This window comes from Lepidothrix coronata, unplaced genomic scaffold (assembly GCF_001604755.1).
Source record: "Lepidothrix coronata isolate B3197 unplaced genomic scaffold, Lepidothrix_coronata-1.0 Scaffold118, whole genome shotgun sequence".
NCBI classification, from domain to species: Eukaryota; Metazoa; Chordata; class Aves; order Passeriformes; family Pipridae; genus Lepidothrix; species Lepidothrix coronata.
In genome coordinates, this window is record NW_016690298.1 from 2,705,464 (window position 1) to 2,777,552 (window position 72,089).

General features: G+C 39.1%; 1 protein-coding gene across 1 annotated transcript; it reads right to left on the minus strand.

Annotated features, from left to right (window-relative positions):
- Positions 1-3,662: 3,662 nt before the first annotated feature.
- Positions 3,663-34,292, minus strand: GYPC (glycophorin C (Gerbich blood group)). Its single transcript, XM_017825410.1, has 3 exons — positions 34,087-34,292; positions 6,705-6,755; positions 3,663-4,385 (listed from the first exon to the last, which is right to left on the minus strand). The coding sequence occupies exons 1-3, from the start codon at positions 34,118-34,120 to the stop codon at positions 4,189-4,191; spliced, it is 282 nt and encodes a 93-aa protein (XP_017680899.1). The 5' UTR covers positions 34,121-34,292; the 3' UTR covers positions 3,663-4,188.
- Between the last annotated feature and the right edge of the window lie 37,797 nt (positions 34,293-72,089).

The window sequence follows — 72,089 nt, forward strand, 5'->3', positions numbered from 1 at the left end:
CAGTCCTTTTTATTTCCCTGTCCTGATGTTCCTCAATGATCCCTAGATTTGATTTAAAAGAAAAATTGATGTCGATGTTCTGAGAAATTCTATGGTCCTATATTTAATAGTATCCCAAAGTGATTTGGTCCTGTAGTTCTAAAAAGAAATATATATATAAAATTACCTTGACTAGGGATGATTAAATTCTCCTCAGAACTGTATTAATGAGCAATGGCACATTGGACCTCAGGAAAACCTGGAATGATAGAGGCCAAGCCCCAGAAAAATGCATACTATGTCCGCTAATATGTGGTCAGACACACATTTAGGATTGACTTCTTTTGGACAGAATTACTCTGCTGAGCTGTAATGCTGCTTCAGGGGCTGAGATAGGCAAGCAGTCATTTTTGTACAGAGGAGAACTGTCAGTTATACTCAAAAAATTAGGAGAAATAGAGTTCCAGATGTTAAAGGCAGAATGTCAGAATATTGAATCTGTGAAAACTGGTTTCAAAGCTTGACTAGAAGAAATGGATTAAAAAGAAATTAATTTCCCTTTGCAAGCAATTACTTTTTTCAGTGAGAGAATTTGAAAGCTCCATGGACACACTCTTAAAGCGCACCAATGTAATCAGAAATATTGTGTTGAACTCTTGTCATCCATATATCTTAAAAAAATGTCCTGTGTTCCTACAGGATCATATTTATCTCCTCTGTTCCAACTTCAGCAAATATTGGTCATTTTGGTACACTGCTTTCCTGTACATCATTGAAAAATGACTTATACTTCTAAATGTAGACCCATCACTTCCTATGCAAAGTGGGATTCAACAAGCTGTCACAGGGCAGAAAGGCACCAGGACAAATTCAAGTGGTTTGAGGGATCATCATACTACTCCCTTGTTTAATAAACACTGGAGATTTATAGCACTAAATTTAACAACTACGGAGCTTGCAGTTCTATTTTTAGACCCATTTTCTTAAAAAATGTAACATATGTGATCACTGTAAATCAGTCTCGGGTCATGTTGGTCAGGTTTGCTCGAATTTGACACAAGACTGGCAATCCGAAGACAAAATCTTTTGAAAATTGGTTCTTGGTTAGCAGAGAGGGACAGAGAATCTTCATTGATAAAAATAGATAAATAAATATGTAAGTAAATAGCTAATCCTTTGCCATAGGGAAGGCAGTAAGTATCCAGATGGGAGCCTGGCGGACTGCAAGCAAGAATAGCAGTCACAGATGAGGAGATGGGGCACCGGAGAGACGCAGGACAACAGACCACAGCAGTGGAGGGACCTGGGATAAAAGTATGTGGGGGAAGAAGAATCTGTTTCATTAATTTTTCTATTTGGGAAGCAAATTGTAAAAATCATTTAATCATCAGTGATGAAAAGCTATGGCTGCCAACTGAGATGTCTCAGCATTGTACAAAATGTTTGTTTTAACACAGCATGCTGCTTGCAGAAGGATGTTTGGCTAATTAGTCTTAGAAGTTATAGGAAGTTTGTAATGCACTCTTTTTACAATTAAATTGAGTGACTCAATACAGTAGAGTTATATGCGTAAAAAGCAGCAGGATGAGGCCATTAGTCTGCCAGTCATCAGATTTCATGAGCTTTCTTCATTACAAAGCAAAATTTTTCCTGAAGAAAACAAATAAATAGAAAATCTCCACAAATCATCTCTTCTCTCTGTTCAGTATACTTGAGTAATTTCTAAATATACAAAGCCCTGGAGCCCAGAAGGACCTTGTAAAAAAATAAACTCACTGAAACCATAGCTCTTGCCAGAGTTACTGCTACAGAACTATTCAAAGTGGCTCATTACTGTCAGGGAAGCTGTTCCTGTATGCTTGGACTGTTTGTCACCCTCAGATAAAAAGGGAAAATGGGATAAAGAGTGTTAACTAAGAAGAGATATGGTCAAAGACAAGAATCTGCATTCAGTTCAGATTTAGGGGAAGCAATGACACAAAAGCTGGTGTTGACTGAATTGGTAAGAATTGGCTGAGGTCCACTGACCTCGTGTTGTACCATCATATGTCTCTATAATTCCAATATGGTAGTTTGTCTAAGTCTACCTCATAATTAAAAAACTCACACCCACATCAAAAGAGGCACTAAGTTAGGTTCTCTTGTGTATCAAGTATGACACAGTTGTTTAATAAAAATCAGCAGGCTCAAGTTGCAAAAGCCAGAATTTCATGACTGAGGAGAGAGGCAGGAATTTATTCCTTATGTCCCTCACACCTTCCTCTAAGTCAATATTTTTTAACAGCTAGAGTATCGTCACATAGTTCTGAGTATATGAAAGGGGACAAAAGGCTAGTAGTCCACTATAGGTCCTGCTAGTGCCGGAGGAAAGTTCTTTGGTGTTCCCACACCTTGTGTGGGAGATGCAGCAGAGCTCAAGCCATCCCAGTTATCCTCTTTTCAGAGCAAATATTTACATTTTTGTTAAACTGGAGGATCAGGGATCTTTAGTTTGGAAAATTCAGTCTTACAGCTAAGATTAATTCTGAGAATAATTCAGAGTCCATCCTCTCCAGATACTGAGCAAAGATTGAGATTGTGATTGAAAGACAAAAATGTCTCATTTTTCTTCACTTGGGTCCTCAGAGTCTTTTCGTGTTCAGATCTATCTTACAGCATTTTTATGACCAATGTCAATAACGAACACTGGAGTTCAGGAGCTTTCCAAGCTTTGGTGCCAAGAAATGAGCACAAGTGATCTACAACAACGTCTTGAAAGCACAGATGTAGATGACTTTATATATGTGTACACACATATAGAGATCCAAACACAGGAAAAAATATATCAGGTTGAGCAGAGCTCATCAGCATCTTGTTATCTTCTATTTCTTCTCCTCTCTTTTCAGTAGTCCAGGGCACCATCACAGGTGTGGATGAGCAGGTGCAGAGAACAATTTTCTTATTTATGGAGTTAATTATGGGCTTCAATTAGGAAGCCAACTTACTGGGATAAAAAACTCATCACCATTGATTCTTAGGTGAGGAATAAGGTCTTTTCATGTGACCACCATGACTGGTATATTTATTTATTTATAATAAAGCATCAATGGTCAGTGTAATTCTCTTGTCTAGCACAATGCAAAGGATATACAGAAGCCATACAGAGGGAGAAATCAGTGGGATGCAGATGAAAAAGCTTCTTTATAGTGGCAGTCATATGGTTGAATTTCTTAGACACTTACTGGTATCTGCACTAGAACTGAATTCCTCTCCCTGCAAAAATCCAAAATCCTGTTGGTTTGCATTCAAGAGAATTTTCAAATTAAAAATAAATAAATAAATACTCAGGCAAAAATATCTTACATGAAAAAATGTAGCCGAGCTCCATTGTTTCAAAAGGCCTGCTCAAACCAGGAGGCTTTACCTTTTAATATCTATGCATGTATGCAGAGAACCTACCAACTAACTGGAATCATATTTGTAAGTCTACTGGCTATTATATACTACCTTGGAAATTCCAATACTTTGCAGTTCTCAAGCTGCCATGCAGAGAAAGCCAGAAATAAATCCTTTATTCTTACCTTTTCCATGTTTTCCAACAGTTTTATTTCTTTGAAGTGTCTTTGATTTTTATATATATAAAATTTAAAAAATTTTAAAAAAATCCCAGTGTAAATCCCCAAACAAACAAAACAAACTCCCCTGTGCAAATAAAAATGCACATTTAAGGGGGTGGGGGGAGATACCTGGGCTACAGATTTATTTTTTTTCCAGCTGCATCAGCTTTATCTAATTGAATGTTTGTTTTGTTACCATTTGAAATTGAACTTCAGGTAGTTCTGTATCATATCAGCATAGGATGCATCATTAACTCTAAGAGGATGTTTTCCTTTGGCATCTGCTACTTTCACCAAATGTCAAGGCTTGACATTTGCTATCTTTATCTGTTTTTGGTGTATCACTCATACTGAGATTTTGTTTTTTCTTATCTGATATTGATTTCAACTGTGACCAGCTGTGTTGCTAATAAAATCAACAGGCAAGTATCTGGCATTTAGAGTTCTTCACTGGTATAGAAAAAGAAACAACCCAGTGACAAAAAAAGCAAAGAGATATTTTTCAATTAGGATGCTTGCCTGTATCCTCCTATTATCCATCTCTTAGCACTTCTGTTGATGTAACATTTCTCATTGATTCCCTAGGGGAAGCCTCCATGGAAATCCTTGCCTCTCAGATGAAATATTCCTTTTTGCTCTCATCCACTGCTTCCTGGAGAGCAGGGTCATTTTTCAAAGCGGCATCTGCGCTTTCGGCAAACTCAGTTCCTTTTGCCTCATTGGTGTGGTAGGTGCCCTTGTGTCTGTACATGTACCGAACCATCACCACCAGCAGGCAAATGAGGACAAATACCACTGCAGCAATCACACCTAGAGGAAAGAGATCTGTTAAATGTGTCACCGGTAATAAAATATGAGAAGTATCTCACAGCCAGACATCACAACTTGGATCGGATTGGTTCATGCATCATAAGTGTTTGCATGTTGCAGTGGCCAGAGTCAGAACAACCTGACATTAAAAAAAAAAAAAAAAANGGATTGGTTCATGCATCATAAGTGTTTGCATGTTGCAGTGGCCAGAGTCAGAACAACCTGACATTAAAAAAAAAAAAAAAAAGGGAAAAAAAGGGGATATAGATGCTGCAGGAATACAGGACAAATTCTCACTAGGTCTCTTTCAAATCAATTTGATCGAACACATGGCAGCTAAAAGTTCATTACAAAATGAGGAGAAATAAGACAACATAAAGGAAAACCAATAGGTTTCTTTCATCCTTCTGGGAACATATACCCTGGGGGGGTGTGTGTGTCTTGCAGAAAACCCGACCCTGGCTTCTCATGTGTCCTCAATTTCAGGAGATGTTCAGGGCACTGAGTATTCTGAGGAGACATTCAACAAATAGGAGGAGTTGTGTGACTGGTACTGCTCTGTATTTGCAAGCTGCCATTTCATTCTGTGCTCTAATTAGGAAAGTCTGATTGTAACAAATGTACAAGTGACATCTGGGAGAAGGAAGGGATTCTGGATGCATCTTTCCTGTCTCCTGGACTAAGGCTAATTACAGCAATGTGTTTACTGGACAAAAGTTTCTAGAGGTAACTCAAATGTGCATGGGACTAAATGGTGAATGGAAGCACTCCTAGTGAAGAAAAGAAAATCAAGCTCCTTTGCTACTGCGAAAGGTAGAACTCCATAAAAGAGAGGCATCCCTGACAAGTCTATTGTTAAAAAGCCTACAAACTCTCTTCCCTTCCTCCTAGATCAAATTATTTGCTTAAAAATCCTGAAAATAAATGAAGTATTTTGAAGTTTATTCAACTTATGTGGCTTTTATCATTTTTAAACACTTTTTGCATGCATCTAGGATGTGCTTTTTAACGTTTCAGCTATGATTCTGTACATGATACTGAGCTGATTCTATATTCATTACTCCAGGAGTAAATCAAACATCAAAGAAATGCACAACAAAAACAACCAGAACAGGACATTCCTAAGGCTTCCTCTGCTGTCAGTGGAGGGTGTGGGAGTGTGTGTGTATGTGGTCATTCCTTTTCTAGAATGGAGTACCTTCATTTTGTCAGATGAATTGCTCACTGGAAGTGCCTACTACTCTGCAGAGACAATGAAGGGTAGGTAGACAGTATCTCTTTCTGTATCCTATATTCCAGATATGTGGCAGGGGCTTCATATTTATCAGCATCTGTAAACTGAGTGGGCATACGCTATTGGCATAAAAGCATGGGAATAGACAGAATGTTAGCAGGGAAAATAAAGATTATAATTCTGCCTTAAAATATATGCCTTAATGTTATCCCTCAGATTTCATGGTGCCTGTTCTGAAAACTGAAGTTACTCCTAGCAGAAATAAAATTGTTTATACAAAGAAATTTGGGTTTGCAATAATATCACGGTTGCGGTGTGGGCTTCATCAGTTTTTAGGACCTCACCGGTATCCCTTGACACAAGAGGCTCTAATAGGCTTTAGATGTAGCACAATATTAATAAGCCTAAGGGACTAAGTACAAATCAATTTACCTGCTACTTGTTCATAGAAAGCTGAAATTAAAGTTACCGGAGATGGGACCTGAGGGAAATATAGCAGAACCTCACCAATTTGCACTAATGATTGGTATAGCCCCTTGTGAATGACTGAAATTAGTGTGTTAGCATGGAAATGAACAAACAGAATAAAAATAAAAAGACAGGTTCTCTCCATGACCATAGCCTTCCTCATTTATTCTGACAACTGTATTTAGTTTAAATGCATGAGAGAGCTTTAATGGAACACCGGGAAATATACAGCGGTGAATTCTGTAACAATAAAGGGTCAGCTGCTATGAGCTAACATTGCTCAAATCAAAGGTGCTACATCAGTTCGGTATTAAAGGACAAGCTTGACCCAGTGAATAATGAAGGGTACCAGACACTGACTTTGCTATTGGACTGCTAGGTATTTTGTCCTAAAAAGGAGAATGGATGGGATTGGTACTGCTCAGTATATGGTTTATGTTCATTATCTCATCTTGTTATCTTGCCAATAGCCCCTCTGGGAGCAGATTTCCCACTGGCCTAATTAACTCTAATTGGGCCACTCCTGTTGTCTTGTCAGCAAAGCAGAGGTTTTGCAAAATGCAACCAACCCGCTGTTTTAATTCTTATGGTGCTGCTTAGTATGGTCTGCTACTTACCTCCAATAACAGCCACATCTGCTCCAGCTGTGGGGATCTCAATGTCTCCATCTATAAATAGAATAGAACATACAAAAGTTAATTAAAAAAAAGGAATTGAATCATATGTAGCAGCAGTGACTGTAGTGATGGTGCTGTATTGTTTTATCCTGTGAAACTCAGAACTTAAGATCTCTAGTTAGCAAAAGATATTTATGAAATTTCACATTAGAGTTAGCTGTACTGTAACAGTTTTCTGTCACCATTACACTGGAAAATAAATAGCTAGCACATTATGCAAACTATCATGGCCCTCAGGGAAACACCTACTGTTTATTATGAGCACTTACCTGTAACATCCTCTAGTGAATGATTAAATTAAGAGCATTTAGGCATTGTGATTACTCTCAGAAAGGTAGTTTTGGGGAAAAAAAAAGTTGATGTCTATTTATTTTCCCATTTATGGCTCTTCAGAGTATGGTCTGGATCTCAATTTGATTCAAATTAATCTGGCTGTATTGATTTCAATTAGTATTTATCTATCTGCAATATCCTGTTTTAAAACTTACCATTTGTTTTCTTTTAAGCTTATATTTGGAATCAAGGCAAGCCTGTTACGTGTGGTATGAAACAGTCCCCACTTAGAGTAAGTCTGAACTCACTGCTGATAAATCAAATTATGATCTTTGCTGGATTATAATTTATAAAAAAACCCGAAAACTTTATAATTGAAATGCAAAAGAGAAGTACCTGACCATGTCTTTTTGAAAAGTAAGAAACTGGTCTGAAATGTAAGCTTCTGAAAGAAGGGTTAGAATTTGAATTAGTCTTAATTATAGCACTTACTAAGAATACCCAAAACATCTAAAAAGCTGAAGCTATTTAAAGGGGAGATGAAAAAATATTCCAAAAACTAGTGAGGATATTTCTCTCCTTATTGTTTGATACAGACCTTAAGTAAAAGTAAAAACATGCAGACAAGCATTTATTCACTAACTTAATTGATCAGGGTACAATTCAGAATTATTTTTAGCTCCTTATTTCATGCCGCTAGTATCAGCCCACATAGTCCTGAATTATGTGGATATCTGAGGGTATGATGAGCTCCTGGAGTTTTTCCACTCTAAGTTTATGACAGGACACTAATTTCTTTGTTTAGTTTTGTACCAGTTATATAATTCTAAATTATACTAGTTTTCAAACCAGAGAAACACCTTTATGTGAGAACTCCTTTTTATTTGCCTTTGGTAAATGCAGTAGGTAGAGAAGTTCTCTGGAAAAGGTAAAAAACTAATTCCAAATCCTTCTATAAACTCAACAGTGGCACTATGGCTGATATCTGGCTCTCTCTATATGTATGATTCAGGTTAAGATAGTATTAACAGTTTTCTCCTTACTCATGACCAGACTGTAATATCAGTTTGCAACAAAATGAGGAGAGCTGAGATTCAAAGGATCCAGCTCTTCCCAAACCTGGGAGATGCTTTTTCTAGAAAGTAGGAGTGCTTTTCTCTCCCCTGGAGATCCTTCCCACACTTTCTTCCATCTATACATTGATGGAAAGAGCAAGCATGCCTTGTGTAATTTAAAAACTCTAATTATGTCTATGTTCATTCAAAATCCATGTGCCTCAGAAGAGATTAATTGCCTCAAGGTCATACTGCTCAGTATTTCTTTACACACCAAATATATGCTGCATGCCAAAAACCCAGGCTCCTCTACAGCAATCAAATACTTGAAGGTGTGAATTCTCAAGTGCTTCCCTAGCTACACAACTTGCTTCCAAACATTAATTCCAGATCAAATTAGCATCCCTTTATTTATAAAAAGGTTTATGAGTAACTCCCTGCTCTTACCTGGCATTCCCAGGTGCCTCTCAGACTCAGATAACAAGCAGGTGCCTTATCTCTAGTACTTTCTACCACAGTGCTTTTTGATAATGGATTACAGTATCATCACTTTGCAAAAAAGTTTTCATTTCCATACTGTGCTTTTTAAGTTTGCAAAAAAGTCCTGGACTTGTCTTAAACTATTGTACCTGGCACTGGTCTGTTAACCTCACAATGCTGTGCCATTCAGTAACTAGCAAACACTGAGATGTGGCTTCACTCGACACAGTTCTCCTTTTACTGCAAGCACAAGGATCTGACTACTCCTATGTAGTAGGAGCCTTTTTGACCACAAAAAAGGCTTGCTGTCCTCTCAGACAACATTTTGCTTCATCATCCAGAGTGCCAGAACATTGTAGCTACCACCAGTGGCCAGATGTTTCCAAGGTCTGCTCCCCAGATCAGTTTAGGAGCAATGATGATGGAGAAGACAGAGACACTGTTAATCCCTGTCTCACAGTCTCTGAAATTTCACTTTGTCCAAAAATAGCTATGTGATTCATGGCAGTATCACAAGATCGATAAGCAAGGGTGAAAAGTATCAGTGTTGTTCAAGATTCAGGCAGTATCACCCTTCATGAAACATGACTGAGGAACATGCAAGGCATGTGTGATGAAATGAGAATCTCTTCCTTGACCGGGAGTGAGACAGCAGTCGCTGTCCAGAGGGAATCCATGGCTGGCCAGGAACCTCAGCATGGTCTCTCTAAACTCAGTCTATGTGAGAAACACACTGCATTATTATAGGACTGAATCTTCCCTTTCTGAGGGAGAAAACATATCAAACATACTGATGGAATTTCTAGCTCAGCAATGGTTTTGGCCCTGTACCTTCTTTAGTCTGCTCTTCTTCCCACGCAGAGTGCTCAGAGGTCTGTGTTTCAATTGATGATCTTGCACCTGTTTTGATTATTTTCCTTTGTTTCAAGGACATCTTTTGAGTTATCTGCTGCTAAATTGTCCTTGCAAAGCTTCCTCTCACTGTTATACTGGCCCTTATCCAGCTACAATCTGGTCCTGAAAGTGTTTAGACAGTGTTGTTATTTACTGCCACTGGTTACCATGACACACAGAAATAAAAAAAAAAAATAGAAAAACTTGTTTTTCATAAAATTTCTGACCATCAGAATGGGTTGACTAAATCAATAATAGAATATACAAATCAAATTATCTGTTGTTAGAAAGTGTTTCTAAAAGTAAGAATGAAGGGAAAGAAATATCTTTGTGTCATGACCTGAAATTCGTCAAATTTCAGTTCTGCCCATAAATTTACAGATAAGGAATTTTTGCAATAGAACAATTGCTACCTGTCTTATTCTCATCAATCACATCCTGCTGAGAAGGCAGGAGCCTCTGAAAGTCCCAGGAATATTCCTGACTTAAATATTGAAGATCTCTGGCTTTTTGCTGCAAAGGTGAAAAAACAGTACAACTACCTTGTATTTTGAGGTAGCCAGTGGTGAGTTTTTCCTGTTAAATTTGTTGGTAAATTTGTTAGACCGCCTCCTCTAGGTGCAATTTTCCAACCAAACTTGATTTTGTGAATTTTGGTAGCTTTCCCCCCCTAATTTAAACCTATCCTGTTTCACTTTGGCAGAGGAGAACTTGTTTGAAGGAGGTAGGTCCAGCAGTGAAAGTGTTTGTTGGAGGTTCAGTGCTCTCCCAGTTTTACTATGCACATCTCTGGCAGTTGTAATAGTTTATTTTCTTCTATAAATTGCAAATTTGAACCACTAAAAGCCATAAATCACTTCCTGTTCAAAATTCTGACACTGGTTCTTAAAATAATTTTTTTTTATTTACCCTTACTTTTATATCTGAGCTTCATTTAAGTAGCACTTTCAAGCCTTTATTTGCAATACCAAAGACAAATGTGCTTTGGAGATGAAAACTGAGGTCTTGGCATGATTTTTGTGACACGAGGAAACAGGTCTTTTAGGAAAACATGAAGTATTATGGGAATCCTGATAAAGCTATAAGACTTGTCAGTGAGCTACTTCAGAGACCGAACCATGCTGAGGCATTCAAACTTACATGGTGATGGGCCTTCATGGGAAAGGGCATGTTCATTCAGCAAATGCTTTCTCCCATTCAGCATAGAAAGCTCACAGTTTAGATCCTGTTGCTTGCACTTTTAAGTGCTTTGGTGGCTGCTGTCAGTGAAACATAGGATAAACTTGCAGAGAGCTTCAAGCTTTCTGATTTTTGGGCATTGTTTTTGCCTGCTAAAAGAGTTTTCCAGAAAAAAATGCAGTATTTACACCCTTAGAGGTTTTGCAGTTAGCACTTTAGTTAGAAATTTGAGTACCTATATGTTTGTTTGTTATGGATTTACACATGGAAAAGGCATGAAAGGAAAACTATACCTGCCAAAGGATCCCATTTGGCATATTTGACAGGACTGCATGGGAATCATCCTGCAGGATGTCACCAAATCTCTGCTGTGTAATCCACACGGGCAATTTAATGGGATAACATAGACCTCACCTCAAACTTATCAAGGCCTCTGTAATTTCCTGAGATAAAGTTCCAAACTAAAGATGGTACTGTTGAGTAGAGAAAGAAAAGCCTGAGATTGAAGCCTATGTCGCGATTCCCATGCAGCAGTGGGTGATACCGGTGTGAGTTTGGAGTGAGTTTGTCAAGCGGAGTATACAGATATCAGTGTGTGATAAGCAGCTTTTACAGCACAGTTTTCAAAGCCACTCAACAGCAGTGAGGCAGCACTGCCCCTGCTCCTGCCTTTCAGGATTCTCCTACCCACAAGCTTGTGCTTTTGAGTCTTTGCAACCTCAGCCATCATGACGCTCCACTGCTGACTGCTTGGTTACAATCTCAGACAAAGCCTTGGCTGCTAAATTGCTCTCAAGTAAGTCTTTAAGTGCTTTCTTGGGCAACCCATTTTCTCTCTTGGTGTGCCTGTTCATTACATAAGAAGTGCTTGAAATTCATTCAATCTATGTGAATGATGGGCTGAGATCCTTAAGGCAGTCATTTCCTTCCTAGGGCATTCCTAGTAATTATAAACTTTTGAGGGCATTGAGGACTATACAGAGTCTACCAGGAAGCTTTTGAACTTGTTAAAAACCTTTACTATAATTATTGCAATTTTTATTTTATTTATATTCTGTATATAAAAATGTATTTATTATAACTGTTCTTTTCCCAGGGCTCTTTTTGTTCTTTTTATGCCCTTCTGCAGCCATTGTTCCTCTTGACTGTAAAAGCAGGTCTTAATGTGTCCCTGTTGTCTTCACTGATGCAAGACTTTTCTTACCACACATTTAGTATGAAAGAACTAATGAAGTCTTAACACCTCCATTGTTTATGCAACTGTGGTATGTCCTTCTTGCCCTTTGGTTTATGTTTGTGCCTTGCCAACACACTGCATTCATGAGAAAATCATTAATCTATTAACCTTAGCACACTGATTTAATTTACAAGCTAGAGTTAGAACTGGTTCACTGGAACTGCGTGTGTAAAAATGAGTCAAACCGACTTCTGAAAACTTCATGTTAGAAATATGTTAATTGCTCAAGCTGCTCTCTGGTCTGTGTTACAATATCAGATGCCTCTCAGTGAGGCCTTTCTGAATTAAAAAAAAAAAAAGTCATTACCTATTTTAATATTTGCCAGTAAGTCTTCAGTGCCCTGCCAGAACTGGCATTTCTTATCCCAAAGGGTCATCAGCCTGAACCCATCAATTTGACATATTCTGCTGAAAAAGCCATCACCATCTCCCATTAGACAATGAAACACATCAAGGCTGTTCTTTCAAAATTAAGGAACATTTTCTCATCTGTCAATCTGGAAAAGAGACAGAACAATTTGGCTTCCATTTGTATACTAAATTATTATAAGGACAATAATGGTGACATATAACAACAACAACTACATGATCTTTTGGGGAAGTAAATGGACTGTGTTGCAAATGTAAGGTAAATCATGCAGATTAAAAAATATCTATGAAATTAAAATGCACTGGGCTCAATTCTCTTGGTATCCTAGCTAGCAAGTACTTTGCCATTAATTCTGAGGAGACAAAGTACAGTTTCATTCAAATAAAACAAAGGTCTGTTTGACTTTTGACACTTTGTGATATAATGAGGATAAAAGGCATTTATGAAATTAGTTTAATTAGATTAGGATTGCCACACAATTTTAGCAGTTCTCATTTGATTCTGGTATACAATGTGAGCAAAATATTTTTTCACCATTCTAGAATGTTATAAAGTAAATAAGACAAAATACAGTTTACAATGTTTGAGGAAGTAATGGCTTTGCTGACACAGTTTCTTCTTCTTTTATGAAGCTGAATTGCCCTTGGGTCTTAGGGAAGATCAGAGATGGAGAGATACACTAAAAGTCATCTTGTCAAAAAGTAATCATATGATATCCCTTAATGATAAGAGGGACAAGGAGAAAATGTTAATGAAACTTGGGAAATTATTTTCAGTTAAAAAATAATATAGATCTTTTAAAAGTGAAGAGATATTCTATATTTTGAAATTAAAAAATTCTATCAAATTTTAAAAGGGAAGAAAATTGTGTTTTAAAGGGTTATATAACCTAAAAAACCTACAGATTTTTTTAAAACTAAACTTTTCTGTTTGTCACCAAAAAGAACTGACAGTCCCCTCAAATTCCCCTTTCCCCTTTCAGTTTGAACAGTTCGAACCACATATTCCTTTTTTTTTTTTTTATTACTTTACAATTACTAGAGACTTTAGCTCTTTGCTCAGAGTAGCTGGTAACAGGTATTTATTCTGTCCTGTGTATTCACACAGATGTAAATATACAGTAAAAAATCGCCAGAAAAGTGTAGATGGTTCTGTCTCTGCTTGTAGCATCAGGAAAGGTCAGAAGGTTTCAGGGTTGGCAGAAGAAGCTCAGAGCAGAGAGCAACAAGAGGAAGTAGCTGCCTCCCTAGCACTGGGGCAATGAAGCTCACAAAAGGATGCTGTAGAAATCTTGTCTTTAGAGATGAGATGGGGGAAGCCACCAAGGACCACCCAGCAGTGCACTTGCTGCTCATGTATGGTGACTGGTTTTTGCTGTGATCTCATTGGAAAGCTGCTCAATGTCTGAAGAACAAAGGTGCATGAAGTATGAGGACCTGGAAGAAGGTCTAATCTATTTCAAAAAATGCTGCATATGGGAATTTGGAAGTTGTGTTCTGTTTTGTCTGCCTCGCGTATAGTTATATCACTGCAAAAAGTTCCTTACTCTTCCATGGAAATATGTTAACGCAACCAAGCCATCATTTACATCTTTCTGCTACAGCCATCAAAGCCAGCTCATGTACAACATTTTGCTGGGGAAGATAAATTGACCTGGAATTGCTTCATTGAAGAAGGAGTGACAAAGGGGGTATGAATCAATCCATAACATACAGACCACGAGCAGGACATTTTCCTGCATGTGTCTCTCCTCCTCCCACCTCTTCCCTCTTCTTCAGAACAGAGTACTGCTTTTGAGGGCTTTATAATTGGGAAGGTTTTGAAAGAAACATAAATATCCAGTGAATCTGCCAAATAATTTCTGTCTCACTTTCCTCCAAAGTCAACAATTTCAAGCTCTAGTCATTTTTTATTGAATCAAAAAGGAAAAAAACCAGGCTTTTGCTCATTCACTGAGATCAAAGCTAAACAGAAAGGAGTCCCTGGATTAATTGATTAACCATTGCAAATGTTGCAGGTGATCATAGGCAATCAAAGCACCTGACTACGGACACAGCGAAAGCCCATCTGACAACCTGTAACTGATACTTGTAATTCTTGAGAGACAGTGCATGAAAGCAGCACACCCCGCTGACCTAAACTTTGAGTGTTAGAAATATAAGCATAAAAATTCGAGCCAGAAACTTTCAGTGAAAAGCCAGAGGCCAAGAGATCTTGGAAGACCTGATAATTCCTTCCCAACCCCTTGCATAAATGGTTATATGATACAGTAAGACAACTTAACTGCTAAGCTGCTTGTAACTATTTACCAAGACAAGCTTTTAATTTGTAACTAACAGGTCTACCAGCCTCAGACCTGACTCTCAGGCCTTTTGACCGTGTCATAAGAGGATAAGGTGATCTCTGTTTCTCAATGTTATGCTTCATTTTATGACCTTAATAACTTCTCAAGATTAGGGTTTAGTTTACATTAGAAACATACCCTTTTTATGGACATGGCACTAAGCACTTATGGATTTGGCACTAACACAAACATTAGTTAAGGTTAGTTTCCTTAACTAAGACAGTCTGAAGCATTTGTTAGTATTTGAAATATTTCCATCAAATACACTAAACATTTTTGCATTCTTTTTTTCTGTTCCTGCTATCGGTCAGGCTGTCCTTGTAACCTTCACAGATTTTGACTCCATTATTCAACTCCAACTGTTTTAAAGGAAAAGCAGGCAAAGATAAGAATTTTGCTTCAATTTTCATGACAACTGTAGACTGGAGAGAAAAGGTAGACTAGAGTAATCCAGCAGTGAAGGAAAGGCAGCAAGGGCTCAGCATTTTAAAGCTCTGTTTAGCAGTAGCAGTCAGTTTTTCAGTAAACATATGCTTTCCAGCCATCATGCATGTAGATCTAGAGGATCTTCCCCTCCTGATGGGGAGCTACTGAGGTAGGGGGCCAGTGTATGCAGAAGATGGGATTTAGAGGGCAGAGGCATAAATCTAAAAGCAAGAGTGTTTCACTGGTTCTGCTGCTGGTAGAAAGCTTGTTCTAAGCTTTCTATACTGTCTCTCACAGTATCCTTCTGGACAAAATGTCCAGCACACAGCTGGATAAACACATCACGGAGTGGGCGAGCAATTGGCTCATGGGTCAAGCACAGAGGGTAATAGTGAATGGGGTGACATCAGACTAGTGACCTGTCACTAGTGGGGTTCTGTAGGGCTCCATATTAGGCCCAGTTCTCTTCAATATCTTCATAAATGATTTAGACATAGGACTGGAAAGGATACTGAGCAAGTTTGCAAATGACACAAAACTGGGAGGAACTTTCAACTCTCTGGAAGTCAGGGAGGCCCTGCAGAGAGATCTCAACAAATTTGAGGGCTTGACAATCACCAATTGTATGAAGTTTAACAAAGGAAAGTGCTGGATTCTGCACCTGGGATGCGGCAACCCAGGATGTACGTACAGACCGGGGAATGAGATGCTGGGAAGCAGTGCCACAGAAAGGGACCTGGGGTCCTGGTTGATGGCAAGTTGAATATGAGTCAGCAGTGTCCTGGCAGCCAGGAGGGCCAACCCTGTCCTGGCGGCATCAGGCAAAGCATCGCCAGCCAGTCAAGGGAGGGGATTGTCCCGCTCTGCTCTGCACTGGTGCGGCCTCACCTTGAATATTGTGTGCAGTTTTGGGCACCACAATAAACGAAAGATATTAAGCTACTGTAGAGTGTCCAAAGGCAGGCAGCAAAGATGGTGAAGGGCTTCGAGGGGAAGCTGTATGAGGAGTGGCTGAGGTCACTTGGTGTGCTCAGCCTGGAGAAAAGGAGACTAAGGGGACATCTCATTGCAGTTACAACTTCCTTGTGAGACGAAGAGGAGGGGCAAGCATTGATCTTTTCTCTGGGGTGACCAGTGACAGGAACTGAGGGAATGACCTAAAGTTGTGTCAGGAGAGGTTTAGGTTGGATATTAGCAAAAGGTTCTTCACCCAGAGGGTGGTTGGGCACTGGAACAGGCTCCCCAGGGAAGTGGTTACAGCACCAAGCCTGACAGAGTCCAAGAAGCATTTGGACAGTATTCTTGGGCACATGGTGTGACTCTTGGGGATGGTCCTGTGCAAAGCCAGGAGTTTGACATGATGATCCTTGTGGGTCCTTTCCAACTCGACATATTCTGTGATTCTGTAATGAACACTGACATGCTAGGATAGAAACATGGCAGTTATTATATTAAGGCTGATAAATGTCTTTTTCTCATTTTGAGATGAAAAAACTTGACCTTGTGCTTAAATTAGAGGTGATATGATCAAGCTACAGGTGATGGCATCTAGAAATCACCTGAAATCTGGTGAAAGCCTGCAGTCATGCACAAAGATATTACTGTAACAGTTCAAAGAATGAAGCACCAAGCTCCTATCCTTAGAAAAGTATAATCATTTTACCAACACGGTCAATTTTCTTCCACTATGTCTCATTCGCACCCCCAATATTTTAGAGCAAAGCAGTCTAACAAGTGATAGTTCTTGGAAATGAGAATCCTCTGTGCTCCATCCACTGACTTATTTGATAAGAATTGTATTCAGCTACATCCAGCTCATACAGCAGTGCTTGCCTAAGGCACTCTCTACTATGTGTTGCAAGTGGAAATGTCAGGATGTTTAGCATATGCTCTTCAGGGACACAGAGATCTTTCCTGGAGCACTGTCGAGGTTAATATTATTAATGGAGATATCTGTAGTGGAAACAATCTTCCAAATGCTTTGAATATTGAGTATATTAAAAAAAAGAAAATAAAACATACTGAAACACCTTAGAAACTTACAAGGCAAATAGTAGCTCAAGGCAACAACATTTCTTATTTTCCAAGGATTCTTCAATGAATATGCAGATTTCTTTTGCATATCTGCTCTAAAGACAAAGCCCATTTTATTATTTGAAAAGCATTTATGTATCAGTCCAAGCTGTCTGAATCGAATTGAGCAATTTTAGCAAAACTTCTTTACCATCTATCATTCATCTGAGCAATTCTGGACAGATTGTGCAATAGTTGTTAAAAAGAGTGAAAAAAAATACAAAAAGGCTTGTTTGTGTATTATTTTTGGACAGTTGTCTGGCATTGTTTGACAAATAGCATATTGAAGACATTAACAGCTAAGCAGGAAAGGATCTTGATTGAAACCATATACTGAATATTTTTCAGCACAGGACTTACATTGTGAGATTAATTAACAGTTTTTTACTAATGCTCCTCTCTCCCAACGAAAAATGAATGGTAAGTTACATGTAGGTGCAAAGCTAATAACCAGCCTAACAAGATGTTTGAATGCTAGAAAGGAGTCTTGTATGATCTCATCTGTCTCCACAGATGCTGCAGAGAGGACACTAGTAGGCAGTTGGCCTAGATGATTGTTGTGGATCTCTTCCAACTGGAACATTCTATTCTGTTCTGTTTTGTTCTGACATGCATTTTTGCAAGAAGATCTATTCAAACTCAACAGAGGTGTGGTGAATCCTTGAGTATGGTGTGAGAATTTCCTTCCCATTAATAAATAAGCAAATCTCAATAAGCAAAAATTAGAAGCCCAGCTTTCTAGAGTCTATAATTATGGAAAATAAATCCCAACCATTACTGCTAGCAGTTCTTAGCCATCCCTTTCCAAAGCTTGTGCTGAAGGCTTAGTCTTGCTATAAAGTACTGAGAGCCTTTTTTTGTAGAGCTTTCAAAATGCCATGGTCAGAAGGGCTGGATGTCTTCTATAGGTGCTTAAATGGTGTCTTATTCTCTGTGTTTTGGGTGTTAAATTGCAGTCATGTTTATGGAAGCAAACTTACCGTGGCAAAACTTGATGCTACCACATTCCTGACTAGAAAAGAACTTAATTTCATTTTATCTCCTAATAAGGAGTCCTTTTTGTGTTCCTGTTCACTCAAATGGCTCTCTGTAGACAGTGTTGACTTTCATACAACCTGGAGAATGATTATAATTTCTGGCACTTCTGCTTCTCTTTCAAATCTGGTTGGAACTGGTCAGTGGATCCAGAAGTTCTTGATGAGCAGTGACAGATGGATGAACAGACGATTAAGCAGACAGATAGACAGCAGGAACACATAAGACTCATTTCATTAGGAAACTGGACTGAAAACAGAAGTAGCAGTGGGTACTTGGATATTATTCATATTTTGGTCACCAATTAAAAAAAGTCATGTTTTTGAAACCATTTCAAAGCTTGTAGATGACATCCTTAGTTTAAAAAGCAAAATAAAAACCAAAGGAATGTTGCTGAGACTTTTTTCAGCTTCTTTCTTTGGTCAGAATGATACATTTTTATATTTTGGACTGTATTTTTAACCTTTAAAGCCAGATTCAGCTTGGACAGCCCTGGAAATTTCAGTGGAGGATTAATGTGTGTCATTAAGCAAAGAAATATGGTCTAGTAGTTTTCAATAGCAACAAATGCTTGCTATGGTACTTCTCTGACCAACTTATTTATCACTCACTGTAAAGCCTTTGGGCTGCTCCTTTCCTAAATACATGAAATACACATTCAGGAAAGCTGTGAGTGAATTGTTGTGATTTGAGCTGGCTGCTACATTTCTGCAGCAAATGACATTCTTGTTCCTAAACATTTTCCTTCCAAGTTGATCCAGAAGAAAACTAAAAGGAAAGCCCCTTCCTCCATTTAGTATTTATTTATTTACTTATATTTACTATATACTGTAGGAGGTTATTTGCAATAAGCAAGTAGTCTGACTGTCAGTTATCTGTTAACAGGGAGGGATTTGGTAGGTGCAGACAGAGAGGGCAAAAAGCAGGAATGCTCTTTTGGGTGGGTGATATACATCATAAATCTACACTCAGAAAAAGCAAACCTCCAAGAAGAAAAGCATAAGGAGAAAAACGGGTGGTTAAATCTGAAGGTTTCTTTTCAATGGTACTCTCAGCAGAACAGAAAACTCCAGATATTCACAGCCCAGTGACTCCTTTGAACTGCAGTAGCCCTAGAAGGTCATGGAAAAAGTTGGGCTTGGTCTTCCCCGTGTAAGAATACATTGAAATGCATTAAGAAATATGTCCCCTTTCTCAGCTGCCAAAATAGGGACCCTAGGGCAGAACTGTTACCCTGTACCTGCCTTCCTACGGGCATGCTGCTCTTCCGCAGGTGAATCAGGAGTGATCAGGCTTTGTGGCCCAGCAGCAGCAGTCACTGCTGGCTCTTCTGTCTCAAAGCAGGGCACTGTCCCAATACACGACGTGGAACACCAAGTGGCACACATACAAGGTGGGGTTTGCAAAAGCTCTCACCACTAAACTGCTTCTGCTCCCTTTGAAGTGGGTTCTCACACCTCTGAGCTGCTCAGTAGGGCCAATGGAGAAAGTTTTAAAAATTCTATTCAATGAATATGAGAAACATAACAGAAGCAAGGATGAGGAACATCACAGATAGCCTCTGTCCACTTTCTCTGCTTTCCAGTTTTCCAGTTTAATTTACCAGTTGATGCTGCCTAACAGGTTGCAAAAATCTGCCTTCTCAAGCACTCATGAGAGAGCCTGCAAATTTCTCAAAGCACTTGCATAACATATCCAAGACCAGAGAGGTCTGCTTTGGAACAGTGTCTTAAGGTCAAGTTATCCCACTGAAACACCTATTAGTATAAGGAGAATGGAAAAAAAAAAAAAAAGAAAAATGAGCAAACCAACAGCACTAGCACAGTCCTGGAAAATATGAAGTCATAAGTAGAGTTCAGCCAGAGCAGACTCCCATTAAATTTTGTTTAAGAGCCAAGTTCCACCCTGAGATATGTGTGAGCTGCATTTTATTTCAGGGGGAACTATGCTGTGCTTCATGCCACAGCAAGGCTTGGACACAAGCATGCATCTGTTACAAGACAGAGGAGTAAAGCCCACTTCTCTTTTGCATTTTTTGGTTCCATCTGTGTAGATGGAATAGAAAACTTAAAGAAGTGAATAAAACAGCCCACAGTTTTACAGGGTTTCTCTGTAAAATTTAATTCCTTCCTCCAGAAGACCTGAATGTCTGTGTTTCTAACTCTACTAGGCTATTTCTATAAGACATGGTAGTCTTTCCCTGTGCCCCTGCCACTCCCATGAGTGTTAAACACACAGGCAGAAGCTCTAAGACTTGTCTTTCTAGCTTCTGTGTTCTTGAGAGTCCCTTTAGGAGACAGTCAGCAAGAAATGCTCCCTAGGAGATGCATATGCTTTGTGAAGAAGGGACATACACAGCCATCTGGCTTTATCTCCTTAAAGCCTTCCACTGGACATTTTTGCCTGACAGGTAGGAGCTCTGCTACCTGTGGAGGGAAGAAGGAGTGGCAGCGACATTCCCTATCCTGACTGCATTCCCAGACAGGGGTTAGGCTTGCCGACACCCTTATGCTGCGCTGAGTTGCATAGCTGGCTTCAGGCAACAGCATTTACCATTGCTGGAGTGGGCAGTGGCTGCACAGGTGGATGTTGGAAGGGACAAAATGATAAAAGTCATGGTCACACACTCCTGGAGGCACTGGGATTACCTGGGGAAATTGGGCAGCGGAGTGCCCTGCTCCCTGCTGCCAGCTGTGCACTCAATAATGCTGAGCTCTGAAGGTTGAATTCCTTCAACTACGATTTAAAAGAGCTCATTCAAGAAGAGGGGAAGGCAAAACTCAGTCCTGCCAAGCACCGAGCCTGGATGTGAGCAGGAGGTTAAAGTATTTCATATGAGAAACTCTGGTAAATGCAAAAGCTTTTATACCCCAAGGCAACCCTTTAAACACTGAATTACCAATTCTGGCTCAAGAATTTCCCATTCCTCAGATCCCTTGATGGTTGCCCTGTGCTTAACTCTCCATTAAGCATCTGCTACTGGCTGTAATGGGTAAGATGGACCAATAGCTCCATGCTTTGTACTGCACTTTCATGGACAGAGCTGAAGAAGATTTTAAGTCCTAGTTAGTCAAGAAAATCCAGCCATCAGGATCAAACCCATGTTGGCAATCACTTGTCATGGATTCTGTAGCAGATGGGAAGAGGTGGCAGGACCCCTTGAAAAGTTTCTTCTCCTTAATAATGGTGTAACCTAACAGACAGCTGGTGAGGGTTAGGGAAGACACATAGGCAGCTGTGGTTATGCTACAACATCACTTCATTGTGCAATGGCAGTGAAACAAAGGATGGGAAAAATCGGCACCAAATCCCATTACTTAGAAGATGGATTGGAAATATTTTGGCAAGGATGGGGAATGGAAATGACAGATATGTGTGGCCCTGGGAGTCTGGAGAGACATATGGCCCTTGACCACAGCTGGCATGCCGTGGCTTTGCACCTGTCAAGGGACTGAGTTTGAATTTCTTGCTATATCTCCCCTCATCCAGGATATGTTTAGTGGGGGCCTGAAGGAGGGGCAGGGGAGCAGGAGGAAATTGTCCTCTTAAGGATATGGATGCTCATGTCCACAGACAGCAAGCTGTTACCTTGAAGTGCCAAACAGTGGAAAATAAAATCAATTGCAAAGTTGAACACCAGCATTTATAAGTTTTTCCCTGGCAGACTTCCCTCAGCCACCCACAAGTCCCAGACCTTGCTCTGTTCTGCAGGCAGCCGGGCATGATGGGGAAGGGTTGATCCCTTAGGGCTTGAGAGCTTCTTCTCAGGTGAGAGCTGTGAAGGAAATCACTTAGGTGGAAAATGGCATGTGCTACATGTTCCAGTTTCCAAGCCTCTTTTTCTCATTCAAGGGGGAAAAAACACCCCTCTTCTCTGGAATTAATTACAGAACATGTGCTTCCCTCTCCCCACTGATGACTGCTGCCGTTTCGCATCTAACAAAAATAGGCATCCAGACCTTCAAAGGGAGTAGCTTATTTTACTCTCTCTGGCCATTTCCAGAAGCTGCCAGGCCCTGCAGGGCCCTGGGGCTGCACCATGTTTGAGAGGGAGGGAGATTTATTCAGCTATTCAGTACTCAGGTCACTTAAAAACAGCACCGTGGAAGCAGCAATGTGGAAATTGTGCTCCCATCTGCTCTGCTACTAGCCTCTAGAGAAAACAGGACACAGGATATGCTTCCTGTCTGGGGAAGGCTTGTAGCGGCCCGGGAAAGAAGGCATGACCTTTCCCTTAAAGGAAATGCAAGTAATGGAGAGAAGTAGGGTGGAGAAGCCTAGGCAGCATTTTTTTTTCTTAAAAATAGTGTCATGCAGTCATACCTCCTCTTGCTTTCTCCCTGTGCTCAAAGCTGATCTTTACTTATTTAGCAATGACACATTTTAAACAGTTACATCCCTTTCTGCCACCCCATTGTTGCTGCAGTCATAAACCTTCTGACACAAGTCAGATGCTGTTGAAATGAAAGGTTTCATTCATCGTAAGCAAAGGAAATCAGAGGAGGTACTGCGAGAGCAGGAGGGCTCAGCTCATGCTGTTTCCAGCTCACAAATGGTTATGTCTCCAGGAAGCAGAGATTAAGCATCTCACACAGAATGTGGGAGGAGGAAGAAGAGTCTTTGTCTGAGATTCACAGATTTTAATGGGTTCCAGAAGGGGAAATCTTTTACCAAGGAGCAACAGCAAAGTTCAGAGAAATGCAAAAGCATTTATCTCTCTAGTTGTGTTCCTGCCTGTCAAAAGCAGGAGGGGTGATTTACTTCTCCTTGGTACAAGGAGTCCCTTATGGATCATTAATCCACAGGGAGAATGAGCTCAGGAGCCAGAGACATGTCTTCTTAATGTGCAAGAATCTTGAGTCAGCAAGAAATATTCTTCTTTGGGAGCATATAGGGAGCATAGTTTTTCTCTATTTTCTCCCCGCTACCCCCTGTTTTCAATAGTATTATCTACAAGAGCTGTAGTTATCACTGATATATTACTTTGCCTTCATTAAAATCTGTGGTGATAGTAGATGTGGCTGCTGTGAGCTAAACCAAGCAGAGTAATATTAAAAAATTAAGATCTGAAATCTGATACAAAGTCCAATAAAATCAATATGAACAGTCTCAAGGTCCAAGGTACAAGTATCTCAACAGCACTGATTTTGGCAATACAATGATAACTTGCAGTAAGTAAGGCATTTCTTGAGACGCTCTGCAGAAATAGGAGGAGACAGAAATGGTCGACTATTTGTTTACATGCCAGGACCTCAGGTGATCTCAGGTGATGAAGCTTTCTGTTTACAGCTAGAGCTGATCAGAAAACATGCACCAAAACTTATGGTAGAAAAGGGGTTAGATCTGGTGGATATCTCTTGTTAATATGTTCTCATTTCCTTAGGAGTAATAAAAAGAAAAATAGTCTCATTTTGTCTCATTTTTATTCTGTGAAAACACTTGAAAATATTTCCATAATTTCTCAGTTGCTAAGTGAGGAGCATTAAAGTCTAGCTATATATATATTCACAATATGTAGTCATTTAGAAAGTGCCACTATTCTGTAGTGGATGGCATTTTATACTCTGTACCTCGGCAAAAAAAAGTGCAGCAGAAAATTACATTTCTGTATTCAAATCTCCCAAGAAGCACTCACTCCATGCTTGGATTTGCCAGGTTCCACATAAGTCTGGTAAATCCACATCCTTATCGCTGTAAATGACTTACAAGATCAGAAATGTGTCTAAAAAGGAAAACCCAAAGCTGGCTGGTGTCCTTGGGTTTTATGCTCTCCTGTGTGCCTGCATGTGCACACAGCATCCTTTATTTTGGCTCTTTGTAGCACAGTTAGGCTTTGACAAATTGAAAAGTATGAAGATTAGAACAATCATGCTTACATGTATTACCACCTACTACTTCATTTCTTCCATGGTGCTTAAATGCTCAGGCATGTGGCTTTGAAACACATTGCCTTTAATGCACTTAAAAAACTCTGCTGGATTTCCAGCTTGCTTTGATCTCCACAGTCTAGAGACTATCTCAGAAAATACAAGTAAATATATTTAGGGGGGAAATATCTTCAAGGAGAAAACCCTAAAGTCCTTCCACCTTGATATGCATTTCCAGTTGATGTGATACTTAAGATTGTTTTTTACATTTTGTCTTTACGCTTCAGGAGGCCTAAATCTGTGTCCAGAATCAGCAACTTGATAAGGTAACTTTGGAAGACAGATGAGGTCAGTGCCCCTAATGATGAGCACTGAAGTATCAAATAATGGTTTGGTGATTTTTGTTTAAAAAAGAGATGGAAGGAGAGATGAATTCTGTTCTGAGAAATTTACAGACTAAACAAAGAAAAAGGATACATTTTTACAATGAAGAAGACTATTTTGTCAAGAGGGAACGGGAAGAAAGTGAGAGGAAGGCTGGTAAGAGCTTGCTATTAATCATGAGTAGCAAGGAGACAGCTGGAGAGCTGGAAACAGAGGAAAGACTCAACTAAGGCTCAAGGCCATGAGGAAAACAACTTCTTTCTGGGACTATACAACAGCATCTTTTCCATCTCTTGCCATGCCAAGTCACCATGCATCACCATGCCTTTGTGGTAATGGTTTGGACTTGAAGAAATCTCAGTTGTCCTCCAGGACAGCAAGTCGATATGAGGTCTGGATTCTTGGGTCAGGGTGTGGGATGATTAACTCGAGAGAGAGCATTAGCTGGGGAGATATGGTGAGGTGCATGGGCAAGTAAGCAGCATAGCAGAGGTGCCTTGAGGAACCAGATCCATACAGATCTACAAAAGGGGAGATATAAGGTGATTTTTTCAGTTTTTTGAGGATGACCAAGGGTCCAGTCACTAGCCATTTCTTGAGCTCTAGGTACGGAAGAGAAGACAACTTTCAGTGGGAGATGGTAAAGCGCCAAAGGTAATCACCAAGGTTTCTGAAGAATTGGTTTCTTCCCATTAGGCGGACACAACCTTCATGAGAAGGACCTACAAATCACCCTTTGAATCATATAATGGGTTGGGTTGGAAGGGACTTTAAAGTTCATCTGCTTCCAACCATACCCTCATGGTCAGTGAAATCTTCTACTAGACCATGTTGCTCAAAGCCCCATCCAACCCGGCCTTCTCCTCCCTGAGCTGGTGGTGTTCTTAGCTGTGTTGATGTTAGCAGAAGCTATTCACTGCACTCTTCTTCATGACTGGAGCAGGGATAGAGGGTGAGTAATAGGAAAAGCAATAGTGTGCAGAGCACACTGAGTAGTTTTGAAAAAGTGAAAAAAACCATGATTTCCCCTTTTTCCCAAAGCGAAGGGGAAGCTGGAACTTGGTGCTCAGTGGCAGTTCATTTTTCCTGGTGTACTCAGCACCTCATGCAGAGTTTTCTGTAGAGATGCAGCCTAATCCTGTACATGGCCCTGTTTCCACCAAAGGCTTAATTGCCATTAGTAACTGGTAGTATAAGCTTCTCTAAACTAAAAATAGTCCCTGTGAATTCAGTGAGGGGAAAACTGGATTTTTAGGCAACAGATTCCAAAAATTAAAGTCTCCTGACATAATCATAGAAATTCAAGAGAGACAGACAATAATCAACTCTTTCAATTGTGTGATCCAGAATGTAAGAAGCATGTCCCAGGTTGTAAATAAAAAATCCTGTGTGATGACAGGAAAGGTCTGGAGTGGAGAAGTGTTGTTTCTTAGCAAACTGTGAAGATGAGAGAGCAAAGAGGAATTACTAGAGAAGATAAGAGGGAGAGGGAGTGGAAGAGGGAACAACTCCCAAAGGAAACAAAGCCTCAGCCCAGAGGGTAACAGGGAAAAATTTATGTCTTCCTGGCCTGTTCTTTTCTTCCTTCCCACTGGCAGGATTATGGAGGGTCCTTGAAAGAAGGGAGGACATTTAACAACTGGGAGCTGTGTGTCCTATGTTCAGATATGAGCATTTATCCATGAGCTAAGAAAGGGACAGACAGGAAGGATTAGGAAGTGCAGAGGATATCTGAACTAGACAAAATGAAAGAGAAGGTGTGAGAGAAGCCACAGATACATCAAGGATTTAATTTTCTGCTTTCGTTATTGGATAGGGAGGGGATTGTGTTCATGACACTTGAATGAACCATTGGTAGAACAACCTCAACTAGATCGTGAGTGCTGGTTATAAAAGCTCCAGGAAATAACAGATGACTGAAAAAGTAATTTCATAATAAGTTGCCAAATTTCTAACCCTGACACACGTTAAGAAAATCTTGAAAGCAGAATTCAACAATACATCCCAGGAGATAGAAATAAAATATAAAAATCCAGTGTCTCACTTTAAACATCAAGTTTTTGGAAAATGTACACATTTCCTGAATGCTTGAATTACTACATTTTCATGGTAACTCTTCACAATCCACTAGAAATATTTTTTTCCCTCTACTCATTCATACATGTAACTCTTTAATCACCTGTGTTTAAGTGATTTGCTGGCTATTTGTTTTACATAAGGATTATTTAGTTTACCTAAAGTCAGCCATAGAGAGCTGCTTCTTCACCCCTTTTTAAATGACCTGCATTTTTGAAGCATCCAGGTAGCAGACTGAAGCATCTTGCTTTTTTTTTATTAAGAATGTTTTTTTCAAAGAAAACAAGCTTATTTTTTTTGTGTACAAAGAAGAAGTTTGTCTACCAAAAAAAAAAAAAGTTAAACTGGAGTAACAATTCTGTGAAAACTATTCCAGTATAAGTTCATTTTCTCATAACTGTTTGAAGTGGACACAGAATTATGTAATATGATTGAAATGACTCTTGAATAAGTATTCTGTTTCCAAAGGAGAGTAGTTGTTCTTTAAAGAATAAGTTTTATTTCAGTATGAATATACTAATATGACCAGTGTTTCTAGAAAACTGTCCTGAAGATGCAGCTAACAAATTCTCCCAGCACAGATGAGCTACAAATGGAACACAAACCTGACCAAATCTCCTACCTGCTTAAGGTTTAAACTTGAACCATTCACTGTCTGAAGAACAGTGCAGACTTGGTCTTTACTAATCTGTAAAATGGGTTCTTCCCTTTTAAATAGCCTGATCATATGGAACAGCTACTTCCTCCTTGTTGCTTAAGTAAATTTCATTGTATTTCTCTGGAAATTTGTTTATATGTGAGCATGGGTCCTGTAATAGTCTACTCAATGGATTCAGGCAAATCCTGTAGGTGCTTAGATTCAAAACACAGAGTGATTCACTGTCTATATCACCATGAGCTGCCAGGCTTTGTCTGTATATTCATATGCTCAGCAGAGACACCTGAATCTATCTGCAAGGGATAGTCTGTATAAGTTTAATGTTTTGCTATATCATATAAAAAAGGTATTTTATAATGTTTTACAACTTTTTTCCTATAGCTCTAATCATCCTCTTGCTTCCTTTCTTGTTAATGAATTTATTCCTCTGCTAAGCCTTCAAAATTATATTAATTTTTTCTGCTGCTTTTAAAGATATCTATCATCTGAAAAGGGAAACATGAGCTTGTGAATATTGGTGGATATGGTCAGGGAAATAAAATGCTCCACACCCAGAAGTCTGACTAGTTAAAAGCCATATAAGTAGTGGAAAGGGTGGTGTATATACAAATGTATGTCTTTGTATATGTATGCATACAAATATACAGTATATTATATATACATACACTCTGTGTGTTTATATATGTGCATATATATAGAAGTCAAACTCATTTTCTTGGTTTGGTGTTAGTAAAACAGTCTCTGCAATTCTAAATATCTACAAATATGTAAGGTCTTGATGTCTGATTCTGCATTGCTGTGACCTTGTCACACATGCTCTTTATTGTGTGGACTGCCTCATAAAACTAGATATTTTAAACATGCAGTTCCTAGTAAAATAGGCATTTATCACTCACGATAACATGGAACTGTCTCAGGGTGTGTTTGAAAGCCCCCCTGCAACTTATTGATAAAAAGCTTAACTCCATTTCAGGGCTTATCTGAAGAAGAAAGAGGTAGACCTTCATGAAATAACTGAATTTGTTTTTTTCTCTTAAGATGAAAAAGAGAGGCAGAGGAAAAGGGGAAAAAAATCGCTTTAAAACTCCAATGCAGCAGAACAAGTTTAACCCATTGAGATTTTAAGTGAAGTTTTCTGCTTCATCAGGAAGAATCCTGTGGTGAAACATATGTCAGAAGAGAAGCAGATATGAGAAACTGGCCTCCTTTGCATATGAGATGATTAATTAAGAGGAAAATCACTTAGCCAGATGTCTCATTGGTGAAACTACACGTGCAAGGTACATTTGCAGTAAGGGAGCAGCATAGCACAGACAGTGCATTTGATTTCCATGCTAACATAGCAGAGATAGGAATCTGGTGTGAATTAGATCATGCTGACTCTTGGAGAAACAGAGGACTACAGACCTTATTTCAGCTACAAATTATGAGCTGCATGTCTGCTGTTATAATGCTGCATTATAATGCTGCTGTTATAATGCTGCAAGTAACTATCGTTACTTGATGCAGTTGAGTTATTGGTTATGAATAAATTATCCAGAGAAGACAGTCCTTTTCTCTATCCACAATCATAAATTGTTGGCAAACCAAACCTGATTTCTCCAAGTGCCACTTTTCTTCATTCACCAAGTAGTTTTTCAGAATGCTTAGAAGCTGGTGAATTTTTCATCAACTCATTACCGGGGTAACACTTTCAAATTTGTTTGACTTAGGAATTTAAGTCTTTCAGAACTAAATAAAACACAATCTGTCTGCTGTCTGAATATTCGCCCACCTAAGGTGTTCATATATTCTCGTCACTGTGGCACCTGGGTGTCCCCCAATTTTTCATGCATTTTCTATCACTTGTATGTGAAGTAAAAGATGGTAAAAAAAAGATCCTGCTTATGCTAAATGCTGTTTTTAAAAGTTTTCTGCTCTTTCTGTGGGAAACAAGTAGGCCAGTCGCTAAATGACTTCTGAACTATGGGTTTTTTCCTATGTATACATTACAAAATTAGGGAACGGGAAGTAAAGATCTGTCACCCCAGTAGATCTACTGGAACCAAATCAACTTCTACCTCCTGGCTGCTATAAATTCCTTCCCACAGCTGAAGCTGCCTCACCATCAGTGTCCACGGAAAGCAGTCATTTCTCTGCTACCTGTAATCTCTCCTCTTTATGTAGTCTACCAGCCTTTTGAAGAAGAGATGCCTGTAGAGTACATAGTACAATCAGATTCCTCTGTTGGCTTGAATTTCTCTATGCTATAGGAATACTAATCCCTCTCCAACAATAGAGACAGGCACTCCATAGAGCAGACACACAAACAGACTTTCATTAGAGAATGTAGTCCTGAAAGCCTGTTTTACAAAAGACTTTGCTGATTGGACTTAGTCATTTGAACAGTGATGGATACAGGGTATATTCCACAAGAGCCTAGAAAGAAAGGTGCAGCAGTATCAGCAATGAGGTGCAGACACTGCAGAATTCCGTAATATTAATGTGTATTAATATTAATGTAATATTATATGCTTAAGCACATGATATGCCATAACCTGAATCTTTAACATCTGCTGTGTAAATATTTTTCTTTTTCTTTTTTTTTTTTTTTTAAATTGGTGACCAGAAATGCTGAGAATTGTGTATTTTAAAACAGCAGACTCCTATTTGGGTCAACATTTCCTCTATTCTCTCCATCTCAGCGGTTTGCCAACATTTCTGCAGTTAATTACTGAAATTTCAGGTACATTCTGAGCCTTTCAATTCCCAGACTTTCACATCAACATGTCAGGCAATGAGGGTGTCAGGAGAGCCCTGGGGTATAAAGCCAAATTTTCCTATTCATATGCACAATGGTGAGAAACAAACATACAAGCAGAGACATTCAATTTACATAAATGCTTGTGGGACATGTTTTGAGACTTCTGTGCTAAGAATGAGAGGTTATTATAGTCTATAGGCTTCCTTGCCTATAAATGCTCACAGATTTAACAGTGAAGACCAAATTTTCATAATCAATAGCCTCTGTTTTTGTTTATTAGTTACTATCACAGGCAAGTGCTTCTGTTGATTAAGGGCAATGAAATCACATGATTAAAACCTTATAGGGTTCATTCAAGGCTTTTCACAGGCCCTATGAGAAAGGTAAGTGGTATTGCTCAAGTAACATTTAAAGGACCAGTTTCCAGCCCCAAAATATATCTCATTATGAGTTAAAGATTGGGCAAGGCTGTTCTCAGAAACAGAGATCCCCCATTCACAGCCATAAATGACTCTGCCTTTATCAGGGGCCATCTTTGCTAAGCTCTCAGCCTCTCTGGAGGGGACAGCCCACACATACATGACTCATTTTCCCAGAAGCCCTACTGTTATTGTGGCAGGTAGAGAAGCTTGGCATGATGGAGTCAAGACCTCCTGCTCGTAGGACAGGGCAGCACCAGGGTCTGCTCCCCTAAGCAGGGCAGGCCTTGTACTTGGGCTGCTGCTGGATGACAGATGGCAATGCAGGTAGAGTGCATATAGCTCAAAAGGCTGGCTTTGCTTCATCCGATTCCTCAGACTCTTCCTCTGTTTGCAGCTGAGCATGGGCTGAGGACCAGCCTTGCTTCCTGTTTTCCTTTTGGGCCAATTCTTCTGCATAGCACAGGTCACACTGCTTCGCTATCCATCCAGAAGGAAGACCTTATCTGCTGATAGGTGATGAGGAAGAGAAGCCTCCACAGACTGCACTCCTTAATCACTAATTCCTTTGACAGCTGGTATTTGGACTATAAGAGGCCTCAGATAAAACATTTCCAGCATGCCGAGTACAGATTAAATCCTGTAAGTTGCAGAGCACCTTCTCCAAGGGGATGAACACCTTTGACCCGTAAAGATGGCTTTACATAGATCACTGACTCCCAAGATAGAACTTTTGACCCAGTGGTGTTTATTGTGTGAGTTCTTCACCTCATTCAAGCTGTCCTGTTGCGTCAAAATAGGATCACTACAGTCTAAAAGGAAGAGCAAAAAGGCTGCCATCTGAACAGAGATTGCCAAACCTATGGAATTTCTCAGGCTTCATAGGAAGTCAGGCAGCTACTACTTGTACATCTGAGCAGAGGTGGGAGGAAGGAAATGCATCACCAGAAGGCAATGCATTTAAAAGTGATGCATTTAAAAATCAAAAAATTCACATTCTTGTAGTCAGGCTAAGTCCCTTTTAAATCAGAAGAAGAGGAAAAAAAAGAAGAAGAAAAACAAGGAGGAGGAGGAGAAGAAGAGGAAGAAGACAACAACAAAGAAGGAAAAAAAAAGAAACTGAAGATATATTCATGGCACAATATTATATTGAATCTGAGCCAATAAAATTCAAGCCCAACTCAATTTTTTGGCTTTAACTTCTTTTCTTAGGTATTCTATTTTATTCTAGCCACACACAAATGTCCATTAACAATGAACAGTGGAGTAAATATACACCCACTGCCCAACATCAGCAGGCTGAACCACTGTCTCCCCTGACTGTTCTGTATACAGACAGACTGGTGGGATGTCTAAGCTGGGCATGGGAAGTGCCCAAGGTTAGATGGTGTGACCTCCCCATGTAAAGGCAGAATACATTTGCAGAGTTCACAGAGTTGAATTTTTTAAATCTGAAACAGTAGCCTGCTCCCACCTGGATTGCCAGGATCATGCTGTATTTATAGAAGGAATAAAAATTCCTTATCAGCCATGAGTGAATACAAGGAGATAAGCAAAGGACATGAGCTTTTTGGTAACTTAACACTGTTCAGTTTACATCAGTAGGCAGCTGCTCTGTGGTCTCACCTGCAGGTACTCAGCAAAGAATTATTATGTTCAATATAGTCAAAGGTTTTTGCTGGTATTTTATGCATTTTCACACCCATCCCAAAGATTTTCACTGTGGCTATGAAGCAAATTTTGTTTTCCCACTTTACCTCTCTGGCAAACATCTGCTGTCCATGCTGTGCAGTGCCTGTCAAAACAATGAACTTTCAATGTCTTTTTGCTTGACAAAAACTACAAGAATTATACCAGGAAATAAGATCCTTTTCCTAAAGACCTTCCCTCAAAACCTCAATCATTATTAAAACAAAGCTTGAATTACATAGGAATATGGTACTATGAGACTTTCCTCTAATTTAAGTTTGTTCTTAAATTCTAAATTTGACCCATGCAGTTTGAACAACAAAAAAAAGAATAACCAAAGACAGACTGAAACAAAATACAGGGACCTTCTGCTGAATCAGTAGGGGAAATGATGAGGGCAAATAAAGAATATATTGTCACTATTTTTCATACAGAATACTTCTTCTAACTGTATTGCAAGCCATTTATTTTCCCAGACAATCATATGATTTAAAATAGTTCAAGCTGAGAATTCCTGACCAGATTTTGGAAAAAACAAGAGAACCTGATGTATCAGCCTTTTTTCATTATGAACAGACAAAAGGCCCCATGGGGCACTAACTTCTCATCCAGATCCCCCCTAGGGCCTTCTGTGGTGTCCTGTGACAACCTGGGTCTGTCAGAGAAGTGATTTGTAATGCATTCAGGACTACAGAGCTGGCCCGGGATATGTCACTTGGACAAACCTGTCACTAAAGACGCAAAATGGGATCTGGACCCTTGCTGATATTTCACAATCTGCAAGATGCACATCCGTGAGTCATGACCACCATCCTGGACACACTTGGAGAACACCAATGGCAGTAATTTACTCAAGCTTTTCCAAACCCAAACCCTCAGAATCCTGAATTAGCCTGCACGTTTCTTTCCTATCAATAACAGAAAACAAGCTGTAATATTCTAAACTGTGGAGTGAAATAGAATAAAATATAATGGTAGAATCTAATCTTTCTTGTCAGTTAGAACTTGCAAAAAGGACTAAAAAGTGTACACCAAATGCTGTAAATAGAAATTGCTGGTTGGGATTCCAGAGATTCCGCTTACTATGTCTTTTCTGCTGGATCAGCCTGCCTCATTCAGAGCTTGGGAAATATTTTCAGTGTCTACAGCCATACAAAACAAATATCCTTACAGCAATATCTGGATCAAACCCTGAATTGGAGGCTGCTCCGGGCAATGCTGTCTGTACTTTCTGCCTTCACGACCAGTAGCACTGTATGATAAACAATTCTGCTATTGGCAGTTTATTTATTAAAAAGAAAGCAAAAACACTGTCTTGAATTTAAATGGGAAAGATCACACTAAAACCATGGAAAAAATATGGATATATTGCAGCACCAAAACCTCAGAGTTTTCTCAGCTTATCTAATGATAATCCACCTCCTTTCCCTCCACTTTCTTTTTAACACTGTACCAAAATTAACACTACCATTCTGCAGCTGAGCCTCTGTGTTCACTTGACTGTTCAGGCCAAATTCTCTCCTTTAAAATTTACTGAAATATATGGAGTTATGCAAACAGAGGACTTGCCCTCCCATACTCTCTCTTGCTGAGAAACCAGTTTGGTTGTCCGTTAGTCCATGTTTCTAAATTTCCAAGAGCAGAAACACATTGTGGCTTTAAATATAGACCGTCAGTTTGTGGCTTGCGTCTCATGTTACACACAGACAGCTTGAAACTCTAAATGCAAGTTGGGCAACACCAGTAATGTCTCAGAAAAGTGTCAGTACGCTTTCAAAATGCCCTGTATTTTAATTCCTAAAGGGGGGGGGGAACATTCAAATGAAACTTTTCTAAACTGGGCTTTAGGCGGAAATGTTACTAACTTTGCTTGGTTCTATTCAGGAGCCAGAGTTTGCAGAGCCTGTTTCAGTTCTTCACTCACACGCGCGCGCACACAAACACAAAGAGTAAAAAAAGAAAACAGTTTCTTCACAGTTGTTTTTTTCTTCAGGATTAGTCTCAGGCGTTCTCTTTTTTTTTCCCCCATATAAAATGCATTAGACAATCTTTTCCTTAAGCGACAGACTGATAAATCCACTATTATTGTAAGAAAAGGGGGGGGGGGTAAGGGTACTCACGTGGTTGAGATGTCGCATTGTTTTGGGAACTCATAATTTACGCCTTTGAAAAATGCCTTATTTGTGTTGACAGTCTCTCTTCCCTGCTCAAAACTGACGGCGGGATTGAACAGAACAGCTGGAAGAACCCAGGAAAATGCTCCTCTTGTTCGGGCTCTCCTTGCCTGGCTCCTGACCCCTTTACAACTGGAAAAGGAAACAGCACATGTGTCATTCTCTTTTGCCTGTGTAGCTCACATGAGCGGGGAGGGGCACCCATTTGCAGATAGCAGTAACTGTATTCAAGTTTTGCAAGTTGGATATATTCCACCGCTGTGCTTTTATTAGGCAGCAACCAGTGGAAAGAAAATGATCTTTTCATTCTTAGCCAAATGTAGACACACCTATTAAATGCGCTTCCCAAACTCCTAACCACAGATGTTGATATTATTTCTTGAAGTGCAAAACTTGCTGCTGACTCCCCAAAATTTTACCCCATCAGTGGGTAAAATTGAAAATAAGGTTTTCAATTTTCATTGCCCAGCATCATCCTTAGCACTCACAATCTAACTAATTCTGTCCTTTTAACAGGTGAAAATTGAGAATGGCATTTACTGGGTCAGCATATAGCATGAATCTACACTGTGCTCAAAACAAGAGGGAACCTGTGGCTGCAGCACAGGCTGAGGCACTGGCAGCTCCATTCCTGGCCCTGACACGGGCTTCTCATGGCACCTTTGGCAAAATATTTAATCTCTACCCCATTTTGCCATCGGTTGAATAAAGATGAGATAAGTGGTTTCCTCCTAGTCTTGGTATATTTATTTAATCTACAGGCAGGCAATGTTTATAAATAATTGGTCTGCAGAGGTTAATTTACTCATACTCCACAGCAGGTTTTTCATCCTAGACTAGGCTACCAGCTCCCTTGTTTATATTGGTGCCATTTAAAGCTATCTGTTTGGCTGCCTGCATGCTGTACTGCAGTCAGTGGTATGCAGTTATTGTAAGTGTGCATACACAGTCAGACTGCACTTGACATGGACTGCAACTTCTAGATTGTACCAAAATACAGGTAATTTTTAATGTATATGCCTTAGACACTAAGATGAGTACACAAAGTTTCCATTTTCCTGGAGTCTGTGAGTCAGGATGTATTAACAGCCTGCCTGTGATAGCAAAAACACAGTAACCAACTGTATGGAAGTGGAAAAAAACAGAGTCATGAAATTCAGACTGAGACCATCCTGTTTTGCAAAACTGTCACAGGATATTTCTGTGAAATCATCTCAGTGACCTCCTACAAGAAATCAATGCTGCAAACTTGGTCCACAGTATTTATCTAACAGCTATAGCATGGAAAGAACAGTTAGTTATTTACATGCCAATGGCAAATAAAGCTTGTTTGTGAGCATGGACACAGTAAATGGATTTGGTCAGCATTTCCACACTCAGGGCTTGTGGTAGAGAGTCCTGGAATATTTAGTGATAGACAGAGCAAAGCAAGGCAAAAAACAAAGGGGGGAAATAATAGGAAAAACTCCTGACATTGCTGCTCTTGTTTCAACTTCCAGTGTGACATTAATTTACACCAAATAGCTTCTCTGTGAAAATACTGGTGGACAGGTAATTGATTACTGTTTCTTCTGTATTTGAAACACAATGTGCACAGGTAAAATTGGGGTTTTCTGTTCTGGGCATGAGAATTGTTCTCATGCAAATTTTTACATTTAAATCTTTCACCATTCTGATCAAGGACAGGTTGAATGGGCTTTGACTTTGAGCAACTTGGTCTAGTACAAGGTGTCTCTGCCCATGGTAGAGCGGTTGTAATTAGATGGTCTTTAAGGTCAATCAAGCTGAACCACTGTATGATGCCTGAGAAACTTCAGAACTGCTGTTGAGAAAAGACTCCTTAGCTGCTTCATATAAACTGAAGGATGGTGGTTGAGATGGCTTTATTATGTTAGGGCTGGTAGTCTAGACCCTTCCCAGGAGCATTGTGGCAATGCATGTATTCAAGAGGGTTGCCTTAAACTGAGCCCAATTAGCTCCTGGTGCTTAACCCCTTTCCATCTGTGCAACACTTTCTACGTCTGTCTGTGTTCTTATTAAAGCTACTCTTCCATCACTAAAATCACTGGAGGAGTTATACCCAAGTTTATATAGGAGGATTCTGGCAGAACCAAGCCCACGTGGGAAAGTCCACTTTAACATTTCGACATCTTCCCTTTTCTTGGGACTTCTTTCTTTGCTTATTGAGTAGACTGGGATTCCCAGAAATCAGAGCGCCATTTCCCAAGGCTGTTGTTTGTCTTCAATTAGGCCATTGAAGAGACCTCTCTGACCTTTTCCACTCATCATTAATAGGAAATATGTGATGTTGAAAAGGGAAGAACCATATAGTCCAGCATGCTTGTGAAGGAGCCTGAGACTGGGCACTAAACAAAGAGCATCCCAGTGCTCTCAGCCAATTGATCCTGGGAGACTAGAGGCAACAAAGGAACCAAAGCAAAAGATGGGAGTGGAGTGCTGGTGGGGAGTGTATGTGATTAATCATTAATTTCCAGTTTTTCTGAACTATCTAACCTTTAATAGCCATTGCTTCCAGAAAAAAGAAAAAAAAAAGCCCCCAAAAAACTTTAAAGGGAGATAACAGAAGGGGAGCTGAAAGCAATTTTTATTTAAGGACTGTGGCATTCATACAGGATTCACCAGATCTGTGGGATAAGACAGGCATACTAGGAAGTGTGTTTGTCAGCTCTGTGGTTTTCATCAGCCAATTCTTGGGGCCACAGTGTTCCCATTAACCTACAAAAGTATTGGTTTCCTGCCCTGGTGAATACTTTTACATCTCCAGCCTTTGAAAGCTCAGAGTGCTTTCCTGAGTATGGAAACCAAAATTCCCTTTTCATCTCAGTAGTGCTTTCAGATGTGACCATCCTTTCAGGTCCAAGAGTGTTAGCTCAGAAGAGGGACCTCTTTTACCTCTAATACTGCAATTTATCCTGCTTCTCCTAAGCACAGCTATGTAATGAATGCACAGTCAGGCCCACATGGTTGTTCCCTTTGATACTATCTTGCTCCAAGATAAATGATATTTCACAGTCATTTGGGCTTGGCAAGCCGATGCTGCATGCTGCAGCTGTTGTTCCCAACAGGAAGGGAGGGTTTAGGCTGCACTTGAAGGAAAATAAATAAATAAACCAAAGGAAAGAGTCTCTCTTCAGGAAGTTATGCCTTACAGCAACAGGACATCAGACTATAAATCTCTGTCTTCGATGGATTTTCATGAGAAAACATAATGCAAAACCTGTGATCTCAGCCTGTAAAAACAGTGGCAAGACTGGAAGAGGCTGAGTGGAAAACACTCAGTAATATCCCTTCATTGCCCACCCTGCACAGCCTCCAAGACTCAGAGAAGATGTTTGGATCCCTCACTTGGACATTTGAGGAGAGGATGTAGCAATTGGCTCTGGACATCCCATGAGATACTATTTTCTACTGATTATCTTCCTCTTCATCTCTGGAAAGAATGATAGTCTATTTATTTGTTACCTTGTCTGGTAGGATCTCCCTCTGCCTTCAGTCCTCTTGTTTCCTTTCTGTTTCTCATTTATTTTTGTACTGAGAGGGTGAGGAATACTGACCCCAGAATACTCATCCTCTGTATGGACCGTCTCAGGTCTGGTGTAATGTCATGGAGAATGAAGTCTTTGTGACTATGTGAAAGGGATCAATGTAGATTTATTACCCAGGATGGACTATGGTGCTAGTATAACTCATGTTTTATGTGGTGCCTATGTGGCCAGTGACTTTAAGTGCAACTAGATTTTGAAATCCTTGGAACACAGAGCGGGAATTTTCTGTCTGCAGTCATAACAGCAATTGTTACTGAACAAGTTCTTGACCCTTGCATAAGGCCAAAAGAGAAGGATTTACTCTGCAGATAAGAGCTCAACTCTCCTTCCTACTTTGTATCTGAGGCATATGTCTTTATTTTTACCACCCCTCTGACTTCCACTTGAGCCTGTGGAATATATGCCTATCCCTGGAACACAGCATCCCCCCTGCTTTGTGTTATCCCACAGCTATTTGCAGTTAAAGTATGTAGTGTGACTGTTTGTGTTTAAGGCCCCCACTTAATCTGTTAGTTTATTTGGGCCAGATTCTCTTACATTTGTGTCTGTAAAAAGCAGGGGAACCTCCAGTGTCACTGCAATGCAAATCCTTCTCAAAACATGCCATCTCTCTGTAAAATGGAAATATAAGGAGAATCTACCTCTTCTCTATAGCCTGGTGCTTGGCTTTCCATGAACTGTGGTCCATTTAATGACACCATGGAGGGAAGATGTGTAAGGTCAAGAGCTCAGTGGACAGTGACCTGCAGAGTCTCTGTGACTATCTATAATGTCATGTCCAAAGGTCAGACAGAATGCCTTAGAGCCACTGACTCCCATCTCCTCTCCAATCTAATGTCCCACACCACTGAAAAGCACATCTGCTCATACTCTAGAGCAGTCAACAGGATGTTGACATGCTGTTTGATAGTGCACATTTGGAACAGTGGTAACATAATCTGGGTAGATGTGGAGAGGATGAATCATACTATCAGCTCTTGCTGAGTTCTAGAAATCCGAGACCAGGCTTTGGTACACGGATTTCTCATAACAAAAGAACTGAATGATAAATAAAATAAAGTGAATCATGCTGAAATTTAAAACAAAAGGGAAGACTTGCTCACACAAAGCAGAATTAAACACTGGAAGTCATAATTCCCAGATGATGTGGTGTAGTTAGACCTTCAGTGGGATTGAAAACCATTATTCTTGTTTATATAGATGAGACTGTATTACTGTAGCATAATTTCAATAAGTTGCCTTTTTCTAGGTTATTACATAACTCCAAAATGGCCAGAAAATTGAAGATCAAGAGTCTTGATGACTGTGGACCCTGCTGTGTTTTGTTATCCAAGTGTTAAATAATGCTTTCATGGCTAGTTAGTGCAGGTAAAAATCCTCTCAAAGGTGGTTAGTCCATCACCTGGACTGTCCTTTTGTAACATGAGATATGGACTTGCTTCAGCCTGAGCTCTCTGGAAGGCTGGATCCTAAATTCTTTTGTACTTTACCAAGGACTTCAGCCCCTTTTGGTAGAAAATACTGGATACATCACACACAGATGGGATTCATCCAAAGCTGAGATCGGCTGATCACAGTGTGAATGCTTTGACCAAAGCAGTAATTGGGTTGCAGCCAACAAAGGTGCTGGATAAGTGTCTGTGCTTTAAATCCATTCCTGAGTCTGCCTCCCACCTTGCAGCAACACTTAGCCAAACAGACATAGCCAGATTGGCAGATGATATTTCCTAAACTATAATAACACTGAGGTATTTGCTCTTATTTTTAGCTTGCATGTACTATTCTTTCCAGAGAAATAGGCATCATTTTAATATTACTTTCTTCTGTTAAGTGCAAGAGCAAAAAGCTCATGCTTGAGCTCATGCTTCTCTTTTCTGTACCTCTGGTCTGTCCACAACTGGCAGGACTTCAGAAGAAATTTACTTATTTACAAAGGTACTTGTCTTACAAAATTAATGCTGTTCTGGTAATTTTTATAAGTGCACTTTGTAATAACCGTGCTAAATATTTTCTTCATTGTGTTGATGTGGTAACAGTCTTCCCTTTTCCTTCGTCTTGGAACAATTATCAAATCAGAGATACTTCAGTGCAGAGTTCAGTGTTTCAACCCACTATCTGAGCACAAAGATGTCATGTGGTAAAGTCACAGTTACACTGAATGAAGCTGGGGCACCATGGGGATGTGTGTGATGATCCCAAGACCTTGTTGCTTAGCATTGTTCCTACCACTGTTTTCAAAATAACTCCTCAAAATTATTGGCCCAGGGGAGGCTTGAACTTTTTTCTTATAAGTCATGTGAATGGAGTTGCTTTTATTTTAAAACAACCTGAAACTCACTTTTTTTTTTTTCATTTTGCAACTTGTCTAAGTTATCATGAAGATGTTTCTGTCTGTTTTACTGGTTTTGTGCAGGGTGTGGGAGTAAAAGAGTTCCCCAAGGGCAACTAAATGAACTGGACACAGCTACCCTTGAGGTTTACTACCCCATGGTTCCAGCTGAAAATAGGATATGGTCTTAAAGCCAGATAATCTGCTGTTCCTTTTATTTGTGCTAAGTTTTTATACAAAAATGGATATAGCTCTCTGGTGTGATGGGAATAAAATTTTAGAATGGTCTATTTTAATAATAAACTACACGCTGATCTTTTTTTTTTTTTACTGCAGTAAAGTCAATTCAGCTGTATCTGATTGGCACTACTTCAAGATTTTTGATGTTCAGCAGGAGAAGAATACACAGCTGCAAAAACCAAAACAAAGCAAAAAAATATTGAACTGCACATGCTGGAATGGCAAAAAGCCCAACTGCAACAGCTTACCAGACACACTCACAGAGAACTGGGCACTGGGACACACAATGAATGCTTTTGCTGACAATTGCACAATGAGTTTTATTTTGGTTTAATGTAGAGTCCAAGTGTTTCCTTCTGGATACGGTGACATAGGCTTCCTTGAACCTTATTTAAATGTCGTGTATGAATGTAGTTGAAGCTTTCAACTGTCAATTCTGCAACGCTCTCTCAGATCTTCTTTTTATTGTTCTGGTGTTCCTATTAGAAATGGGAGGCATTAAACTGCAAGGAAAAGGTGAGATGCTGAGAGTGTATAGAGATTATTCCTTTCTTGAAGTGACCTACAAGCAAACTATATTGATATATATATATATATATATTTATATACACTTCACTATGAAATACACAATGCTTTATTTGGAAATAGTTTTCTTCCTTATTAAATCAAAGATCTGCCCAGGAAGTTATAATTCAGGACAATAAACATAACTACAGGGAAAATATCTGAATAATCTAAACATATCTTTTCTGTATGAGGTAGATAAATATGAATTTTGGTTGGTGAAGTCAGGCAGAAAGAATGTTACACAGAGACTTCAGGAATGGAAATAGTTTATATCAGGAAGTTTTGGGAAAGAACTTAGTTCAGAAATCTCTAGGATCACTGGATCTTGTAATTTTTTTTCAAACACTGAAATAAGAGCTGGAGCAATTTTGTGTAGCACAGTGCTACACTGCTGATTTGTTTCTGGGAGCTCAAACCTGTACAAGGGAAGCACTGAAGAATGCCCTTATGGCTACCTATTTTTAAGAAAACACAAAGCTTCTTCTTAATTTTAGGCACATGATTAGGTCACGTTACAAGTTGAAGGCATGCTTAAAGATTTTCCTGATTACTGAAGGCTTCCTATAAGTATTCATACATGGACTCTTCCTCTACAACATCACCCAAATTAAATTTCCGAATTAGACTCTATGATGAGTCAGTCTATTGAAGAAACTTTTTAAAGATAGGGGTTAGTGTCATTTTATGTAACTTCAGTATTTGAGATATTAGTCACATAATCTATCCTAGTCTTCTGCATACCCTCTGGAGTGAAAGATGTAGATAAAGGTTTCCAGAAGGTGATTCATTCCGTAGCTAAAATTAGGTGCAATGAACTACATCACATTCAATAATTTTCTCTCCCCCCTAAGAAAAAAAACAACGCCCTTCTTTGCTGAGATCCAGACATAAAGGACGTTGCAGCTTTTCTATGAATATTTAAATTTGCTGTTTCTATTCTGGCAGTGTTTCACACTCCTCACAGAGGCCATCCTGCTTGTACTTAGCAAATACACACAGAATCCTGCCTTTACCATTTAAAATTGCTGGTATGCTTTGGAATAGTGGGCAATCAAATCCTCATTTAAGTAAGTGTAACTGATTACATGCACTATGTAGCAAGAATAAACACTGTGTTAATTAACACTCTGTATCAATATTCCATCATTTCAATTTTCACCTGCCATAATCTTCCGCTGTTTTCTTTTTTTAACTTCAAAAAATAATTCTCAGATGTCCTCAGAAATGTTCTACTGTAATGGGTTGACCCTGGCTGGGTGCCAGCTGCCCACTAAAGCTGCTCCATCACTGCCTTCCTCAGCTGGATGGGGGAGAGAAAATATAATGAAAGTTTCATGTGTTGGGATAAGGGCAGGGAGGGGTCACTCATCAGTTATCATCATAGGAAAAACAGACCTGACTTAGGGAAAAAAAATATTTATTTTATTGCCAACCAAATCAGAGTGGAATAACAAGAAATAAAACCAAATCTTAAAAGACCTTCCACCCGCACCTCCTTTCTTCACAGAGCACAACTTCTGATTTTTCCTCCCTCCTCCCCACCAGTGGCACAGGGGTATGAGGAATGGGTGTAGTGGTTAGTTCATCTCATGCTGTCTCTGTGGTTCCTTCCAGCACTGGGTGGGACATGGGGAAAGTTTCTAGCAGCTGCTCACAGAAGCCACCCCTGTGATCTGCACATTACCAAACCCTTATCATGCAAACCCAATACATCTGCTTATAGTATCAATAAATTTAAATAAAGTGGTGTAATCACATATTATACATAATGCCATAAAAGCTTTAATTGCTTGAAAAGTACAGTAATTAAAGCCAAATAAAGTCTGTATTATTTTATTTCTTTTACCGTTGGTTAATTTTTTTTAACATTAATTCAAATCCTGACCTTTATCTGAAAACCTCTGCAGGTTTGTAGTCACTGTAGTCACTCAGTCAGAATGGTTGTTCTCAGCATTAATGCAATCAAAAATTTACTCAGCAACACTGTATTAAGACTGTGTTAATAGATACTTGGAATACAATTTTAGATATGGTTTTTAACAGAGATATACAAGCTCTAATAGAATTTTTTTTCAAATGAAGCAGTTAACTTCTACTAAAGAAGTGCGATTGCAAATGCTTAATAATTTATCCATCTGTTTATTCACACATTGGCTTTAAGAACATGTTCTTTCAAGTTTAGAACTGGGAATAACCCCTAGAAATCTGTATTTCACTAGCTACCATTAAATAATACTATTTTTCTTTAGTACTTTCAAAGTTCTGGATTTTCACTGTACATAATAGCCTAAAATTAATTAATTAATTTTTGGGCTGTAGCATCACACATTTGATATCTATACAAGTAATACTGTGAGAAAAAGGAGAGAAAAAGTATGAATGTATCTAGGGCATTTGGCCCCAATTTTTTTCAAACTTATTGATCTTAGAGTATCTCAACTGAAATACAAAATGAAACATGAAATGTTAGTGTCTTCTTGGTATCTGATCTCATTGAAGAGAATACCCAGATTTTGCTATGTGTATGTATAAAGCCATTGTTGTTCACAGTTGTTATGATAGTATTTTGTTCTTTCAAGGTATTCAAAACGTGCAATTCACCTGAAAAAATCTGAAACACATCCACCAAATAACATTGTTATTTTTCTCACATGTTGCCATAACTTCTGCTGCTGCTAACTCTGAGCTGTTAATCTTCCCATGTAATTTCTTCTAAGTTTCTTCTAATCACTGATGATCCAACCCAACTACCCTGCTGCTAATCCAGCCCAAACTCTGAGCGTGTTAACAGCTGCATCCAGTTATCTGTACCTCACAACAAATTAGCTGTTCATGTATATATGAGCAATGTGACTCACTTGGCATATCAGTTAACATTTCTATATTGTCCACTAAAGTCACTATTGACATAGCAGTCAATGCAATAGCAAATTGAATAGCCATGGGCAATACGTAGACATTTATTACGCACACTCAAACACACAAAGTATTCTTATAGTCAGCTTTTCAATGCCTTTCAAGTTTTGGAATGCATGTGAGGAGTTTCATTAATTCTACTAATATGTTTATCCTTATAGCTGAAGTAAGTCTAATGAGATTCAACAAAGGCAAGTGTAAGGTACTGCACCTGGGGAGGAATAGCCCCAAATACCTGTATAGGTTGGGAGCTGATCTATTAGAGAGCAGCTCTGCAGAGAAGGACCTCAGAGTTTTGGTGGATGACAAGTTGACCATGAGCCAGCAGTGAGCCCTTGTGGCCAGGAGGGCCAATGGTATCCTGGGGTACATTGGGAAGAGTGTGGCCAGCAGGTCGAGGGAGGTAATTCTCCCCCTCTACTTGGCCCTAGTGAGGCCCCATCAGGAGTGCTGTGTCCAGTTCTGGACTCCTCAGCACAAGACAAGAAACTGCTTGAGAGGGTCCAGTAGAGAGCCACAAAAATGATGAGTGGTCTGGAACATCTCTCTTATGAGGAAAGGCTGAGGGAGGTGGGCCTGTTTAGTCTAGAGAAGAGAAGACTGAGAGGGGATCTCATTAATGCATATAAATATCTCAAAGGCAGTGTCAAGAGGATGGTGCCAGACTCTCTGCAGTGGTGCCAAGCGACAAAATGAGGAAGAATGGTCATAAGCTAAAACACAAGAATTTCCATGTCAACATGAGGAAGAGCTCCTTTACATTGAGGGTGGTAGAGCACTGGAACAGGCTACCCAGCAAGGTCGTGGAGTCTCCTTCTCTGGAGACACTCAAAATCCACCTGGATTCCTGTGTAATCTGCTGCAGGTGACCCTGCCTTGGCAGGGTCCTAATGATTCAGGGATTCTGTGTTTCTAGCAATTGTCTGTACTCTGCTAGTGAGCTGATATTGCAAAATTGCTGTTTTCTGTCAGAGTGCTGTTATTTGGATCCCTTAGAGGAACAGAACATCATCTACAATGTACTGACAGAAAAGGTAGGAAACGTTTTTTCTGATCACTGGGGAAAAAAGATTTAGAACATCTTGCACTGCAAATATTATATATAAAGAGAAGTATACCTACAATATTGAAATATAAAGGGTTTTTCTCCATTTAGAAGTCACATTAGTTTGACACAAATCAAGTAAAAATCTTATGTCAGACTAAAACTTATATCAACATAATCTCTCCTTGTAAAATATGCACAAGCGCAGTGAGAATTCATTTCATGTCCACTTTACTCTTAACTCACGTCTTTACCACAGATAGATATTGATAACTCTTGAGGTTTTTTACCTCTTGGCTCTGCTAAGAAGTTACTTTCCACTGGGGCCATGGCACAGTGTTGTGGTTAGAGCTCATTGTGGACAAGTGAGATCACCGATTTCATGCTCCCAGGGTGAAAACCTCTAGGAGCATTTTGGGTTTCTGGGTAGGCACTCTGGCCTCTAAATTATTTCTTTGCTTTTTCAGTCTCAGACGTCTGTTTTGAATGGTGCATTAATAATTGGGAAGGCAGAATGTTTGCTGTACAGGACTTGGATTCACATTTGGACTTTCCCTGTGCCCCACCATCTCCAGGTTGTGAAGTCCATGTGGGAACCCATTGAATGTGAGAGGGTATGATCACCCTATGGAGAAACAGAGAAGGGGAGAGAAGGGGAGGACATCTCTTAGACATGCTAACTTGCCTCTTGATGTCATTTAATTTTCCTCCATTGACTTTACAGAGACTTTAGCTCCCTTACATATACCGGCTGAAATTCCTGGGAAGGCCATTTGACTTCTTGAAACTACGTGTTTTTCACTTCTACAAAAAGTCTCATCAGCTGTAGTTCTTTGTAAAATGTCTGCAACAAACAACCCATGACTGACCTCACCTCTTCTGGGAACTGTTGGCTTGAGCTAACTTCTGTGGTTTTGTCAACATTAGGAGACCAAGAAGCAGCAACATGGAAGAGCTTTTTCTTTTCCATCTCTAAACCACAGTAGATAAATAACTTTAAGTACATTGATTTTATCATTCATACAAAGCCAGGCCTTGCTGCAGAAATAAATCTGATTAGCTTATCAGAATGAAGATCAAGAGGTAATATGATTATTGCTCCCAAGTATCTCAGTGGGAATTAAAAATCAGGTACTAAAAGAGGTTTTGAATCTAATGGAGTAAATGAATGTTAACAATTGTGCAATTACTCTGTAACAATACAAGGGATAAAAAACCCATGTTTTCTTAGCAACCAAGATTTGGAACAAAGTACTGAGAAAAAGAATGAATTTTTCTAGTTCTTGAAATCTTACAGACACCTCACTAAAAGATTTATGAGTCAAAGAGAAGTTATTAGTTCAATATCATTCTGTGGCCTGAGTGGCCTTGAAGATATTAATGTGTGAATCAGCCAGTGAAAATCTATGGCCTGTAAAGGATAGAGTATCCGACAACAGGATCATGATGTCTCTTCTGTCCCTAAAGGCCACAGGCAGATGAAACAGTCGGTATTAGCTCACTGCAGAGCTCAATGTTGTAGCATTGCTCAGGAATTTCACTGTAAACCACCTCCTTGGTTCTGCTTTTATGTGTATATAAGTAGATTTGAGACCTACACATTCAGTCATGAGCACAGAGGGTGTGAGGTGTCACCAAGCAAGCTATCAGTGTGACATTTTCAAGCTGCTGGCTGACTGCAAAGTGACATACAACCATATACATGAAGCATGTGGGGAGGCAGGAGACATATATCAGACAGCAGCTGACATATCAGGTCTGGGACAGCTTCTACCAGGAAAAGCAAATAGATTGCAATTCCAGACAGAGTGTTTTAACTCTTCTCTCGTCGCCTACGGAGATTTTAATTTCTTATATTTGTACAATCCAAATAATTTATGTTCAAGATTAGTCCTTTTGCTATATGTTACTTCTGCTCTTAATGCACCAAAGCACAGCTTATTTTCTGTTATCTCACTGAAAAGTGGGATAAACCTGTTAGATTTGTGCTCAATACTTTGACCCCAAAAGAGTAGAGTAACTTCACATTTATCGCTATGTAACTGAGACTGATATCAGGTGTTAGATTTAATATCACCCATCCCTTCATGAAAGAGAGGGCCAAAGTCTCTGCTGATGTAAAATGATAGATCTCAGTTGCAAATAAAAGAGATTCTGACCTTTAAGAATACTTAAAATTTAAGAATACTTAAAAACTGCCCAGCGAGAACAACTGAGTAGGAGGATGTATTGTTTTCTACTTTATTCCATGATTTCACTACAACTACTTTTCTCAGCGTGAGCCCCAGCCATCAAAGTTTCTCGCAGTAGAGTCATTCACTACAGGCTTTCCCTGCTGTGGACATTAGTGTGATGCCATGAGTTCTCTTGCACCTGCAGTTACAGCTTCTAAATAGATTGGTGTCCCCTGGAAATCATGTAATATTTCTCCTTGCAGTGTAACCTCTTTTTCGCGGGTGTGACAAAATGTGCTCTACCAAAAATAACCTGCTTGTTGTTACTTTCCCAAAATGCTCTTGAAAGGATGTGGTGTTACCAGCAAATGTTATGCTGACAAAACTTGTGGCAAACCAAGGGGTCAGGGATGGTTTGGTGCATGAAAGTGAGAAGAGATGATCATATGGTTTAGTAGAAGGCAACAACATAAAAAATAATAGTAGTTGATGTATTTTAACGTATAGTATTTTATCAAACAATAGGAAATTACATAATATTGCAGGAGAAGATGAAAAGGGTAAGAAAAAGGAGTGGGAAAGAAATTCTCCTTTTAGAAACAGGCAAAGAAGGAGTGGAGATAGATGATGACTATTCTGTTAAGTGTCAGACTGTAAACCAAGCTACCTCTGAATGAGACATTCTGTCTGTCTCTGTCCTTCAGGGTGTCGGGAAGCAGGGTAGGTGTGCCAATACTGTGTGGAGTTCTTCTGGAAGGGAAAGCAGCTCTGGCAAAGCTCTGTACTGCTATAGTTGTATTGCTTCTGGACATAGCACTGCTAAATAAACTAGCTTTTCATGACACACCCTCCCCACACAAGGAAGGCCTTTTCTATGTCCTCTGTAAAAGGTCACCCAGGAGGTTCAAACTGGTCATCCTCTGGAGCACAGTTCAAGTACATGAACCACAAGGGCAGCCATCATCTTATTTAATGTAATCAGAAAACCAGTTTTGTCTTGGAGCCAAACTTTAGGGAGAGTCATGCACTGAGCCAACTCCCCACTATCTCAAATATTTCTCAGCAGTGAGTACTGAGCTCCTTCTTCTCTGGTCCAACTCCAAGGAATGCAAAATATACTTCTTTTTTCTTCTCTTCTTTTTTGGTTTTAACTTGTGCAGTTCATATTCTGTTTCTGGTCTATCTTGAAAATTGTCGCTTCAGCATTCAACACTGTCAGAAATGTTTATCTCATTAGAAGGGCTGGAAAAGCACTGCAATAAAGTAAAATTAAATCACTACAGTAGCTCGAATATTAGTGACAATGTAGGAAAATGATAGCAACAAGAATGGCTGAGGAGGTTTTACAGCACCCTAGTGCCTAACACTGCAGCAGTTCTTCAAAAAAACTGTTATTTCTTTTTCATGTTTGCTTTTAATATCTACTAATTTTTTTTGCACCAGATTCTTCTAAACAATGTAATAATGTTTCTTTCTTTTATGCTTTATGAAGTCCTATGGAATTCTCAGGTTTTCTAATATCTGAATGCTATTTATGAGGCATCTGTTTTCAAAGCTGAGGGCACCTGTTACTAAATTCACTCTGTTTGAATTATATGACGTGCAATTCTACTGAAGTTTCTGGAAGGAACTTGTATCAAAGTGGTTCCATATGCCACAGGATGGGACTGCAGACTCTAAAACCAAATGCTACCCTCTTGGAAAACTCCTTGTAATGTATTGCAGTTGATGATTTGCCAGTAGGCTTCCCAGAAGGGGAATATATCCTTGGGAGACAATGAAGAAAAAGATGGAGACCAATGCTGATGAACTGTCACTGAAAGTCTTTTGACAGAAAGGAGACTTTGAAAATAGCAATATCAATGATTAATCTTGGTATTTGTTCTCCAGACTAGTGCTGGTGGATGCTTTCACTAGAAAAAGGCTGCAGGTATTTTATTATTCCTTTATGCGGAGGAACCTGCTATAGTTTTTCATATACAGATGTGCCATTGCTTATCTAAGTGTACCAGTAAAAACTGTCTTGGCAAAAAGCTGGAACCATAATTTGCTTTTTGAGATGTTTTTTATTATCCTTTTTCCTATGATGAATATTTTTCATGTTTTTAAAACTCTTGTGCCTAGATAATTCTATACCAAACAGATGGAAATTCCTGTAATTCCTGTCAGTGCAGAAATATCTGAAGACAAAATAAATTAATAAAAAGGCCTCAAATCACCGAACACTTTGAGAGAAAGATTTTGGCAAAAATTCACAAACCAATCAGTGAGGTTTGCTGATACACTAGCCAATTAGGACATAATGTACAAAGAAAGTGAGTGTAATTACATACTTCATGCATGTTAAAGAATAGTTGCATATCCACATCCCTTATCAAAATATTTCTCTTACTATACTGCACATGTAGGTCCAATGCATCACATTCACAGTGGGACCAAGTTCCAGTTCTGAGACACTTGTTCTCTCTTGTGTTGTCATAATCTAGAGGCCAGAAGAGAAGCCATCCTCTCTTACAATATTTCATACCATTCAACTCCTCTCAGTGCTGAAGGCTGGCGTGTAATCTGCCCACTTGTACTTCATGTGACTGGCTGCAAAGAAGTCATGTCTGTAGTCATATATTTGCACTGTGGCAGCTTGGAACCATGCTATTACCCATTAAAGTTCACAGAAGCTGAAGGCTCTGCTTACTGTCCTTTAACACTGTAAAATATGCAGCCACCTGATATGGAACAATGTTAAATGTCCGGTCAGAAAGATACACAAAGGAAATGTTCCAAAACAAAATGTCCCAAAACAAAAGGAGTGCTGAAGCTTTCTTGTATGGCTCTGCTGGACTGTCTAATGTGTTGTTCACTTTGTGAAGTAAGCTGAATGCTTGTTGCCTGCTTTTGGTTGTCCTTGGAAATGAGGGACCATCTCACTGTTTTTTCCTGTTGAAGTAGGCAACCTTCAAAAAATAGCAGATCTTCACTTCCCATTCCTTTTTTGGAGATGATCCATGAAAGGCAAAACCAATATTTAAGTGGATTCCCAGGGACAAAGCAGCTGGGTCACTCTAAAGAGCTGCACTTTCCCTTAGGGTATCTGAAATGGAGAGAAATCACTTAGCAGTTTTCTTCCTAAATTCAACGTATTTATTCTCCTGAGCTTTTTGTGGCCTCTTTCCATTTCAGATCATAAGGTAGTTCATCCTCTATCCATTCCTCTATAATGATCAGTTAGTTATTGAGGCCTGGCTCTGTGTTGAATGCTATTAATGGTTCTGTATATATGTAATGCAAAAATATTGAGTGGTATGTGTTGATGTAATTATTCTGTTGCTTGTTCGGAACTCCACTAATTCCTTTAAAAGAAACTGAGGGTTTTTGCTTAATTGAGGCTTGTTTTCTTGATGAATTACCCTATGCTTTCTGGAAACTTTGAAAATCTGTCTCTTTATTTGTTTGATATTCCCCAGCTGGTAAGTACAATTTCCCGTTATCTGATATTTTAATTGTTTCAACTAGTACGCTGAAGGTTTGGCTGCTCCAAACTGAGGGTCTGACCCTGCCTATCCTGACCAAATCTCACTTTTTTCAAAGAGCTACCATTAATTGTATTGATCCAGAACCAAACATAAGAAAAGCATGGATAAATAACAACAGTCCCCTTGCTTTTTCTAAATTCTCTTGCTGTGTTTACCAGCAATGATTTCTGTGTACTTACAATGCTTAAATGTTATGTCTTTGTACTTCTATATATTAAACCTCTGGTCCTTTTCCCTGCCTTTGCTGATCTCATTCACCACCTACCTATGCATCTATTAAATCCTACTGAAATCCAGGTAAGTCACATTCACTTCCCTGAATTTCCAAAGATGCTGTATAATGCCTTCAAAGACTTTCCTAATAAAACATTGCTCCAGATTAAGTTAGCAACTCAGAAAGCTGTGTCTTACAGAAAAGTTAGTCATATGAACTTGTAATTAATGTTTTGTCCTCTGTGACCCAGTTTTGAAAGTCAGAGTTATCTGACATTGTCCTGTTAGGTCTCACCCCTCTGCTTACATTTAGCACAAAGGGAAGGGGCTTGATCACTTAATACATCCTCCAGGGAATGGTGACGCTTCCAGGGGCTGTGTTTCTTCCCATCAGGTCAGCAAAGAAAAGTAGGACAAGATATGACTCGAACACTGTGTTCAGTTTTGGGTCCCTCACTACAAGGAGGACACTGAGGTACTGAAGCTTGTCCAGAGAAGGGCAATGAAGCCTGAGGAAGGGTCTGGAGCACAATCCTTATGAGGAGTGGCTGAGGGGGCTGAGGATGTTTAGCCTGGAGAAAAGAAGGCTCAGGGGAGACCTTATATTTCTACAATTACCTGAAAGGAGATTGTAGCCAGGTGGGGGTCAGTCTCTTCTCCCAAGTAATAAGAGATAGAAAAAGAGGAAATGGTCCCAAGTTGTATCCAGGGAGGTTTAAATTGGATATTAGGAAAAGTTTCTTCAAAAAAAAGAGTTGTCAAACATTGGAACAGTCTGCCAAAGAAAGAGATGGAAACCCTGTTCCTGGAAGAGTTCAAAAAAAGTGTTGATATGGCATCTAGATACAAGATTTAGTGCTGTGGTAGATTAATGGTTGGACTCAGTGATCTTAAAGGTCTTTTTCAACCTAAAAGGTTCTATGTTTCTGTGACAACAACTTGTATGCAGCTTTTTATTCTGTTTATGGGTTGTCTAGATATGTCAGCTCCACTCTTTCTACTGAGATTCTTTTTTTCTAGGTTGTGATATGTGCAATACTGATGGATATACAGATCATGCTGATTAATTTTATGACTAAGGGAAAGCATTAGGTGTTTCCACGCCATGATTCATCCAGTCCTTTTTAAACGTGCAGTTTAGGCTGTGACAAATAGCAACTGAGAAAGTCCTATTTCTGTCCACTCTCTATAAAGGTAGTCTAGACTACCTACCTTAGGATCCTACCTACCTCAGGATCCTACCTACCTCAGGATGCTAACCCTGAAGACTTTATAAGTTAGGTGATGTGCATCTCCTCTGTGATGTGACTCTCACTATCTGTGTTTATATTTGTTGTTGCTTTTTGGCAGTAGATATAACAATGTAGACTAACTCTACATTAGGTGCTGCAGTAGGTGGTCTGAATGTGGTCTAGAAATGTTAGCTAGGATTTGCAAGTATATATATACAAATATATGAGGCCCAATAAAACTACATCGAATGGCACAAAAATAAAAAAAGGATTTTACTGTATTAGGTGCCTTTGAATAGTCTAGATCTCAGTTCTTTATTCTACTTTGTTTTACTAATATATGTGGTCTAGATTTTTGGTTTCTTTCCTTCCCCTCAAGTAGCTTGTCCCCAATAATCTGTGAATAACCAGACAAGGGGAATCTGGTATGGCTGGATAAATATTTTGGTACATCCAGGAACAAGGAAATGGCTGGGCTCATCATTGGTGGGACAATACTAGGAAACGATTTATGTTCTTTAGTAGGACGATGTATTTTCCCAGGCCCCAGGAAAAATGAGGTGATGCTTTGTGCACTTTGTATCAGCCTAGCAACAAGTGAAGAAGGAGAAACTGGGTCCAACAGACTTGTGGGCAGGCAATGAGGAACACTGAAGAGTCAAACCTCACAGGGCATTTTCCTGTTCCTGTCTTCTGTCTTTAGCTGTGAAAAAAACCCATGGGAGTGGGAAAGGAATACACAAGGGGCTTTGTGAGGCAGCAAAAGAAAATAAAGGGAGGGAGGGTGGCTGATATGGTGAGACTGATATCCAGTGGATATCAACTGAGAGAAAAAGTAGTGATTTGGTGATTCCATCTTCAAATGTAAAAATATTTTACATGTAATTTTGCAGGCCTATGGCCCAAATCTTTTAACTTTTTCATTAATAACCTTCCTGATGCAATAGAATTTGTGTTTATTTAAACTGTAGAGGCACTTGAAAAGATACTGGAGAAAAAGATAAGAATTCAAACTAATTCTGGTATGCTGATGACATGGTTGGGAAAAACCTGGAATGACATAGCATAAAAATAGAAAGTATGAGATGCCAGAGAGAGAAAGGAAAAATCAAGAGCACTGTAGAAAAGATGTGAAGCAATTGAAAAGATTTCAGGGGAGACTGAGTAAATGATCATTACTGTAGTAAACATGACCAGTAATAAAATGTTGAGAGAAAAAAAATGATGGTTTAGGCCCTTGGCCTACAGAAAAGATGCCTTAGTGCAGAAAGGATCACAAATATGCAAATACATATAAAGCTGCTCTTTTTATGTTTTATATTCTATCCCAACATCTACAATGGTAAAGGGAGAAAAAGATAGTAATAGGAAAAATTATAACATGAGTAGGAAACCTAAGTGGTCTTAAATCAAGACAGAAAAAACACTCTTTTCAGCATGTGCATTTTTTCATTTGCATTTTTGTTTAAAAGAAATAATTTCTCCCAGCTACCTGTTTGTAGGTTTAAAAACAACCCCAAATGCTTATTCTCAAACTGGGTAGTATCAAAAGGAATTAATTAATTCCACTTGGTTAATTAATTTGGTTTGATGGACTTCAACATTGCAAGGCAGGGTGGCATACTAGATTAGATTTTCCAGTTATGTTTCAAGTCTTAATAATGAGAAAAACACAAATCCTATGTTTCTTTATAAGTACTCATAGAACATATTTTAAAGCCTTAGTTTAGAAGTGGGTGTTTCTCGTTCCAGGCCGTAGCTTGCATTAGTTTCTTCTGGGGTTTGGGGGGTGAAACTGCAAACACTCACAAATTGTGTTCAAAACTAAAATGTGTCTCTGGGAGGTGAGGAAAACCATATCAGCATTTAGTTTGAAGAATCTTTCGATCTCAGCAGGAGCTCTGGGGTTTTTATTTGCATTGAGAAGAAAACAAGGTGCAACCAAAGTAGAAAGATAGCAAAAGTCCCAGAGAAAAATTCTGATTATCTTAGGCCTTGGCATTTAAAAGCACACCAGAATATTTTCCTGCCCTTTTTTTTCATGTCCTGCTGTCTAATCTTGGAATCATTCTGCACTCTACAATATATTCTAAATTATTATTATTATTGCTATTATTAGTAGTATTACTATTTTCCCCTTCTCTTTTCTTTGTACTTGAACTGAAAGACCTAATTTTTATCATGGTGAGGCCCAAACACAAAGACCCCGCAGCTAAAACACAATAACAGCAGCTGGAATCATCTCCATGGGAAAGGAAGGGAAGGGGTCAGGACAATGTCCTGGGATCCCTAACACTTGCACTGGCTTCTTCCTCTCTTATATTTCACTGAGAGTAGCTTTGCAATTACTGAGGCAGGAAGGAGAGTTTGGCAGCCACTGCTTGGCTCCTGATATCCAGGAAGAGCAAGAGGAAGGATACAGCAATGCCTGGGTAACCAGCTAGACAAAAAGCCAAAAATGTCCTTACCATTTTGTCATCCCAGTTTCTTCCTTATGCAGCTCTTGGAGGCCAGCCTGTATCAGGGCCAAAACCCCAGACTGAGAAGGTGGGCAGTCATCTCACCTTCCTAGGGATGCACTGGGCTTCCTGCACAGCCTGAAGCCTACTTGCATAGGACAGCAGCCCTCTACTGATGCAGACCTGTGCAGCTGTTGATATATGAATCAGCTGGAAGACATTCTACAGGAGACATCACATATTTTTGTCTTTTGTTTGCTGTTTAAATATTTCCCTTCAGAAAGAGATAATGGTTTTCAGAATTTAGAACTGTTATTTCAATTTAGAAAACTATTTCTTTTTCCTTTTCTCTATCCCTGGGTTTAGCCTTGTTCATTACATCTCTCCATTGCCCATCATACCTGTTTACTCTTTTTCTTTTCACCCTGCTCTGCTTCTTTCTTTTCCTGATTTCTTATTTTCAAGAAAAAAGAAAGAACTCCTCGCATTTCTTCAAGTCTTCTTATTTCTTGTTTAAAGCTGCTCAACCCCTCCCAGAGCCTGGGTTTTCTTCACAGTAGAAAACAAACAAAAGGTCTAGTGTCCTTTCCCTATCTCTGAACTAAGGCATCCTGAAAGAGGAAGGCTCAGATAAACATCTACTCATCTCCAGCGCTCCCAGATACAGCGCAAAGAGTCTGCTTTATGGATTCAAGATACGACAATATCTGTAAACAGCATAAAGAACAAAAGCTCTGGTCACCAGTGAGGGAAAAGAGATTGCTTAACCCCTCAGCCTGTGTGTCAAAGACTGTCATCTCATAAGTTAGAGGTGCGCTGGGAGGAGCACGTCCCTCTGACACTATATTGTAGTGTAAGATATCCTTCACAGCCAAAAGGCCAGAAACAGAAAGATAAACTTATCTCTGTATTACATTGGAGGCTTTCAGGTAGCCTGTGGTGCACCTCTAAGCACTTGGTAGGTGGGTGACTCAACACAAAGACTTGTGAGGGGAGATTGTAATTTTTATGTCTATAGAGCTGAGTCAGATCTGACTCAATGGAGGAAGAGGATGCAAAACATCAAACACCACAAGCCCTGGTCTCAAGGAATTATGTTACAGGAAGAAAAATAAATTCCAGCAAAGGCCTGGTCCTGGTACTCTCTCTTTTGCTCCTTCCCTTGCCTGGGAGCATTTTCTGTCACAATATTCAAGGCCAAACACTCTGCTCTTTGTAACCCTGTCTGGGAGTAAAGCATACCCCTATGCCAGTGGCTGATGCTAGTCCTGCTTTGGTAAAAATGCTGGAAATCCATGCTTTGGGACAGAATATGGTGGCTAAAATGAACCTTTCTAGGTGCAGGGAAAAGTCCAGGGAGGAATGCAAGTATAAATGTCCCAGTTGGGGACTAAAGGAGAGGTCCTGGAGTTTGAATACCTTTCAGCTGATTTGTGTTTTCTTTTCTTTCTTATGAAATAAAAAATAAAGGAAAAGAAGAAAGAAAAAAAGGAAAAAAGTGATCCTTGAGGAGGAATCCCTACCAGATCACCAGGACATCTAGGAAGTATGAGGAGAACGCTTTTCTGAGAGCAGAAGGAGGTATATAAACTGGTTTTTTGTGGTATGAAACTTGACAGTGAAATTTCAACACTGAATTCTCTTTTCAGAAAGTTCAGGCTGTTTACTTTCATGTAAGGCTACCTCTCTTTTCATGTTATCACTATCTGAGGTCAAATCATAAGCAGTTAAAAGAAGTGTGTTATTTTAAAGCTTTTTATATTTCTAGGCAGGATTGTAAGGCAGGATTGTAAGGCACGACTGTCTCGCCCACTGAGGAGTCAGTGAAGTGCTAGTTCTTTCACGTCTAGGAAACGAGTCAGGTCAGGCAGGAGGAACCAAACTCTGCTTGTACCTGGCAGATGATGGCTGGTCTATGTGCAGTGAACTCCTTGCTCTGATTGCTCTGTGGGGTGAATTAGTGTTGGCAGTTTCAGCCAGCAGAAGGAACAAAGAGGTTAAGTTGGCTGAGTTGTGTTGTCTGTGACTCTGGACCTCTGACACTTACATGAGCAATTGACCCCTGGTCCCAGTGTGTTTGTGCTGCTGTTCCCCTGCTTCAAAGGACACAGCACAGGTATCATAAGAACAGACAGGAGCCACTGCCAGCAAGAATCTTAGCCTCATTTTTTGCTTGACTAAACAAGCACAGATCCTTTAACCCCTCTTTACACATTATGTGCTTTAGGTCACTGTTTTGGGAGCCACGGGTGGCTTGGTTTTAGCTACCACTTCCTAAAGTATTAGAATCCCTCCTGATAGAGGGTTGATGGTAAAATGCTTAGATTTTGAAGGTAAGCCTCAACCACAGAAGGCACTGTACAAAGTTATAATATAATTTCACCCCCTGGGCTCAGCTGGAGTATTAGCTGAGAATGGATTGATTTTATACAGAGTCAATCTGCAAATTCCCTAAGTAAACAAAGATGCTGCAGCATTTATATTGTATGTGTGTTTTTCTACAAGATATTCAGGGCTTTCAGGTATAAGAAGGAAAGGCCTGAACCTAATGTTTCTCCTTTACAATTAATTTTTTGTGTCATTTAAAGGCAATTTACTTCAACAGCTCACTTACAAAACAATTCATTCAGGACAAAACCAAAACACAAAGCACTGAGTACAAAGCAATTGAAATTATTCTCATATTCTCTCCCTACTAGCAAAGATATTGGCTTCTGATCCACATTCCAGGCTGGGATACCTTTCAGACAGTACTAGCATTCTGGCTTCTGTGTTGTAGAATTATTTTTTAAAAAGATTTTTATTAAATTTCTTTGAGGTTTTCCGTTTTAAAAGCATGGCACATCAGTCTACTTCACAACACTTTTTTTGGCGTGTGTTTGTTTAAATCAAGGTTGACTCTTAGATTCCTATCTGAAAGCACAAGTCATGATTTGTATGACCTTTTTAACCAATATGGTGTTTTGTTCATTATTGCCTTCTCTTCCAAAATAACTGCCAAGTCATTCTATGAACTCGTTACTTGACCATGTGTTTGTTCATTTAGACATGAAGGAAGTGGGAGAAGGGAAAACAGTCTCACAGTCTTCCCTGTTAACATCCAGTCTCAAATATTTGTTTTTCTATAAAGTAAATCAAGCATGAAAGGACCGAACTGTTTAAAATTAGTACCAAAAACTCAAAAGTCTTAAAAAAATATTTTAAACCCAGATGCTTTCCATTAGAAACTGAAAAACCGGAAAAATGTCCAGCAGTGTGTCACAGTCTAGAGAAGTGGTTGTATCTTTCTGTGGAGAGATACCCTGAGAGAAATTATTCAACGAATTACTATTTGAGGAAGCAAGAAAAAAGGCAAGACACAATAAAACAAGATAATAAACTTCATGAGCAAATAAAACGTATCTTAATGGGAAAACAAATGTGATTTGACTGGCCAAATTTGGTTTCTATGTGAGGTGGCAACTCTGAGCTTCTACTGACTTCACAACTCAAATGTCAACCTGTGTCATGGGAAGCAGAAGTTCTGCCTCTGGTGGTGTCCTGGAATCATCCAGGATCTTGTGACTCTCCCAGAGGTGCACATCCAACCAACCTGAAGTGCAGGGTTTTGACTCTTCACAGAAGAGCTACCACAGGGCGAAGTCGAGAAGAAAAATCCCTCAAAAACCAAAAACCAATTTTGACAAAAGTGATTTTCCAGGTTTTGCACCACCTTCTATCTTCTCATTTTGAGCAATCATTTAATGAAGATCAGATCCCTGTTCATGCTAACACTGCTTCTGATCAGACCCCTTCTGTAGCACACAGGACCACTGGCAGCCGAGAAATAGTTAATAGTTAATAGTTAGGGACTTCAAGAAATAAAACGAGGGCTTTGAATCCCATTTTCAGGAGAAGCCTGTACTTCCATCTGAGGGAGATGTTTTTGTTCCTGATGACAACAGTTTTTTTACCAGCTTTGTGTCATGCTTGTAGAGAAATGGAAAAACAAACACAAAAGGAAACACCATGTCTTGAAAAAAGTATCACTCAGGGATAATTAAGTTCCCAAATCAAGGAGATATGTTCCAATGGAGGCCTGTTGAGACCACATGTTCCAATGCCTGACAAAATTCAAGGAGGAACAGGATTACTGAGTCAAAAGAAGTGGTAAAAAATGATAATCACCAAAAAATCCTAATAAACCATTTTCACAGACTCCCAGTGGAAATATTCTGATAGATTTTGATAGAACTGGATTGTTAATATTTATGAAGCCAGGCAAGACCTCCAGATGGAAGCTGCTCTATAAGCACAAAGCTTAGTTATTAATATTTATTAATCTCAAAGTGCTTATTTGGTTTTTAGGTAATTTTTGCTCCATCCTTTTCCTCAGCAAACTAACATTAAATCTGTGGGATCTGTGAATTCTCAGCTTTCCACTGCTTCCTGTGATGTAAATTGCACTTCAAAGAAAAATGAAAGGAAATACAAGAAAAAGTTCAGAAAGTCACTATGTGAAGGCTCGAGAGCTGTTTGCAGAGAGCATTCCTGGCAAGTACTGAACGTTTGGACACCACATTGAGAAACATAAACAAAGTTTTCAGACCTGGTCCTGTGGCCTCTGTGGAGTACAAACTCAGAGAAAAAGACTATGCCCACAGGAACTTCCTTACAAGGTCATGGATATTTTGGTCATGTTTATGCTGATGGGTGTTCCTTGGTGGTGTTTCAGAGTGGTGAGGATGCACATCACCTTCTTATCTGGAGCTCTGTGGTGGTGCTTCAGTGGTTCTGGATCCTAGACAGTGTCAGAGAGAGGGCAGTAATGGGAGCACTGTGACTATGTCTGCACTGCAGCTTGGAGTCTTTGTCCCTGGAACCTTGATTCTGTTTATGCTTATGTTGGGATGTCCTTCTAGGGGAATCCAGGGAATTAGGCATATGGGGTTTTGTCACTGCATGCAGCTGGGACATGGTCAAGCTGTGCATCCAGCAGCCAGGACTTCAGAGCTGTCACAGCACGGTGTAGTTGCACTCAGTTGCCCTTACTCAGGGATCCCAATTGTGGTACTAAGTTAAAAAAAAACTGATAAAACACTTGTTCAGCAAAAGGAATGAAAAGAACCAAGAATTCCTGTAAAATCTATGCTGGCAAGTTAAAGTTTCCTCTTCACTCATCTGGCCTAAACCTAATGAATAGAAGGAATCAATGAAATGTGCTGTCTGTAATCTCACTGATTTGAAAGAAATCACTCTTAAGTGCGACTTAGAGAAGGCTCATTTTTTTAATCAAGTTGAACAAAGGGAAACAGAAACTGTACTCTCATAAAATATTGTTTTATAAGTGGCCATCCTAATTTTAGACAATGGGTTCACACCAATTTTTTATTCTCTTTGGAGAAAAAGAAGCACAGAATATTGTTTGTTCTCTTTTCATCTGTCAGTCATATACTTTTTAATAAAACACAGGGTTTGGAAAAAATAATTACTTGATGACAGTGAAAAGTAAGCTGATGGTTTATTTCTCCCTTCATATGAAAATGCTTTTTATTATATACCAATATTTTCAATAGTTGTCCTTGTTTATTCAATAACTAAGATTATGGTTTTTGGTTAATACAATTAAAATCTTAGTTCCCCATAAAAAACAAAACAAAACAAATATTTTTCCCTTCAGTGAAATAGACATATTAAAATAAATAATTTTCAAAGCAGGCTTGCGTCATGCAAGGAGTTTCCAAGTTAGCACAGTATTATTAGAGACAAGAAAAAGCCACTGGCAATCTCCACCTCTTAACACTGACTCACAGAATTGTAGAATGGTTTGTGTTGCAAGAGACCTTAAAAATCATCTAGTTCCAACCCCCTTGCCATGGGCAGGGACACCTCCCACTACACCAGGGTGCTCAAAGCCCCATTGAACCTGATCTTGAACACTGTCAGGTGTGAGGCAACCACAGCTTCACTGGGCAACCTGTTCCAGTGCCTCACCATCCTCTCAGCAAAGAACTTCTTCCTAACATCTAAACTAAACCTACCCTCTTTCAGTTTGAAGCCATTCCCCCTTGTCCTATCACTACAGTTCCAGATGGACATAGTTTGCTTTTTGTCTGAATGATCTAATATGGGGTGAAATTAACTCATTTTCCTCAGACTCTTTGTGGGACATGAGATGGCTCAAATTCCCATCCGTTCCAGCATGACATTGTCTGCAGATGTAATGTATATATTCTTCATTCCATCATCCAAGTTCTTCATAACTCAGGCTGTGAGACTCCTGGGGAACCTTACACAGTATGTTCTTCTCTTTTAACAAGAAAACATTGATACTTACTTTATGGTATTGTTTTACCTCATTTCAATTTATTTCAAAGTATGAGTTTTTCTAAAATTTTAGAGAGAATTTATTAAAAGGATTGCCATGTGAAGTTGCATTTTTCAAACTGGCAGAGACAAAATAGCAAAGAGAAGTCCAAGGGCTGTCAAAAGAGACTTCAGGACCCTGGACAATTGGTAGAAGGCTCAGGAGCACAGGTAGTGATTTCCTCAATACTTCCAGTAATGAAGAATAATATTGATAGTAATAGGCAGATCCATCAAGTCAATGAGTGGCTCTGAGTTGGTGTAATAGGCAAAATTTTGGGGTTTTTGACCATGGGAAGATCTACTCGACACCTGGTCTACTGACACCTGACGGGATGCACCAATATTAGAGGGGAAAAAGAGGTTTAGCACAGGAGCTAGCAGGGCTCATTGATAGAGCTTTAAACTATCTTGGAAGAGGGAATAGACAAAACCAGGCTCACCAGTGATGAACGATAGGATGGTGTGCCAAAACTTGAGGTCACTTGGTGTGTTCAGCCTGGAGAAGAGGGAACTGAGAGGAGACTTCATTGCAGTTAAAACTTACTCATGATGGGGGCATGGGGGGCAGGCACTGATCTCTTCTCTGTGGTGACCAGTGACAGGACCCAAGGGAATGGCCTGAAGTTGTGTCATGGGAGGTTTAGGTTGGATATTAGAAAAAGGTTCTTCACCCACAGGGTGGTTGGGTGCTGGAACAGGCTCCCCAGGGAAGTGGTCGCAGCACCAAGCCTGACAGAGTTCAAGAAGTGTTTGGACAATGCTCTCTGGGACAGAGAGTGACTCTTGGGGATGGTCCTGTGCAGGGCTAATGGTTGGATTCCATAATCCTTGTAGATCCCTTCCAACTCAACATATTCTGTGATTCTGTGATTAGACATGCCACTTTCCTTTTTGATGTAATACTTCTCTCCTGCTAGTCTTTCATGGACAGGCCCAATATATGTGTTCTTGTAATAAGTTATAAAACCTAGTCTTACCAGTTGAGTAATTAATGTTGGAGTTCAATAAGTCTCTTAATAAGCTGCAAATTTATATGCTCATTCAAGAATAGACTGTACTTATTGCCATGTTTATCAGCTTTTGAGATGATGATAGCCTGCAATGATTAAAATGATTTTCAAACTGTGAATTTCCCAACTTCAGGTGTCCAGGGAGCTAGAAGAATAATGACTCTTATCTGCTACTTTCTTCATCACCTCTCATTCTTAAATCTTTCTGTTCTTATAAGCTCCTTTGTCACTCATCCAAGTGTTTCTCTTCATGGTTGTGTGTTCTTTTAGGACAAAACAATCCTCAAAATGACTCTTCTGTCAAGTGCAGGTAAGTTCTAGTTCAAAATGAAAAGGCATCTCTCATCTTTACACTAGTATAGCCTATGCCTCCCATAGCAAAGATCCCTACACTTCAGTCCCTTCCTATCTCTTTAATTTCCACTTGTATTTTCCCCAAGCATGTTCCTTCCAGCCATGATTGTCTCCTGAGAAGCTTCATACTTCACATTCAATTTTTTATGAGGCATCTCCCAATGTATACAATACCCTTACAGAGAATTTGGGCCTGAGGCTTCTCTGTCCTCTCTGCATATGCCTTGGTCCTTATTATCTGAGCTTTTTACTGTGGGAACCAGTCATTCTGATTTCCTGAAAATGAAATTCATTATCCTGAAAATAGTGGTTGGGGAAAAATATTCAATTAATTTAGTGATGATGATACATTTATTATTTCTTCTTTAGATGTTGGACATGGAGACCTTGGGATCATTAAAAGCAGGTCTTCCATCTTTGATATAATTACGGCTAAGGTTTTAGTTTGTTCTGAAGTAGTTTGTTTTTCTACTTAATTAAAGAAATTCAATTGCAAAGGCACCCAGTAGAGCAAAGGGAGCCCCAAACTGCTTTCAGCTTATGGTTAACTGGTAGAGTCCATCTGGTAGCATAAAATATTTATATTCAGGTAGAAAATCAATGAAGTCAGAATATGAGTCTTCACTCATCCTTCACACATGCAAACACATACATATTTGCTTGCTACAAAAAGCCTTTGCAACATGACTGGATGTTTGGTCTATCACACACATTGATGGGAAGCAAGCTTCACCTAATGCTGCTTCTGCAGAGAATTCCTTTTTTTTAGGATGGTCTCCTTTTATAACAGGAAAACAGCTGCTCAATGAAGTTGTGGCCCTGAGAAAAGTAGGCAACTCAGGCAGACAGGTGACATTACACTTAGTGTGTTGCATTTTTAAATATTTTCCTTTTTTTAAAGATGAATTCTGTTACCCCCTCCATGCACGCATACACATACACTTCCCTTTGCACTTGATTTCAGGGTTCCACAGCTTAGATGTATTCTTCTTGTGCCGCTCTAATAATTTTGGGAGACACTGCCTCAATTAAACAAAACTCAAAGCCAGTGGAAGGATTGAAAGGAGCTGTGCAGTTACTGGTGTGGAACATGGAGCACTTCTGCAGGAATATTTCTGCAGATAACACATAGGCAGCTGTGTGAGCTTTTGGAATGAGACAGCTGTGTCTCACAGAGAAAGTGATTTGGGCCCTGGCTGTAAGGATTTTAGTTTTTTTCCCATAGAGAGTGCAAAGGGGTTGTGTCAAACTTTGTCTGAATTGTGTGTGAGAAGTGCTGTTTTACAGGACATGTGGCTTTGCTTGTGAATCCTTAGTTACATTTTTCCATACTCCATTTATTGTGCTCCATTACCTTTGACTGCTTCCAGCCCTTCCAAACTTGTCTCACACATACAGTGTGTAGCTGCAAATCCCTGTTCAGACAGAGGTTTAAGAATATCTTAGGGCAAACAAGCACTGAGCTAAGAATATGAACACAGAAGTAAAACCTCTCTGTTTTCCTTTTGCCGTACACTTACCATCATATACCTCATTTGCTTTTGCAACGTGAGAACATAGTCATTGTAAAGTGGGGTACTTTTCAGACAAAACTTTTTAAAATTTGCCATAAGAGCAAATGGCTGAGCATAGGACACCTGGAATTTAAACTGTTTTACATACAGACAGGATACACTGCCTTGTACATTGTGTGCAGAGCTGAATCAAAGGTTACACAAGGTGGTCTGTCACCCAAAGCATGATCTGTGCTTGGCCACTGATTTTTTTGCATGGTAGAGATGAATCAGTTTGCAAAGTGTAAATACTCTTTCCAGTATAGATTTTCCTTTCTCATGTGCTCAGGGTATTCAAGAGTTAGGGTTCAGATCTCTCATTTAACTGAATTATGTTGGGAGCTCCTTTTGTGTTTGAAGGGAAGTAAGGATTGTTATCACCACTGCCTACACCCAGTCCTGGAACTTATACAATCATTTGATTCACCTGGCTGAAGAAAGGACATACGCTGCCATGTATGCTACATGATTCTCTTTGCAAAGTTCTTGAAAGGTTTACGACCTTGTACATGGCTACAGAGTATCACAGATAAGCTTACTGCTAGCTTTTACTGAAATTACAGAAGTGAATACAAACCTATCCATTCCAGGAAATAAATGTTGATATCTTAACTATTCTGAAAAGAAACTCTTGCACAGGCATAGACCTATAGACAGAGAGAGAGAGAGATGCACTTTCCTCTTCCCTTACACTCATTTATTTTATCTGAAGCAGAAAAACAGTTGTCTAAAAAGAAGCTGGTTTCAATTGTTGAAGTTTTTATAACAATGGATCTGTAACATCTGCTAAGGCAGGTCCGTTCCACAACACAACACCCTGTTCTGTTTTTAAAAAAAGGGTCCCTGTGTTCTCAGTAAATATGCAAGGGCTGCATCTGAAAAAGTCGCAGGCCTATAGAAGGTATTATTGTGTAGTATGACCCCTGCTACAACACAGATCATTGAAATGCCTGGAATTAAGTCCTATTTAGATGAACAACATTTTAGAAAGCTGAGTTACGGCAAATCTGCCCTAGTCATTGATGGGGTGTTGCAAGGGTCAGTTACTCTCAGGAAGACCTCTAGTTTACCAAATAAAGCACTTAGAAATTCTCAGTCTATTCCCTTTATTGTTACTAAAATACATATCACAATGTCCTAGACTGGTATTGGTATCTATATAACATTAGTTTTTGAATTTAATTAATAGGCTGGTTGTTTTCTGAAGGGCTGCAGCACTATTACCATAAAAGAGGTGTCTCTGATGGAACAGTTCAGGAAATGGTCATATTTTGAGATAGTTATTCAAAGCCTTGGGCAGTGGATGCCATTTAGTGCATTTCTACTGTTCTTTCTAATCTCGTGCCTGACGCCTGTTCATTTCTTCCAATACTCTTGCTAAGGAGTGCTGCAGATGCAAAAAATTTGTCTGAATTTAAGTCTGAATAAGAGTTTAGAAGAGATAACTTTTGAGGAAGTAGACATACAGCATGGAGTCAGAAAATCCTAAGATAAAATAATTGGAGGTTGGGGGAAGTTTTAGGAAGGAAGTATCATATATCCTTACCTTGTTCTTATTCTCTACTGGGAGCTCACATGCGTTCAGTACTGGATTCTGGCTAGAGACACCCTGATGCTGAATCAATAAGACTTTTTTTGTATCTTTCCTTATGGTGGGTCCTGATCCTAGGGATGGAGAATCTCTCAATAGGTGTTTTTTATCTGGAGGATGTGCTACTCTCTTCACTCATTAGAGTGTCCATTTTCTGTTGAATCTGACGTGTTTAACCTTCTGCATCCATCTGTGGCTTCAGCAACTGCCAAATATGACTTTTTAGTAAACTTGTGTGAAAATAGGTAAGCAAGTGGGACTGTGAAGACAATGGTACAAATACATCTGCTGAGTTATTTGGACTGAAATCACTTGCCAAAAGACATATCACAATCAGAATAGAATTCAGAATTTTACCTAATTTTGGTCTAATGGCTCTGTATCAAGACAGTTCTAATTCCTTATATGATGACTTCAGTAAAAGTCATTTAAGAGTTGAATGTTTTTACTTCACCAAAATTGCATTAGACCCTTAAAAGATTGTCCCCCTCTGATATAGGTGTCAATCAGTGTGATTATTGTATTAAACAGCTACTAAAATGTCATCCATGCAAATGATTTAATTTTCATTTCCAACAGGACTGTAGCACAACTGTTTGTTCAGCCTGTGTACTTGTGTGATTTGCTACCATTACCTTAAGTGCTGTCTTGGCATACAACTTTATTAGAAAGATTGTGCAATGCAAGGTCGGTAGTTAAAAGATGCGTAGATGCAAGAGCCAATAGAAAAACTTTGCCTAGCTAGTTGGGTAGCTGGTACACAAATAAAAGTAAAATTATGTGCAGGGTATAGGTAAGCCACTTATCTTTATCAGTATATGGCAAAACTGGCTACCACAAACAAAAACACACCAAGAATTGGCCATGTGAAGCTGGTGTCTCTGTTAGGAGATGAACTTGGATGTGAGTTGAGAAAAAAATGAGTACTGGCAGTCCTATCCCTTTGGAGATATAGCCAAGTGCAAATACTGAGCACTGGGAGGATTGCAGGCTTAATTAGAAACCTGAATTTATGCAAATTTTCATTTTTTTCTTTTTAATAAACACATAAAATACAGGCAAACATGGAAACATTTAAATGTAATGCATTAAAATATATTTAATGGCATAATCAGATCAAAAGAAAAAAGTAGATAAGCAATTATTACTTTGCATTCTTATTCTAAAGAAGAGTAGACTGACAGTAACACCTCTTTAGAATTAATTTGCTGTGCTAAATGACTAAAGATATTCCATAGAATCATAGAATGGTTTGGGTTGGGAGGAACGTTAAAGATCATCTAGTTTCAAGCACACTGCCATGGGCAGGTATTTTAAAGCACTTTTTGAAAAATTGTTTATTTATGAAGCACTTAATTCAGAACCAAATAAAGAAATGGAACTCCAGAAAAATGATGAACATATAATCTGTATCATTTCAGTATCAGAAAGCATGAAATGTGTGGAAATGGTTTTGTACTGTGTGCCTTACCAAAAAGACAGTGGAAGACAGCCCTAGACTCAAGATAAGTATGCCCTGGATTGCTACAGAGATGGAAAATATGAATTGCCATTATCCTGTTTTTACAGAGGTAGGAACAGTAACACAAAGCAACCATGTCATTTGCTGGGTGACAGAAGGAAACTGTGACAGAGTCAGGATGGAAATACAAACTGTTCAGATCTCCTCACCTTGGCATCCCTCCACTTCATTAAGGTCTTGAACATGCAAACAAAGTCAGGAATGAACTGCAATTTTCAGAGTGTGGTATGGGACTAGCCCTGGGTTACCTCAGTTGAAAATATCTTGTAACAACAGCTCTCCTATGCCTCAGCTATGCTGTTTTTGTTTTCTTTTAGTAACCTGTTTTTCCCTCTACTTGTAAAGATTAGTAAATGACTCTCTTGTTGGGAATGTGGGCTTATGTCTCAAGCTTTGGTACAAACAATTATCAAGACAATTGGCCAAAATGTTTTAATCATCAGAGATTTGCCTGTAGAAACATGGCAGCTTCCAGACTAATCAACCAACGACTGAACCTGCTGATTTTGTACAGAAGTACTTAGACAAGAAATTTTGGCCAACTCTAAACTTTTAACTGTTTAATACTGGGTTTTATTACACATCACAGTTCTTCAAGCTATATTTCTTACTGAAAAGACTGCCAAAGAGCAGTAGTCATGAGCACATGTTGTTTACATGATCTTAAAAAAAATACTGTGGTTTGCCTGAGAAAATAGGATAGACCTATGAAATTCATGACTTCATAACAGTGAGATGTGCTTGTTATTTTCAAGCAAGGGCAGGTGGTTCCTTATTCAGCTCAGACAGTTAAGTAAAACTTTGCCCTGTGTTTCAAATATTCTGTCCACAGTGGGTGTTACTGTAAAATCCAGTCACTAAATATTAGCTGTATTATATCAACTATGAGAGAAAATAATTATGAGTCACCAAAATAAAGTGATTGCTTGTTCATTTATCATGTGAAAATCTTAATGAGAAAAAAAAGTTTTCTAAATTGGAATGGAAGATCCAGGACTTCATGTCTTTGTAGCAGATCAGGAATTTTCCATGAACATCTGAACTTGTGTACACTGTGTTTTATGTTTTAATTGGTGATATGAGGGAACTGGAATTTTAATGGGGCAGTCAATTATGTGATTTAGAAACTATATTTTGATCCAAGTAAGATTCGAATATTGAAGTTTATTAGGGAGGAAAATGTTAGTTCAGGGCTAAATAAATTTTTACAAATCCATTTTTGATACAATATTTTAAGTATGACAGGTTTTGGTAGGGGCTTCACTTGGTTTTATCTTGGTTTGTTTGGTTTAGTTGTTTTTTTTGGAAGAAATTCTTATCAACACGGATATATTCCCACCTAATGTTTATATCTATCTGGATAAAGTAACATTTCTGAAGGAAAACATGTTGCACAAGATTTATTTCTTGAATGTTTGTGGGTTTGGAGCTTGTTTTGTTTTTTCCTTCATCTATGAAATATGAACTAATGCAGCCTGAGAATGAGTGCTGAATAAAGGGCAGCAAGTAGCTACCCTGTCTTGGAAGAAGAAACGGGAAAGAATTAATTTCAGCAAGTCCCTGTTCCTGGTTGTGACTGACACCATTTGCTGAAGTTATTTCCAGACAAACAGGCTACAGTATCATGGGATAAGTCAGTCATTCAATTGATCTCACAAGGCAAATCGCATTTATAATCCTACCCTTTGGAAAAGTGTTCACAATGTTTTTCTTTACCTCTAGTACAAAAACATCTAACATATAAAGCACTGTATTATTAAAAAGTGACATGCAGTTTTCAACAGATGTTTGCCAAACACCCTCATTGAATTACTCAATTTATCTCTGCAATGTCAATAACCAAGCAGTGGTTGGAGGTAATAGTGCTGTGGTGATTCAGGAGTAATGCACTTCCATTCATTATTGCTTTCACTGGGACAAAAGACATGGCTGACAAAGACATCTGCCACTGAATCCAGCCCATGTTATTGTAGAGAGCAAGGTCATATAATTCTCTTAAAATTTATTAGTGTCTGTCTTAAGATTGTTTACCCTAGAAGTCAGTACTACAATCTTAATAACCTAGTGGGTAGGAAAAGTCTTCTAATTTACAATTTTAATTTATTCAAAGCAAGCTTCTGTAAATGTATTAATGATCCCAAATTATCACTCAATTTAAATATCTCCTTTAGCTCTTTCTCTTTGGAGATTTATTTTCTCCCCATGATGTATTTATAGTCATCAGCTCTAGAAACTCCCAGATTGTCTTATATTAGTGCAAAAAGGGCAAACTTTTCTATCCACATGTGACAAGATAAGCTCTCCACACCCCCAGTCAACCTATCAGTGTTGTCTGTAACTGCTTATGTTCAGTTCTATATTCCTTGAATACAAGTGGCCAGAACAGAAAACAACCTTCCAGCCAAACTCCCCAAATCATGCTGTTAATATTTTTCAGTCCATAACAGAAAAAATTTGCCTGATTACCAACCAGGATTATGTCTGAAGTTTTGATGTAGTTGGAAATGTCCACTACTCCTAGTGTCTGTCTTGTTCTCTGTGATTTCCAGTTCCTGAGCTTGTGGCCTATAGAATGTCAGCAGTCTCCAAGAATGTGACCTTGAGGTTTATACAATTGAGTTTTATCCTATTTTTGCTATCATTTTCAAGGTCATCCAGCTCTTCTTGTCTAGTATTCTGGTCATCCTCTATTAATGATGATTTTCAACTTAACTAGAGCACTCCTACTTTTGTGTCATGATTGTTAATGAAAATAAGTAATCCTGGAGGAATTTCACACCTAATGTTTCTAGAACAATAGTTCTCATTTTCAGATGATCTGTTGTATTGCCTTTGGTGAGCTACTTGCTCACATCAATTAACTGAAAAATGTCCAATTTTTCCTGAGCAAGCAATGCTTCCTGACAGAATCATCTTCTAGGTTATAACAATAGAATATGAGGGTAAGCAGTAGATGGACTCCTTCTTTCAACATTTAATGCTAAGTTTGAAAAACAAGACCTGCTGTCAAAGTATAACACAGAGGAATTTTGCAATTTTTGCTAGTGGGTTGTACTTGATGATAAAGCAAATAAAAATTTGTACATTTTATGGCTACCTAAGGAAAATTAGAAGAATTTGTGATTGTAACTAAAATAAATGTTGGCAGCCTCTGAAATGCAAATTATCAGTCGAAATCAATGTAACTCTCAGACAAAATAATATTCTACTGTGTCTTGTTAGTCTGTCGACCTAAGCCATGCAAATAGTTTTTATGCATAACTGTCTTATTCAGATACTTGGATGCAATCCATCAAACACTTCTCATCCATTAAATATAATTATATGCTTTGTTGCAATAACCAGATGTTTAGTGCTAAGCTGAGCAGATGTCTGTGCTTCATAATGGAAGGTTATAAACCTATTTACACCAGCAATAAAATGCAAGTATTAAAATGATGGAGGAAGTAAGTAGTTCTCACTTCATTTTGGCTAATTGCCAGCAATTCACTTTCTTTGGATCAGCATAATAAAGGTTCTAAGTTTGCTACAGGGTAAATTTGACATAGGAGTTAATAAAACTTGGCTGACCTTTGTAATGAGTGTAATGACGACCATTTTGGGTCCCTTAAAAAGACTCAATTAATCTTGGAGTGAGTTTGTTTTCAAAGATTTTGGGTCAGATTTTGTACAGAGCTAAATAAAAGCACATTGTTAGAATGGCCTCCTTTCTCTCCGAGAATGTCTTTGGGATGAGGAATGCAGCCTATATTCTCAGAACAGTCTTTTGAAATGTAAGACTTGGTTTAGGCAAAACCTTCAATGCACCTTCTTCTCCTCTTCCTCAAAATCGGAGATCTAGACTCAAAGCTCTTAAATGATAGCCTGCTGAAACATCTAGACCATTTTTATTCTGAAACAAAAATAAGTGATAACCTAGAACTTCTTGTCTTGCACGCAAATATATAGAACTTACCCTACTTGCCTGCATTTAATCGATTTTCAGTGGTTTATCTGCAAGTGGAGCTCTGCTGAAAACAAAATTTCTCAGAAAAAGAAGTAGAGAACTCCTCTGAAGTAGTAGAACTCTTCTGAAAACATGAGTATGGGTGTTTTTAAGGTGGTATCTAGAGCCGTAGGACTAATTTCCAGAAGAGTGCATCTGCTGCAGTAGGCCTGCAGTCCAGTAAGCCACTTAAATGCTTATGCACAAAAATATTTTTACAGAATCCACTATATAGAAATTTATCAGATATATACAATAAACATTTTTGTTTAAAATAACTTTGATGATCTAGAGAATTTTCTTCCTTTTCTGTTTGAGGAATTCCTCTAATTTCTAAGCATTTCAGCAGTATGAAGTAACCCTAAAATATATATATTTCTTCAATAGAAAAAAGTTAACTAGGACAAGTAAATAATTAGTACATATGGTTTCTTGAGTCAAGGCAATTCAGCATAAATTATGTCAGGAAGAATGACTCATAAATGGAGGATCTTAGAGCAGAAAGAAAGTATAGGAGACCAAAGAGGAAGAGAGATGACAGAGGCATCTTTTTCAGTGGAAAAGCAAGAAGAAATCCTCAAGTGGTAGCCATACACTGGGGAGACATGAGGGAGCAATTAACTCTTCTGACTTCTACAAGAAAAGTCTTAAGGAGTTGAACTGTGCCAACATTTTGAGCAAGGACAGGAAAATTCTACAGCAGAAAGAAAAGTAATCCAGCATAGGGAGTCATGAATAACAGTGGAAGGAACAGGTGCTCACTGAGTAGACATCTGTCTGACTGCTTGGGGTTTATGAGTTTTTCAAAGTAGGATTCCTCTGGGGTTAATAAAGGACCAAAATTATAGAAACAGAGAAAGAAGGTAGTATGACATTGGTCAAAACACCATTATGTCCAAAGAATTAAACAGGAATCTGAGGGAAAAGACCATGGTGTCTAGTGAAAAACTCACCAGGAACTCAGAGACAGGGAAGATGTAGTCCCTGACAGCACAACAATAGTGTGGTTCAGGCCTTGATTCAAGAAGAAAGAAATATTTAAGACTGTGAAAAAAAATCTTGCTCTCCTTTATTGATTATGAGAAATTATTCTGAAATGCCATGTGATGTTATTTCTGTTTCCTGACCTGATGAGCTTTGCAAGATTTCTGGAATCAATTTTTCTCTAATATTTTTCCCTGCAACTTTGAAGGAAAAAAGCCTTTTTCCCATGCTCATAAATTATGGTCAATTGCAGTAACACACCCTGAATTTGTGGTTACAATAGCACTGGGCAACTAAGCTAAATTTGGGATGCAGGGTCTTTATACCCATT

Bases quoted from the DNA above. Each gene is read 5' to 3' on its own strand.
- GYPC (XM_017825410.1), bottom strand. From the start codon at position 34,120: ATGAGTTCCCAAAACAATGCGACATCTCAACCAC. The intron at 6,756-34,086 runs GTGAGTACCCTT...TTCTATTTATAG, and splicing joins CAATGCGACATCTCAACCAC to ATGGAGACATTGAGATCCCC. The intron at 4,386-6,704 runs GTAAGTAGCAGA...TCTTTCCTCTAG, and splicing joins AGATGTGGCTGTTATTGGAG to GTGTGATTGCTGCAGTGGTA.